Below are 56,540 nucleotides of genomic sequence, written 5' to 3'. Positions count from 1 at the left end.
GTTAGAAAACCACCACTCTACTCCATACAGCACAATGTATAATTACCAAAACTAGTGGTAGCTTTGCTGCAAGAAACCAAAATTAACAGCACTTCTTCCAGTCTTGAATGCTAATGCATAAACACTGATGACCAGAGGACTTAAGGCATACATCCACATGACAGCACCTCCATGGTACTCATGATTTCTGCTTGTAAAAAACTTTGTCTCTTAATGGCAAGGGTAGGTGAAAGTTGAAAGGAAAACTATGTGTGTGAAATGCTTCTTATTTTTAAATGTCAATTTTTTAAAGTTTTTAAACTTTCCCTTACATTCAATATCAGAGTGGCAGAAATATTTATAGACAAACTTCTGCATGGGACGTACACTTCCGCAGAAGATTTGAGACCAACAATTTGTCTTTCAGTCACTGGAGGCTATTTCACATTTCTAGGTGAAATTTTTGTTTTAAATACAGCAAGTGTGTCTCAGACTGCTGAAATGGCGATCTGGAACCGTTCCACTGGAGAAATCAGGGGAAAAACAAGAAACTGTCTGTAAGGCCAGACCTACAAGAACTCACAGCAGTGACTATAAGTGCATGCGCTGCTTCTGAACAGAAACCAGTAAGAACAAAGTAATTATGACAGTGAAATGCCATTAACGCTTCCTAAGATCCTAAACTTAAAGGGATGTTTCATCAAAAGGCACTCGAGCCCATCAATCACAATCTGCTCCCTTTACATGACTCCTTGGCAGGGCTCCACTCTTGCTTTGGGGTTTTATTTCCCTCCAGCCGCCCTCTTGTGCCGACACAGAGGTTTACAGGCAGCGCCATCCCCTGTCCAGCGAGGTGGCTCAGCAGGCCCGAGAAAGACAAGTTGTAGCTGTCACACTCCTGTCACAGCCAAGTTGAGAAAACAGCACCACAATGCCTTTCCTTGTACCCTGCAAGAAGTTCTGCCATCTGCACACTCCTTTGCAAGATCCGTCATCTGAAGTCCCAAAATGCAACGGGTTTCAAGCTTGTCTATGTGCTTAAAAGCAGACAACAGACATTTTAGCCAGAGAATAAACATGACACAGATACACTGCCGTGTCCATCTTCCCATTTTATTTGTAATCCCCAACATGATCCAGTGGGGATGGTCAGCTTCCCCTCCAGTCTTGTCTAATGAATGTAAAAGAAGCATCATAAGTCACATTGTATTGGGCCTGACCCTGCAATTGGGCTCCCTTAAATCAGAGCTGCAGGACACAGCGAGCAGCATTACCCAACTTTTACATGCCTAGAGCTTCGCAAAATGTTGGATTAGCATTATCTCTAAGTTGTTAAATTACAACTTTTACTGGGCAAACAAAACCTCTGAAGGCAACATACTCAGTCCTACTAGCTTTTCCAAAAGACTGTGGAACACCTACTTGTCCTGAGCCAAGTACATCAGGTGCTGAGTTAAATAGGAGAGGCTGGGGTAAGACTGTGCCTCAAGCCTAGCCAGTCTCTCTCAAACAAAGAGGGAAACCATTCCCAACTCCAGATTCCTTATCCAATGGCCACAAAACATGCAACAATATAGACTATGCATAAAGGTATCTGCAAACAGGGCAATTCTCCCTGCCCAGAAGTGCTGTGCCCTGTCTATCAGAGTACTTCCATATGCAGAAAGAGCTCCAGGCACTCAGGTGTGGACATGGCAAGGTCTGGTTCATACACCATCTTCACTGCTCTTGCAGCACAGCAATTAGTGACAACTCAGGCAAGCCTGAAGTCCTGCCTGAGCCATCACCAGGCAAATAGGGGAAGGATTGCATATAAAACAAGGACTTACTTATTTCTTCGCCCTTTCCTCACTAGAAAAGAACGCCATATAACAAGGAGGAAGGGGGGGCATTAATTATACCTAGGAGTGGCTAAAAATAGGTGTATCCTCAACTGTTGTGTTTCCAGAACAGGAATGTGATCTTTTAGCATCCTACAGAGTCCAAGAGGTGTGGGAAGATGACGGTTGTAGTCAGTTTTGTGTAAGGCCTGGAGACACTGGTGTGCTTCTGCTGCCCTGTCAGTTCCTAGCCTTTTATAACAGCAATAGGTCTCAGTTTAATGGCTTTCTTGCTGATGCCAGCTTCATGGCACGTGTTAACCACATCAGTCACGTTCTTGTAAGACTCTGGTGCCTGGAGGGGAAAGAGGGGGAAAAAAAAAAAAAGACAAAACTATAAAGAACCCAAAGTCACAGGAAGACCAGACATAGGTTTTTGAAATCCCCTCTTCACAAAAACAATCGTATGAATAGAGGATGTAGAAGTAGGTGAACATATAGAGAATCTGGCCACCTTAGATATTAAAGAAATCTGAGACTCTTAGCTTTCCAAATAAGGTCTCACCATCTATCAGATAAAATAGTAGCTCTTTTGGTTCAGCTTTTCAGATAATCCAGTCCCCCAGCATATGAGAATGCCATCCCTCATTATCTAGTAGGAAGTAACTCTAACTTCTTCCTTACATCAAAATTTATCTTCACTGTCCCTTAGTGACAACAATTAAGGTTGAACTCTAGAGCTTCCCCCTCCTACATTCTGAGAAGGAAGCTGCTCTTAAACAGAGACTTTAACATGATCAACATGTTCATATAACACCAACACTCATAACAGCATAGCTCCAAATGATTAACACCCTTCTATAAGTGAGGTTGTGAACAGAAAAGACATTCTATCATGTTAATGCAGAGGAACTGGAAGTGAAAATATTCAAAGTTTTCTAGCCCTTCGTAGTTCTCTTCTTCTTGAGCAAATACAGGAATTCATCTTAAAAGAGGTGGATCTCTCAAACTGCTAATAACCTACATGAAAGCTGCAGTGTAAAGTAAATTCAAAGCAGGGAGATCAGCATTCAAGAAGAGAATCCATAAAACATAACTACTTTTGTAGATGCTCATACAGACCTCAGAGTTGATAGCAATTATCCCTATCACCAGGCAGAAGAGGAAAAAACATACACCTCTGTCCCCCCCCACCGAAACCTGTCAGTCAGGCATCTCCCTTTTTAGCATGAGTTTAGGACAGGGAAGACCTCCCACTATTTTCAAAAAAATGTGACAGCTCTATCAGAAATTGCAAAAGCTGTATATTTAGAGTACTGGCAATCACTTAGCACTGCAAAAAATCAGGTCAGGGAGTGTCATTCAGCCAAAGAACATGACCCTCCTTTTCCCTCTCAGATAATTAAGTATTAAACTCACTTCTTCCATGACCAGTTTGGGAGAAGCAACACGGATGGCAATGCCCATGTCAGCCAGCTTGTCCAATACATCCTGGAAGTCCAAGTTACGTCGAGATTTGGCTCGAGACAGTGCACGACCCTAGAAAGCAGTTTTGTTAGTCATAGTTTTTGTAGCAGTTTGGAAAAAAAGCCCTCTTTCTTACTAAAGAAAAACATTACTACATTATAAGTAAGGCTGAGAGCATGGACCACAGTAAGCCACAATACAGGAAATTAATTTAGACTTTAGGTGATGGGCTCTTGCAAAATTATACCTCTGGTATGATGGCTAGGAATGTTCCATGTCTATAACATACTGGTCTGCAAGTGCCTTTTTACCCAAACCAGATAGTGTTCAGGAGTCTGAGTTTTACTCAAGATACTTCTCTTCCTCACTCATTGTCTCACACTACAAGTAACAGGGGAGGAAATACCTTTTTTTAATGACTGAGTTTTTTATGGACAGCCTCAGCACAGTTAACCCCTCTTGTTAGCTCAGAGATATCAGAATTTGGCAAAAGGAGCTCATTCTCCACATCTTCATCCAAACATCTGCCTTGTATAAAGCAGTATCCCCTAGATTTTCTGCAGAAGTAGTCAAAACTACTCAGTAAGGGACAAAAAGGGTTTCTAGTTTGTAGTCCTCCTGGGATTACCATGGCAAGGCTACTCTCTAGTTGTATGACCAATGGATGAACCACACACTGGATGACCTTGAATAACCTTGTTCTCTGGATGACAGTCCCATTCCAACCCCTTTCTGATACAACTTCTTGACTTACAGCTCCATGACAGGTAGTTCCGAAGGTCTCAGTCATGCCTTGCTCTGTGCCAGTAAGGACATAGCTACAGGTGCCCATAGTCCCGCCAATCAACACAGGCTGTCCTGTCAGCTGTGGATGCAAAGTATTCATTCATGAGAAAAAGCTGAAAAAACCTCGTTGGAACAGAAGTCTGAGAGGAACCATATCTCCAGAAAAGGAGGTCAGGTTCACATTCCTTCAGGACATGCCTGCACTGAAAGACATAGACCAGCAGATCAAAAGACTTGTGTCCAACAGACAGACAAGGCAAACCACTGAATCCTGCCCTAGGCATGAAGGACTTCTTTCCTTCTATGATCTTCCAGCCATTGTGGGTGTAGAGCAGAAGTGGGAGCTCAGTGTCCCAAAGATCTAACACACAGACAAGCAGAACACTGCCATCCCGCTTGGTTCCAGCGCTGTTACCTTAAAAAAGGAACTCACACACTTAGATATCTATTGTTTGATTAATCCAGAATTCTCTTCAATTTCCTTCTCCAAAAGCTAAACTTACTTGATAATCAACAGCAATAAGAGGATGGTGAGGAGGGAAGGCCCTGGTTGATCCTTTTCTGTGCACCAGCAGAGTCCGCTCCTTTCCATCCACTACATGTTGCTCCACTTTGGCAATGTTGTGAGACACATCATAGATCACATGCATATCAAGGTCATCTGGGGTTGTGTTGAAGACTTTAGCAAAGGCCTAAAAAGAGAGCAAATCAGGATATGAAATACAAGGAGATCATAATTCAGCCTCAATGGAACTGAACACAACAGTGCTGAGCGTGACAGAATCAAACAGTAGATTGTTCCTCTGCTCACTCACAGCTTAATGCTGAAATTCAGTCAGAAATCAACTAGACAAATTCTTGCAACTCTAAAAAGTTGGCTTTAGCAGTGTAAAAACAATTTCATTGTATCCTCTTCTTGCAGTTCAAGGCATTTTCAAAAATATTGCTTAAATGTCTCCTGCAAGAACAATCTAGTGATGTTGAAAGATTTTTAGATGGATTGTCACGACTGCAGCTTTGTGCAAGTCTCTCCAGAAACAAAACAGTTTAAAAAGCATAAAATGAAAATCAAGTTAAATACTGCAGCTACTCTGTGTTCTGGGGTATGTCTGGGATAAAGCAGCTGTGTATTTGCATCAGAGCCAACTCTGCTCGTACCTGTCTTGTTAGAAAGGTCATAGAAGAGCGGTTAACCCACGCATAGTTCCCAGCAGCTGCCATTCCCTTCAAGTAATCCTGTCCCTCAGCAGAGGCAATCCTGGCACACGCCAGCTGGCGATCATTCACTATGATTTTGTCCCGTTTCATTGCTTTTTCCATAGCCACGAGTGCATCTGGGAAATAAACACAGTAAATCTAAGTGACTTCTTAATTTTGTTTCAATCTGTGAGATTCACATGGGTATCTATAATTTCCATTCTAAAACTGATTTGTCCAATGGTTAAACCTACAGCTTCTTCTCAAAGGCAAAAGCAAACCTGTGGCAGAATATTATCAATTGTTTGCAAATGGACAACACCTGTCCAGGCAATTCAGAATGTACTTGGCAATTACACTGTAAGAAATGCTCTTTGGTGTTGGAGTTTGCCTCACTCCAGGTACTTACACCAGTCAGATCATACCTGTGGCAACCTGGTGGCCCAGACCTCTGCTTCCACTGTGGATCATCACGCACACCTGCCCTTTGTGGTCAATGCCCATCTTCTTGGCAGCATATTCATTGTAGATGTCATCCACAACCTGGATCTCAGCATAATGATTTCCAGCTCCCAGGGTCCCCAGCTGCCAAACACAACACACTGATCAGGCAGTGCAGGCAAAGCAGCCCCTGGGAGCACGAGGGAAAGGTAGGGGAACAGGGGCAAAAGCACAAATTGCTACAGCAAGGTTTTGGGTTTAGAAAAGCTTTTTCAAGGGAAAAAACATCCCCATATAAACTGAAAGGAAGTAGAACACTAGCATAATCACTGTCCTCTTTGTTTAGATTTATGACTACCTTTGGTGTTGGAACAAGACTGTGATTAAGCAAAAGGACCAGGATCCACAGACTGTGCTGTCAACTTACTTAGGCCTAGTTGAAAAACAGGAAGAGTATAGAGTATTGAGAATTCATCTCCAGTTTGTATAGGCAAGGCAGACATATATAGTCTTATACTTGGTTATAACTCCACAAAGAAGATACAACATCCTGTTAATTATGTACTTGGAACCTTTCAGTAGATTAAAGCAAGCTATTCCATTTCCAAGCCCAAATTTTTTCAGCTCCGTAACAGATGATCACTTATTTCCAAAGCAAATGTGAAAACTGAGGACATAACATTACTTTGAGGTTAAAATGTTATAATCTCTCAGCACTCCAATCAATAAAACTCAAGAAGTCACACACAAGAAGGCTTTACAAATGTATCATTACTAGAGCCATCTCAAATTGTTCCACACAGAGCAATGAAGTATTTTATATAAAAACGAAATCCAAGTCTTTAACAGTAATTCAGTTATGACCCAGTTCCATTTATTATATCTTTTCTTGACCTGCTATTCATTTGCTGAACAAATAAGGACAGAAGTTGCACATTAACTTGCCTGCCTCTTCAAAACAAAACTACATCTGGATGGGGAAATGCCACCCAACATAAATGTCATTACCACATGTTACAGATGAAAAACTGATGGCCCAGGGGACCTTGGGCAGGCCCAGTATTATTTCCCTCTGTTACAGTTCTGTCAAGAATTACTCAGAACTGGCCTCACCATCTCACCTTTCCCCCTGCCCAGAAATGCTAGACAGTTTCAAGAAAAGACACAAAATCAGAGAACTACTCTCTAACCTTTTCATTTGAACCCTGGGAGCATTCACAGCCCTCCTGAAACATAACATTACCTGAGGCAGACCCCTCTTCTTTGCTCTTGAGGAGACTTTGTTGGGATCAGCCTGCAGCATTCTTCCATATTCCTCACAGTGCTCCTTGTCCTCTGCCCAGGCATAGCCCTCCCGGAGAGACCAGTCCACACCCATCTCTAGCGCCTCTTCCAAATCCCTGCAATTATCAAACACCTACGTAAGATGGTTATCCGTGGATATACTCAAAACTCCACTGGATGCAGCCCTGAGCAACTTGACATAACTTTGTTGTTAGACCCACCTTCAGAGTTAGCCCTCCTTCATGCAAGGCATCAGACAAGACAACCTCAAGAGATCCCATCCAACCTAAATTATTCTGTGATGTTATGATCAGCCCCTAGCTCTCCTAACAACCAGTCCAACTTCTTAGTACTTCATGAAAATCAAGCTCTATAAATATATTAACTTTTGATAGGTCATTACTTTTTCCTCTTTGTTGTGGGGGGAATATCCTTTTTTCTCTCTCATCCCTTTCAAAAAAAAAAAACTTTATGCTCATGGAAGTTTTCTGTCAGAAGAAATGAGAACCTTTCAAGAACTTTTAGTTATTTCAGGGGTTTAAATGGGGGAAGAGCGAGCTGACTTTGTGCATTGATGATTATGTTGGTCCTGGTAAAGCCACACATAGAAAGAATGGAAAGATTTTTAGAATTACTCTTTCTTTTTCAAAAGTCTCCCACTGATGAATCTTTCATCAAAACAAACAGACAGAGATGTCCCCTCTGGTGATGTGTGCACAAAGTCATTCTCTTACTTGGCATTCATGGGGATGACACCTTTGGAGCCGACACCAACAGGAATGTGGTCAAACATAGCCTGGGCAAGCTGCTCTTTCACAGGCTGCACATCACTTTCATCCAAATTTGTACGCAGCAAGCGGACACCACAGTTGATGTCAAATCCTACACCACCTAGAAGTGTAGAAAAAGCCATGACAGGGAGCATGTACTGAATACTGTGATCTCACACACCTTCTTTCTGAAACAATATTGGGAAAATAAAGGCAGAACTGCATTAGGCTTCATTTTAACAGATTGACATAAAGCCTCAGATTTCAAGACACAGCTGTACAAGTGTCTATACAGCTCTCTCTTTATGAAGTTACTCCAACAAGTAGACTAAAAGTAGACACAAATATAAAATATACTGGCTAGATGAAGTAGAAAGGGATATCACGAGTCCAAGCCTCAAATGCAAGGGCAATTCTCCCTGTACCTTTAGATGTTTTCAGTGCAACCACCCACTCCATAAAGAATAAAGATTCTGAGTGCAAGAATTAAGCACCTCTTAAGCCCCTATAATTCTCATATTTTAGCTTTAGTTCTGTACGTGAAGTACTGCAAAGTCCTGCCATTTTGAAGAAGTATTTTTATGCCATCCCAAACATTTCTCAGAGCAGGTTAAGTCAGTCATCCTCACCTGGTGAAACCACTGCTTCTGGATCACTCATATCAAAGGCAGCCATGTTGCCAATGGCAAACCCATAGCCAGAATGGACATCTGGAAGGCCTATTGATCTCTGAAAGGGAATAAAGGCAATTTTAAAGTTTTATGCAACTCAGTGCTGCAGAGTTACCTTGGTTATGCTTTGCCTTGTGGCAGGAGTTATCACATTTGAAAACAAATATACCAAAAAAGAGAATGGATCTTCAGATGTAGATAGAGTGAACACAACAACTCAGGTGAGTATCTGAACTCCTGCACTTACAGGGCAGACACTCAAAGAAAGCAGAGAGCAGATCTCACTCTGAAGCAAACACCCTGTGGCTAGTCAGCTGAGAAGCCCTCTTGACTCTATTGGCCAGATCTCAAAAAAATTTGGGAAGAGCTTAATCACCTAAATGTAGGAACTGTGATCTCAAACTGAATTCTAATTTGGCCTTTTCTTGTACTCAAGAGTCCTTGCATTCAAAACTCAGGCAGGCAATAGCTTTTGAGCAGCATAAAGCAGAGACATAAGAGTGAAGATAAGTTATTTATACCAAATTTCATCTAGAGACATCTGCAATATTTAAATACTGTAAACATAACAAGGGAAGAGTTCAGTGCTATGAAATAAATAAAAATCAGCATTTTCTCTCCTTATCTGTGTCATCAACCCTGACCAAAGACTGCACCCTGTAGGGGGGAAAAAATCACCTTTTGAGTGAGATCCTGATGGGATTTGACAAGACAGGAGCTGTGGCATTTTAAATTTAGATTAGGACATCACAAACAGCACTCTGCCTCTGCAGTCTATTTAAGCAAACAAAAAAAGCCTCAGACACCCAGAAAGCTGTTAGAAATTGTAACTTTTCGATGTATGTTAAACTGGTACCATACATTAAAAAGAACAGTACTTTTCAATGGGATTTTGTGCTTCTTCTGCCTCCCCTTGTCATCACCAATAAATCTCTTGGCTTGGAAATAAAAAGTGAAGACTTGAATACACAGATGATTGTAGCATCTCTCCTACAAACTACCAGACGGAGTTCCTATTTAACAGGTTGTTACTATTCTACCTTACTCCTTTTTGGCTGCCCACTAAGGCATTTTAACAGCATGATGGTCTGCCCTTTACTGAAGCCATAAATTCAAAACGTCTGCCAAGTGACCAAGGAAGACCGTTAAAACAATTAAAACAATTCTGTTATTTGTTACTTATTAATATTTGCAATACTGAGTGTGAAAGAGATCATTTCCACATCATACTTAACACTTCTTGAAAAGAGTCACAGCCTAGTATTTTTCTCCTGCATTATCAGATCTGACACTTTGCTCCAAAAAGGCATAGGGCAAGGGAAAGGAGTGTTGAGCGCATGGGAGGACTCACTACCAACATTAGGTCAGCAACAATAATACGGACAACAGTATCACCTCCTGCTCTCTCCTCACTCCTCCATGCATTCCAGGTCAGCAGAGGCAATTGAAAACCAACAAGCAGTCAATATGGACACTGATAGAAATGTGGCTCAAGCAAAAGGAAATAGCATAAACCAATGCTAAAAAAGCTTCATGTCAAAAGACAAGTAATGAAGTAAGTGGATGCTGCCCTTTCTGACAACTTAGTCTTGCAGCCTGCTCTTGCAAGAAGGTTTACTCAGAGACAGGTTCTTAACACACAAACTGCCTTAAAAAGAACTTTCATCCATATATCTTCTGAAAACAGTTTCCATTTGGAAAGCAATAATTTCGGGCAAATAGGAAGAGAAAAAGAGCAAATTTTCAGAGCAGTTACTCACGTGAACAATACCAGGTAATGCAGCCACATTCCCAATCTGTTTCATAGCAGGCAAGAAGCCACCTGCACCTGAAGAAGAGAAAAAAAAGAAAAAAAGTTAAACAATCTGATAACTTACCATGATAATCACAGTGAAGTGCTTTCTAAACAGATTGTTCAAAACACTGGCAATTCAGAAGTCAGTCACCAAGGCTTCTTATCTGGTGTAGAGCACCCAGTGACATGCACAACCTGCAGTTTCATTAAACGAGGTACTTATTACACCAAAGTCCAACCCGTGCTGTGTTTGTACCGATGGAGTGCAGTCTGCACTAACAACAGCAGTGTGTCACCACCAGCCCAGCTGTCAGATCTGGACCCATCCCTGCACTTCAGCCCTGGGCTGCAGTGCCATGGTCTAGCGGACATGGTGGCGTTCGGTCATAGGCTGGCCTGGATGATCCCGGAGGTCTTTTCCAACCTAATTGATTCTGTCGACTCTCTGACACCCTCCCGGATCAGGGGGCCCTGCCGGACCCACCTCCTCCGCGGCAAGCGTTGCGCAGCTCCTCGAACATCAGCTTCTCCAGCGGGTCGTTCACGTAGAAAACACCCTCCACCTGCGGGGAGAGCCGTCAGCCGCCGGGCTGCCGCTGCCCCTGCCCCGCTCCCCTTCCCCGACCCCTGCCCCGGGCACCCAGCCCCCTCCCACGCACACGCATGTTGGGCACGAAGCCCTTCTTGATCCGCCAGCAGTTCTTGTCGATCTTGTCCAGGTACTGCAGCTCATCGTTGTAGCTGCGGCTCATGGCGGCGGCTCCCGATGGCGGCACCGGCGCGGCGGCAGGAACTGACGCGACCCCGCCGCCTCAACCCTGACGGCAGCGGCGAACAGGAGCCGCCGAGGCTCAAACCTCCTCCCTCAGCCCTGCCTCCTCTCTTCCTCCCTCCCTCTTTCCCTCAGCCCTGCCGAGGGCTGGCCCGGCCCCCAGTTAAACTCCGTGGCCGCGCCCTTTCGCAGGGCGCTGGAGCAGCCCGGGCCAGACAGCCAGTTCCCGCGGGCCAGGGTGTGAGAGGGAGCGCAGGGGTCGGGTTTGTACCCCGCCGCCTCCTCCTTCACACTAAAGACGGCTTTTGGGCTGGTTTGCAGGGGAAAAAAAAAACCTAAAAAACCCAAGTGTTTTTTCACGTAGCTGTTCCCCCGGGGCAGAGCAGTTTTGGGGTATTTAGGTACCGCTCTGCTGCAGGTGGGATGAGTTTGCTCAGCACCAGTCAGGCAAAAGCTGCCTGCACCCCATCGTCGATTGCGTTTGTCAGCATGAGGGAAAGAGTTGTCTGCTGTTCAGTCTTGGCTTGAAAAGGACTCTCTTCCTCCGGGGTGGGGAGGGCTGGGATCTGAGTACCCTGCCAGGTGGATGGGGCTTTGTGCAGGGGTGGTTTGAAGCTCACAAAAGCAGCAGATCGGAGCGGGATGGGGCAACTCTGCCTTTGTTTCATCCTTGTCAGTGCTGGTTTGGGAGGCCAGAGACAGCTTCCCATCCGCATTTGGCCAAAGCACAAGTACCTAAGCATTGCAGGGCAGGCATGTCCCTCTGCAGAACTCTGTTCCGATTTGCACACTAATAAAGTATTGGAAAAAAAGGACGAAGAAGAAAGAGGGTAAGATAACATACCAAAATGAAGTAAGAAAAAAAGTATTCGTAACTATTTCAATTCAGAGAAATACTGACAAAGATGTTGGAGAATTAGACTTACAGGACTTACCCAGAAACACTGGAGGAGTTAAATGTATCTAACCTGGCCATGCAGCGCTAAAGTGGGCACATGACAGGCACAAGGATTTGAAGAGTCACAGAGAGAGCAGGACTATCAAAGGCAGTAGTAGTCTTTCTTCCTGAACTACTTCTGCATTTTAAGATTGCAGTTAAGAAACTGCAAAGATTTTAGTTCCTGTTGTAATTGGAACAGATCCCAGTATGACAATTCCGTGGTTCTGGAGAGGGCTCACTCTATATTTCATGCACCATGAACAGAAGGGATGTGTTTAAGATCATTACCATAAAGACAGATTAGCAGCCATATCTGCCTTAGCAGCATTTTGACAATGTACTTTTCCTTCTTTTAAGAGACTGCAGCACTTTTCTGCAAGTGTGTAGACAAAATTGTATTTCAAGAGAGTCATGAATCTTAAAAACATTTTTGCATCAATTAAACACCAGAATAAATAATGTCAAGCATGTGTCCCATGTTCTCCCTTGGCTATGTTTGTTACCACCATTATACCATTCCGTCAGGTATTTTTGCTTCCTGGTATCCCCCTTGCCCCCAGGCAGGATGACATTGCCCTTGTCAGAGCTCAAGTTACACATTTCAGCAGAAGTGGACATTGTTTAGTCTTCAGAGTCACATTATTGACTTGATTTGAAGTTCATGCTTAACAAATGGTCTCTCTTGTCCTTTAGTGTTTGTAGTGGACATCAGTTGAAATCAGTATGTATCCCTGTGGGGAGAAGAACAGTCAGTGACATGCTGTGAATTAAAAACGAAAGTGTTATTTTGTTTAGTTGGGTTTTTTTTGTTCATTTGTTTGGTTGGGTTTTTTAAATTTCAAATCTATCTTGGTCTTTAAGGTCAGAAAAGCTACTGAGAACAGCTGAGCCTTCACAAGTTTATTATTACACTCTGTCCTTTGCAAAAAAATTTGCAAAAGGGCCCTATCTTTCCCTGGGTGCTATCCCTTTGCACCATGCTAGCGACAGAAGGGACATGTAAAGATCATACAGCCTATTCAGAAAAGTTCATCTGAGCCTTGAGGCAACTAGGCAACCATCACAAGGTGGGATTATTTTTAACCTAATCTGAGCTGCTTAAGAATTAGCCATTTAATCTAAACTTGTCCTTAAAGCTTCCTCCACTGTTGGTGCATACAGAGCAATGAACCTGCAGAGAACAGCTCATCACAGTCATAAAATCATAGGATGGTTTGGGTTGGAAGGGACCTAAAAGATCATCTTGTTCCAACCCCTTTGCTATGGGCAGGGACACCTTTCACTAGACCACATTGCTGAAAGCCCCATCCAGTCTATCTATGAAAAGTGGGAAGAATTGTCTTTCTTCCTACAGACTGTAGCAAATAGATTGGGATTGGACGTGAAAGCTTCTAGAAGTAGCTCTAAAATAGGAATTCCATTCACATTGGTAGAGCATAGCAATTCTCCTGTGTCCTCTCTCATTCCTAGTTACTGATAAGGAGTCTTCTTAGAGAAAGTAAGGTGGGGAATAGGCATCACAGATAATCATTCATAATTAGCCCATAAGACTGCTGGCAATGAGAGCCATTGAAAGCAGTTTCCAAGCAATTATATTTTGTAGGGAATGGCATAGCTGGCTGCTACCAGATATGGGATGAAAAGAAAAATTAAAGACAACCTTTGCATTTTCTTTCCTGAGTTGTGTTTTGTGCTTAACCACAAACAAAGATTTAAGACTGTCTCTGCTAAGCTGAAAATAACTTTGAGAAGTTGGTAAACAAGTGGAGAAATATAACAAGCTTACCCATTTTCTAGGTATTCAGCTGTCAGCAATGCCCTTGTACTGATTGTCTAGCAACATTCTGTTTGCTCAGATTAAGGGCTAGATTTGGAGAAAGGTAACCAGAAGGCAAAAAAATATTTTCTGAGAGCTCACTAACTAGTTTTGGCTAGCAGCCTCAGTCATTATCACCAATTATTAACAAAATTCAGTCATCCTAGGTGCACAGAATGGAATTCACTCTCATATTTCAACTATTCAACAGGGCTGTGTGGATAGCAGTAAGTCTAATTTGATGTGACTGGCCAAACTTGAATTAAACCTGTTTTTACACTGAATTGCAACTTGCAAGGCTGAACAAGTTGTGCATTTGATCATTCCATGGTTATATATTCAGTTCTAACTTTTCCTCTCAAAGAAAGATAAATTTGTTTCTAATAGGATTTTACCATTATTACAGATCTCATTTTAAACCCAGGGCTTATTACTATTTAAGTAGCTCAAATGTAGCAAATTTCTGGTACAAAAAGGTGAATAAATGCCTAACCAAAAAAAGGGGGGGGGGAAAGGAAAAAAAAAAGGCGCGATAACCTTTCATAAAGGAAAATCTTTCATAAGTGCCAAAATCTCACCTGTGCAATTGTAATGTGAGGTCTCGTCAAGGTAACATTGGCCAGATTGGGAAGAGGGAATCCTTTTGAGAGTTTGGCTTAAAAAAAGAAAAAAAAAAAAAAAAAAAGAGACAAACAGTAATTTAGTTGTGCATTTTTGCCCTGCAAAAGCACTGCATATCCAGAGACTTGGTCATTGACAACAACTACCTCTTAGTCTTTACAAGCAGCTCTAGGAGGTAGATAGGATGCTTATTTACCAATGGGGAAAAGGAATTACAGGTGCTTCTCTCTTGTCAGAGTGTTGCAGCCAAACCAAGGCACTTCATGTTCAACACATTACATACTCAGTGACTCGTCCCTAACGATCCCTGAGGGATCGTTAATACAGCTCTAGCATCATTAGAACCTGTTTGTATCCATTAACTAAGGAAGGTGATGTTCACCCCAGTACAGAGGGCTGGGACAAAGTTATGTCTCCCTCCAGGGCCTTAAATAAGATTTATGAGAGGCAAAACCTCTGTGCTGGTCTAATAAAGGGGAATACATTTCACACATGGTAGCCCCAGGCAGGTGTGCAGATGAGAGAGACATGCTTCTCCCTCATGCATCAGGGCCACCTAGACTGAGGTGAAGGCAGATGAATTATGAGTTCCCAAGTAATTTCTGCTCTTTTTGCAGAATAGTGGCCGTGAGAGGGCGCACCTAGATCCCTGGAGATCAATCTCCCCCTTCCACTGCTTACTGGATGACGATCATTTTCCTCTCTAATGGGAACTGGAAACTTAAGAGGAAGTCAGTAGGAGTTCCTAGAATCACCCACTCTGCTGAAAGTTTTTAGCTGCTGCTTTGATATACATCCTTACCATTAGCTGATGGAATTACTTCAGTCTGTAAAATGTAAGACAGGATGTTCTCCAGAAGCGAGATCTGCCACAGACAAGAAAACTGAATTAGCCATCACTTCCTGATGATGGTACAACTGTCGTGCCCTAATCCTGGGTGGAGTTAGTAGACTCATGTTTAACTTTCATCTCTTTTGGCCTCAAAGAGTCATGAACTCAAGTGAACTTCGGATGTTAAGGCTTTGGAATGATGCAGAGGAAGTGAGATGCAAAATGCAAATGGATTTCAACATGCTTAGCCAACGTTTTCATTTAAAACAGTCTATTTCCTTTATTTGTGAGATAATTTATCACCAATAGCAAAGCAGGACCAGAACAGTTTTAATCCTTTCTCCTCAGCTACTCGGAACTGATTGATTATACTGAGAATAAAACGACTCTCTGCGGAGGCAGTGTTTTCCCCTGCCAAGCTACAACTGCACTATTTCAGGCATCTGAGATAAGTATCTTGGCTCCCCCTCTCTATTGTAATTCCGAGCATCTGTGATGAGCACCACTACAGCACACGGAGTGCCTGTGCCTCAGCCATCCATGTGACCATTAGATGGCACACTGCTCTGCTGCCAAAGCTTAGATTACCGCTCTATGTTTCACCGTGGTGATTCGAGAGATCTCTGCTTACTGCAGTTTGGGGAACTACAGCATGTCTCATTTGCAGAGCACTAACTTGTCCCAAAGAATATAATTCTTCTAAGTCCACAGCAGAGAGGTGGCTGCCAGAAGACAGGAAAAGAGCCATCTGAGAATGAAGCCAAATAATTTAGAAATACAGATAAAATGTAGCTGCTTACTCTTTAGATATTCTTGGTTTACATTTCCTATAAGCTTCAACTACCCACTCACCTCAAAAAAGCCAACATTGGAGTGGGCTAGGGAGAACTGGAGCCTGAGGGAAAGAAGTGAAACAAGATGAGTCACTAAGAAAGGATAAACACAGTTATTCTATTCATGTGCAGTCATTGCTGTAGAGCTCCAGGCCTCACAAGCATCTGTAAAGAGATTTTTGAAGCAATTTCACACAATGCATACTGTCGCATAGAGAAAGACGTGCTCTTCTTAGGGCATTGCTGAGCATCTATGCAAAAGTGTGCTAGAAGGGCTGTAGCCAGCAATGTGAGTGTGCTTCTCCCTCTGTGCTGTGTTTTGGAAATCCTAGTGACAATTGATTTAACCAAGGATTTGTAGGATGTCAGGTATTTTGCAAGGATTTTGGTACATTTGCATAATGCTTTGATGTGAGTCTTACCAGGGTGGGAAGAAAAAAATGTGTTCATCATATGGTACTGCTGCTGCTGACTTTGTTGCTGAATGTCTCTGTTTCCAAATTGAAATATTTATTCTGTATGTTACTCTTGTATCCAACACAAGATTTCAGAGTTTCCACAGCATCGGCACCCCAGGTCTCAAGGCCAGCTTCCAGCACACTCTAGATTTTTGTCTTTGAAAATTGCTGCAAAAACTGCTAACAGCACTATCCTCCTTAAACTTGTAACATCTCTCTGCCCTTACGAACTCCGCATATTCTTAACCCTATAACTGTCTTCCCAAGGGACTTCCATGAAATTGGGATCCTAATTCCCAGCTGTGAGGTCCTGATATACAGAGCTTCTCTCTATAAAGTGTGACATGCTAGATGTCTAAATGTCCAAGCCTCTGGTCTCCAGCTTTCTGACCCTTGGAAGTTGCAGGACTTCATTTGGTAAATCTCTGCTCTAAGAATATTGGCATAGGAGACCTGCAGGGGCCCAGTTTCTTTGCTGTGTCCTGGACTGCTCTGAAGTTCTTTAGTAGCACAGGTGGTCTAGAAAGCAGTGACATCTTGCCAGCTGGAAAATGGTGAGGGGAAACTGAGATGACTCGTGGTCAACATAACTGCCCTGCATGCTTCATTTATCTAGCTCAGAGGGGAGAGTAGATGTAAAAAGCAGAGAAGTCCAGTGAGACCACGCCCCTGCAGCAATCCACAGCTGGTGAGCAGTCGCTTGGGACATGGCAGTTGTCACAGAGAAGCTTCCTGCCTCCTCTAAACTGTATAAATGCAGCTAGAATTAGAGAATCTAATGCAGATGAATTTACCAGGGAAACATACTCATCTGATCATGTGCCTAAATGGCTAATGTTGGGATTGCTAACAGTGTTTTCCAAAGGCCTGGAAATTCTTTCCATCACAGGTTGAATTACCTGTTCAAACATAGTGAGCCCATCAATTTCTGATCAAATATATTCAGAGAAATGCTGCTGTTGGCTACCTGCAGAATAAAGAAACCATGGGTTACCAGACATAAAAAACCCAGGACCCTTGCTGTGAATTAGTCACAAATACATAAATACCATCCATACCACTTAGCTATGGAAGCTATTTTAGGTAAATGCAAGGCTGCACCCAATAAATGTCTGTTTGTATGAATGACACGACAAGAGCTGAAATGTGGGTAATGAGCTTTCCCTAATCAAAGACATGAACAAGTTGCCAAGAGGCATGACTCATACCCACAGAACTGTCATTCCAGAGAGCAAAACCTTGGTTAGTCAGAGAGTTTTGATTTTTGTCCATCTATAGGAAAATGTTCTCTGCCACAGAAGTTAAGCGAGGCCACACAGTCACCACCTGTGACTAAGGGGAATTTGCATGTTTAAATACTAGAAATTTGGCATTTTCTTTGTTTCTTCTACAAGTTTTAACAGAAGGAAGGAACAAACATATTTAATCCTGAGTTTAATATCACCTTGTTCTTTGTACTTACTACGTTCACTGTGAACAGCGACTGGGTGGTTGAGTCTGGCAGAACAGCCAACACCTCTATGGAGCCCTGAATCTCTACTGTGAAGGAATCCTGCTCTAAGCTGATGACAGGTATTTCAGTAGCCATTAGCTTCAACATTACTGGATAGGGTGTAACTGAGTATTTGGCGACCTGTAAGATTGCAGGACAAAAAAGAAAAAAATACAGAAAAACACTTCTTGTAGAACAGAATACTGCATTGTCTCATTCTTGAAGCAATCATTTTGAAGTAGTTCCTTAAGATGAGATTAAGGATAGCTGCTAACACAAGGTTTGTTCAGGTAAGCAGGAAGTACAGGTTTTCTGCGGAGATAAATTAACAGTTTTGGCCACATAGGAATGCAGTGCAAAGTTCCTTCCACCTGAGGAATACAAATTTTTCTATATCACTTTGAGAGAAATTAAATACTGATTTGTGAACAGAAGAGAGAAATGGACCACAAATGTGACATTTAAGGTCACACAATAAAAGAGCTAAGGAGTCATTCACTTTGAAATTCACCCATCTCACGAGAGAGATTCCTCCTCTGGTTCCTCCTCTGGACTGTTCTCTTAGGATCCTCACTCCATTGCCTGGAGAGTGAATAGCCTCACCAAGTTCATTAATCAAAACAGAAGGAGTGGAATATTAGCAGCAATGCTCATGGCATTTTATGGAGAAGACCATACGATGACTGCCCGTGGAGAATTTTATATTTCTGAGGAAGGAACTTAATAACATCTGGGAAGCAAACAAGAATGTGAAGTTCTTTGAACCATGAATCTGATTTCATCCAACCTCAGCATTCTTAGCCTAGGGGTTCTTATGCTCATTTTTGGTTTCTCATTCTGTTTGAGAAGGCTGGTGGAAGCCATGCATACTCATATTCTCTGTCATGTTATATTCATCTCCTCCACCTAAAATAGATGGAAATCCTGTGCATCTGCCTTGTCTGTTCCATAGGATGTAATGTTTCCTCCTCATCTGTTAGCTGGATTTCCTGCACATGGTCTTTCTGTTGTCAGTCACAGCAAAGCAGTGAAGCAAAGACAATTATGCAGGTTTGGACAGGAGGAAGGTGTTCTTTCTGAGCTGAGGTCCTTTCAGAATTCTCTCAAAGCAGGACTTATGACTGAAAGCTTTTCCCTGCATAGAGATAGTTTTAGGTGGGAACAGCTGTGGCTTGGGCACAGTGCCCAGAGTAAAGATTGATGTGCAAGGTTATGGGCCAAGATTATGTTTGGTAACAGTGCAAGTCATTCAACTCATCATGGGGGTGGGAAGTGACAAGGCCCATCTGCTCTTCTGTTATGAGGCATATATGTGCCAGCTTCTCTAGTGCAGGAGCCCTGCTGGCCCTAACGGCTTTTGGGATACACCAACAGTGAGGTGTCTTGACACTCACACTGGGTGGTTTACTAAGACTTCGTGGAAGTAATGATACTCACCTCAGGGATGATACTGCCAAATATCTCTGTGCTTATATTAAAATAGCTGCAGGTCTGGAAGAAAAAATAAAAGAGAGAAAACAAATGAATTTGACCTTCATGGTCAGCTTTTCTCTAAATGCATTATTACTCTCATTTCAATAAATCTTTAGTTTTGTACCTCTCAGAAATATTCCTAAGAGACTCAGTATACTTTAAAGCTGATTCCCAGTAATACATGCCACAATAATTCCTGAGAAAGCAAATGCTTAATGTCATTATAATATGGGCTACAATCTATAGGTTTTGGGACTTACTGAACCTCCTGCAGTCAGGTAAGCCAAGTCAGGCAGCCTCCATGCACAGCTACTGTACTTTGATATATGGTTTCCTTCCATGGCCCCTGTAATACTTTTATTCTACAAAGATCCCTCAAAAAACGGCCACTGAGGCTGCAGAATTCCCCAAAGTCAATCCCTTGTCCACATCAGAGAAGTCTAAGCCTCAGGTCTATAAAAACCTTATTTTTTGTAACAAAGTGTTGTAGCTTGCTTAGCTGAACTTGGCACACCTGGCTGTGGCCTGAGACCTCTATATAAGGCATAAATAAAAGAGAATAACAGTACCTTTGTATTTATGATCTACTGTCTCAGGACTCTGCAGACCAATTAACAGCTTTATCTGGCTGCACACTGACATCTGGCAGGTCAAACTTCTATCTGAGCCACTCTGACCCCACTCCTCTCTGTCGTACTCACCTCCTCTGCAATGGTCATGTTGAAGGCCCCTGCAGTGTAGTAAGCAAATGAGGAGGTCTGAAAAAAATACTCAGAGAAGGCCAGGAAGAGCATGGAGTCTCTTTGGTCTGTGACAGTGAAGGGAGCTACCACATAGGGAGAGCCAGTATAGTTTCCAGCTGGGAAGACTGTGCCCTGAATGTTATTGTCAGAGATAAAAAAAAGAGACAAAATATAACTTTAATATGACTGCAGACAATGAATGCTACTTTCCTGTACTTTGCCCAGGCTGTTCATTTGGTGTATAAATGAGTGCACAGGATTTGTAGTACACCCTGAAGGCTTGGTGCTTTCAAGCAGGTGGTGAAGGCAAGTTCCAGCATTGGGACACCTTCATAGATGACACCTGAGATCTGTCTTTTGAGATACTGATCACCTCCTGAAGACAACCTCTCACCTCAGAACAAAAACCTCCTAAATTAAGGGTCCATATATTGCATGAAGAGCATGACTAGCGGTCCTCATTTTTGAGAAGCCTTACTTTCTCCTTTCCCCCCATCTACAGGAATTTGAATCTGAGAACTGCTGCTTAGAGCTATCCAATGGTCTCAATTACAAAATGGATTTCTAAAACCAGAGGTCTTTCTTGGTCAAAATCAGCACCATACTCTACCCAGAAGCAAGTTGGTAACTTGTGCAGACAAAAGAAGACTTGAGAGAAAGGAAAGTTGTGTCAGACAAACCTAAAATGCCTATGTCGTCTTCTGTATTACCAATGATGCTAGCCAAGACTTGCAGATCTAATGCTTCCAAATGCACACACATTAAACAGAAAGGTAAAAACTGATTTAAAGTGATGAAGGCACTTAGAGGTTAAAGTTTTTTTTATCCCTTTTATTAGTTCCCTGTCTCTGTTTCATCTCAGATATATTCTGTATGTCTTTACTTTCTCATTCAGCTCTAAATTTCCAGTTGCCTTTTAAGGACTATCAAAATGCTTACAAAATGCTGAATCACAGCTAGTGACCTCCCCACTCAATTCTCACTTGCTGGATTTACCAGTCACTTGCTTCATATATTTCCCGCATGTAACTTATGTGGGAGAGTAGCTCTTGTAAACAGCCATGACATTACATCTTTAGTCTGCTCAAGTTCCTGCTTAAAATCTAGTTGCTGCATTACTTGGAAGAATTTGACAGCAGCTGCAGAGCTGGTGTGCCAACACCAGTGTCCACTGTACAGATACTAACTTTTTGTTCCTTTGTGTTTCTACCTCTTTTATTTACCTGCTGACTTTTTTTAATACTTAATTTATAAGATCCTTGTAACGAGGCTGTCTTTTCATTCTCCCTTGGTAGAGCACCTAGTGCAAGGCAGCTTAAACTTAATTAAGGATCTTAGATACAGGGATGATGATGACTACCCTCAATCAATTCACCTTACATAGAATGACAATGAAGTCATTTTAAAATTAGGAACTAGTCAGATTTTAGTTTCAGTGCATAAGGAGACTTTTTCCTTCATTTGAAAGAAACTACCAGGTCTTCAGACTCAGCAGCACTCCTTGGGCTCCCATGTTTTTTCACAGGTCTTCAATCTTCCCATTCAGGAAGCCAGAGGCTGAATTCTTGGTCCTATAATCTTGTCTTGGTCCTATAGTCTTGCTCTTTCTTTTCCTCTCTCATCTGACAGCAGACACATCTAGTTAGTGCAATGTGTAGAAATATTCCCCTGACTGACTGAACAAAGAAGTCCCAGACATTAATCAACAGCGAAAGATGATGTTGAATATTTTTTTGTTTCCTTTCCTTTTCTCTTTACTTCTAACTCGCTTAGTCAACTTTTACTGTTCTCTATTTTCTATGACTAACTCAACAGCAATTAAAAAAAAAGGATGTGGCTTTTAAATAATTCATTTTACAACAAGATTGTTACAAATGATTACAATAACAAATGCAATAATGCTTTGAAATGTCTGTCTTAGATACTCAGCCTCTGTGTTCAGAATAGCAATCATGGTCAGCTTAGAAAGTGGATCATACAGCAATCTCGGCAAACAGCACTACAGACAATTACTTACCTTTAAGTCCAGGTCAATGAATGGTTGGAATACTGCTGGCAGGCTACTTAAGGAGTAGTCTACTTCAGCCAAATCATCAATTGGCATTACAACTGTAAGGGTGGTAGATAAGGCAAGATATAGAATATTACAAAAAACACAGAAAGAGTTTTATGCATACTTAAAACTAAGTCAGTTTCTGAAGGAGAATGACACCCCATTGCTCCAGAGAGTAGGGAAAAACACAACCAGGGACTTCCCAACATGCATTGTGAACTAAGGCTTGATGTTTCTACTGGAACCTTCTGTAAAGCACTGTCTTTAGTTTTTCTATTGTTTTCTCACTATGGAAAAGTTTGGTCTAACAAAAAAGAGGAAATGGCCATCAGTGATTCAGGGCATGAGGAGGCGTTGGGATTTCTTGTCAAGTAGTTCTAAGAACATCCAGAGTGTCTCCAACTTGCAAATACTTTCCCAGAAAGCAGGGTGCCTGATCTGCTTAGGTACTTGTGTTTTGCACATGGTATCTGATCAACATTTCCAGTGTCCTAAAAGCCTGCAAATCTAACCCAAAATAGTTCAAGTGAGAAGCTTTTTTGCCAAGGAGAATTTCCTTTTGCCTTTGGCAAGTCTGATATATAGGCAAGCAAAACTTAAATTTTCAGGCAGGCTAGGAGAGCAGGCTTCAGCTTTTAAATTGCTGTGTGTGCAGGAGGACTTGGAACATGGGAGAGAAGGGAAAATTGCTGTAGTCTCAGTACTCTGTGGCCTCCAAGTTGCATTTCTAACAACAGAAGTGCACACTGCTGCATTTGCAAGTTGAGAATTGCTACCAAGTCCTTGGCTCTTACAAATATAAATTTCTTGCCCAAGTGCCCTGCTTACTGTTTCTGTAAGCAAGGGAGCAGGCAGAGCAGAGGGGCTGATAACACTTCTGGACACGGCTGTTAAGGAACCTGCAGAATTTCAGTGATCAGCAGAGAAGAAGCAGAAGGAAAAGGTATCACTACTGACTCACCATTCAGCGATTGGAGGTCTTCATCTATCAAATGGATCCCAGCTCTGATGTTGGGACATGACTGTAATAAAAGCACACTCAAGTTATGGCCTGATTAGCGTGGACATGTAAGCACCTCTCACCTGTGTGCTAGTAGATCTTACTGCTACATGACACACATTGCAGCATTTGTTTATCAAAACACCTAATCTGGCTTTTCTTCAGCTAACTGGATCCCCAAAGTTTCTGCTTGGTGCAATGTAAGCATATCCTATGTCAGAGCTGCAAAAAAGAGGGAAGTTGCCAAAGGCAGCCTGGTGGGGGTGACAAAACCACAGCCTTCAATAGCACAAGGAGACAGATCTCACATTGGTCTCAGAATTTTTCTGAGGAAAAATCTCAGAATCATGGACTCACTTATGTTGGAGAAGACCCTTAAAAGCATCAAGTCCAACCGTAAATCTCTGTCCTGGGATAGAATCACAGCCATCTCAAGCTCTGTCTCCTCTCAGTGGCCCTAGTCAGGTTGTCATCAGGACTGCTCACTTCTTTAATACAATGAATTTTAAATATGTCATACTATCAGTTGATGTACTATAATTTCTCTATACATAACCCAGGATATGTTTTGTCTGCCAAGTACAAAAATTGCCCATATTCCATGATGCCTGTAGGTATACAGGCAGAGACTTATTCTGCATTGGAATGGGAAAATAACTACATTTTTTGGCCCTACTGCTGCCCTGGTTGAACTAGCTGTGGACTAGTCAGTATCTTGGCCATGAACTTTATTTGGAAGCATTTCTGGCTGGCAAAATGTTGCCTGTGCTGATCAGACCTGAATAGGTCTATTATAGGATTATTTTTCTAGCTCTGCTTTACCAACTTCACTCGTGAATGTCACACTCCTTACACCCCTCCCCTACACAATGTGAAAGGCTTACATTAGTGACCAAGCTCCTGTGAATAGGTTTCTTCAGATACTTGATAAAGAAGTTATGCAGGAAGCTAGAGGGAAGGAAGAAAGCAATTCATGTGTCAAGTACCATGGTCATTAACAGGAGATCAGCTATCTCTGTAGAACACTAATTTAATGTCCTCTGAGTGTGATATTCTAGTACACAAGAGAGCTTTCTGAAATATAAAAATTATCAGAGAGCCACTATTTAAAAGGAGATAACTTCAGCATCTCAGTAATTAGCCAGGGTTAATTCATCTATATGAAAAAGCAATTCTTCATAGTACCACCATTATATATGTACAAACACAGAACAAATAAGTAGTGTCTGCACTAGGAACTGATACAATTAAAAACAAACAAACAAAACAAACCCAGGTGACAAAAGTGGTATTCAGACAGTGAGAGAAGTACAAGGAAACAATGAAATATTGTTGCATGTATCCAGAGGCTTAACAGACAGCAGTCTGGTTCTGTTCAATTTTGATAGCACTGTGACTGGGGGAGTGAAACACAGTACAAGCATGTAACTTCTACTTAAAGCTGAAGATTAGAGCAGAGGTTTGAAAGAAGTGGGTGCTGAAGAAGCACAAGGGATTGTTTGATTCTGTCTTTATCTTCTATTGTGTGCAAATACAAGTGTAAATATCAATGTTGGCCATTTTAACACTGTATTAGGTCCCCAGTTCTCACCTGTGGTGCCTATAGATACCTAAAAGCAATTCTGGGTGCCCTGTTTCATGAAGCTGTCTCTATGCTATTCATTGACACTTATTTTCTCCCAGAGTTTATACAGATCTCTTCCACTTACCCGCTTTTTCCATTCAGCTTGATATCTATGTCACCAGAAGTTGTCCGGCAGCTGGTAAGGGATATTGATGTAGGACTTGTATTATCCCGGGGTGTTGAAAAGATTGCAGTGACAAACACCTTTGAAATGTGCACTATGCTTCTTCCACTGTCTTTGCTGCATAAAGTAAAAATAAATAAAATACTGAACAAACCCCCACCTCTTCATTATGGACTTGCCTGGCAGTCTGAACCAGTGGCTGTTCATAGTCACTTGCTCTGCTTTGTCTACCTTGGGCACTTGCCAGTGAGGGCACTGTCCCTCCTACTGTGCCATCACCCTCAGCTCCCAGGTCCCCTCCCCTTGAAAGCAGCCAGCCCTACTGTCCCTGTGAGCAGAAGTGCATATCAGTTCTGTAATTCAGTCAGTTTAGCAATATAGGTAATGTGAGTTGTGGAGAAGGGAAGAGGGATTTATTTCCTCTGAAACAGCATGGGACTAGGAAGGTGTGGACATGGCTCTAAGGATATTGCCATTTGTTCATCCATTTTCCATCAGCTTTTGAACCATATCTCCTGGAGGCATAGCAGAAGGTTTCTAACAGTGTAACTGCACTGGGAGGTTTTATTATACTGGGCTGTGACCCACCACACTACAGTTTTTCTAAATGTGTCATTAGCTGGCAGGCTGGATAATGACAGCGTTCATCCAGAGTTAACAGTCCTATATTATTCACAGCAGTGCTTCCCAGCCACAGGCTCTTTATCAGTGCTTGTGTCTGAGGGGGCTGTCTCCCACCAGCAGACCTGTTGAGAAGAACCAGTCTGTGCTTCCGGGTTACTGCTGCCAGCTGATAAAGAGTACCTTTGCCATGAAGAGGTCACAAGAAAAACTAAACTTTGCATTTTTATCTTTATACGAAGCAAAAATCGCAGGACACATTAAGCTGTACGTACAACATCCAGGTCCTTATGTTCCAGTTCATGTCGATGGTTAGAGAAGCATTTCCTATCACCAGTTTTATCCCAGACCCAGGTAGAAGGGAGATGGAAGCACTGGGTAATTCAACAGCAGTGACATGTATTCTAGAGCATAAGACAGATAAGGAAGAGATAAGAAAAAGAAAAGTTTGTATTTCATGAGTCAGAATGAACACACAATAAGATTCAAATTTCAGTCAAACATAAATTTCCCCTGGAGAGAATACTTACCCAGAGATGTTGTATTTGACATTACCAAGCCCAAATTTCTCATGGCCAGTCAAATCAGGGAAACGCTCCTTTTCCATGTTCTGCTTCAGGATTTCCAGCCCAACCTCCTTGGCTACAGAAAAACAACGATCAGTTCAGTTGCTTTTGATACTGCCTGGGAGCTTATAGTTATGTGTTTCTGGCTCAGGAGATGGGATAGGCACAGAGTCAGGAGGAAGAAGATATCTCATGTGAGACCCAGTAGTGTTATTTCTGATCTCACTCCTAGTCATGGCAGGAGCTGAACTGATTCAATATCTGAAGTCAGATGAAGCTCAGTATGATGCCCAATGTTGTTAAACAGCTTACAGACTCTTAAATTTTCCTTTATAGCCTGTGATCAGGTCATTTCCTCCCACTGCCCTCACTGTCCTATGTCTCTCATATCAGGATTCAGTGCAATACCACCAGCAGCTCCTGAAAACATCACACATACCATACTCCAAGCCCTTCTGGGTGATCCTCACTTTGAGTCCAGGGTTGGCATTGAATTGCCCACTGAGCAAACTTAAGAGAAGGAGAGAACAGCAAATCTTCAGCATCTTCCTCATTTTTTACAGGACCTGTTAATAAATATTTATAATGATAGCAAAGTTCATGCTATGTCACTTGGTGGTTGTACTCCCTTCCCCTCCACCCTAAACAGCAGCTTTCCCTCTAGAGTGGAGAAAGTGGAAAGCTCAGCAACCATGGAAGAGAGGACCCATTCTGCACAGACTGTTACAAAAATAGAGCTCCATGGGGTAGAGGAGAAAAGTCAGCCTATTCACTGCCACAGAGACTGGGGAAAGCACTTGCGATACATCCATCCAGACAAACCCTGTCATAAGTGACGTGACATTGAATTTTTAGGCTGTCATTTCCCCTCCCACCTCTAGCTAGCGAAATAAGTAGCCTATTTTTTCACAAAATATGTAATGCTCTCAGTGCCTCTTGGTGATTCAGCAGACATCACTGCATCTTAGCACTTTGGAAAACCTGATTAGCTCACTTAATTACAGGCACAGATACCCACACTTTCGGAGCTACTTATTAAGATCTTACTCACAATTTTGAGAAGTGCCTTATGTTCCCTCCTGACAGTCAACAAAAGAAAATGATTTGGTGCCAGCAGACAGTGTTTTCATATTCCCTAGACCACATGTTAATAAATGCATTAAGTTTTATCCAGAAACTCTCTGTGCAACTCTGTGGTCCAACAGATGTTTGGTTTTGCTTATTTGCTGTTTCATTACCAGAAGTAATAATACACTTCAAACCTCTAAAATATTTTGTTATGATAACAATTTAAGCAAACTGCAAAATTATAACATTGACTTAAATTTTTATAAGAGTTCAAGCAACCCCACAGAACACCTTTGCCTTTTAGTATGATAGCATTTTCTTTTTAATTTTAACTGACTTTTATTGAGAGATGAAAGAAACACACTTCATGTGTGGAATCCAAAGGTGAAAGATACACAGTCCACGTATAGAACAAAAACAAAGCACTGGAAGGAAATGTGTATTTAACATATGCATAGTGCTCAGATCATAAAATCTCAACATTTAACCAGATTTAGCTACATCTATCTCTGCCCAACAAAGCCCCTCCTCAACAAAGAGTAATCACAACACATTTATTTTCATACCTCTCCTCTAAAGACTGAAGAGAAGACTCTTGCTGTACCAGACCACAGGACTGAGGACGATGCAGGGAGAATCATCTGCCACCACAACCCCGTCTTTTAAAGGAAAGAGCTGTGAGCTTTAAGACAGCCAATTGCTACCATCTTCAGCAGTATCACACTGGGAGTGGCCTCTCTGATAATCACATCCCAAACTATTTTGGGTGTCCCAGGTTAAATCTATCAAATTTCATTTAGGGATAAGCAGGGGGCACTGTGAACTGTTGGATGGGGGTGCTCAGGCACTGGGGTGCTGAGTTTGGGATGGCGTGCTGCCTTTGTGGCAGATTGTTTTGGCACTGGCTTTTCAGATGGACCTGAGAGGAAACCCCAGTGAGAATTCCACTATTTCCTAAGGACAGGCACTCATAGCCAGGTCTGTATTTTGAAAGAAAGAAATTAATGTGCAATCACTGTTAAGAACAGATGGAAAACAAGGCCCATCTGTCTGAAATTGCTCAGGATACAGAAAAGCACAAACCATATAAGATTTATGTTCAATCAATCATGGCTAGGCTTCGTGAACAAAGATTTGAGATTTATGTTATAGCATATGTATATACACACAGACACTATAGTGTGCATTTATGGTGCAAATATATAGTATCAAGTCCTTGTAGTCAATATTTTCTATTTCTTGTCCTTACTTATCCAGGTAACTGGTCCTTCAGCTAACCAGCACTCCTTGGCTTGTCAAGGAGGTGATTTAATCAATTAGCTTGCATGTACCAAGCAAATTCCCTCTGGCATGGAGCACTTTGCTGGACAATCTGAGTCACTTCATTGTGCAATCCATGAATAGAAAAGGTAGAGGCACTTGTCAGTCAGTCAACAGATACTCACATTTACACAGATTTAACATTCACTGCAGGGAGTCACATGCATAATAATTTCATTATTTATATCTCTGGCAACTGATGATGAATATCATTCACACCATCAGTTACAGAAACCTCTGTAAGTTCTTTTGGCGCAAGTTCTGCTGTTCCTATAAAGCAAGGGAAAGTTCCATTGTTTCCATCCACACAGATCTCCAAGATGTACAAACAACTGAATTATCTGAAAACTATGTCAGCTTATCCTCATCATATCCTTCTAACATGTTATGATTCTTCTAATAGAGTACCACCCACTTTAGATAAGACTTTTAGCAAAAGTTGACAAAAACACACTAAGGCTTCCAGAACAGTTCTGTCATTTCTTTATACGAGTATAGGAATAAAAGGCAACTATCTACTTACAGACACATTCAGATAGCACATTCAAATACACTATAAATAGCTTCTACATCCAAACTTTTCACCCTTCAAGGTGTTACAAAGAGCCTCTAAGAGGAGTGTTTTATTTCAGCTTTCTCTGAATTTTCTTTGATGTGTATGATAAAGGAGATATAGGTTTCAACCCTTTTTACCCAATACACAAGAAACCAAATGAAGTTATCAGTATGGCAATATTACAAACTTGTTGCTATATCTCTGCAGATCACTGGTTTTGCATGTTTCCTGCTCCTGCCTCTGGCTCAGTGCTCCAGTGGTCCCTTTTCCCTGCTCCCCGATTCTCCCTTTTCTCCATGCTCTCTATTCTGCAGCAAATTGATGAACATGAATCATTTCCATGGTTCTATCAATCAGGAGACACCACCAGATTGAAAATGGTATAGTGACCTGTAGGTAAGTATAGGATGATACAGGGGGAACTATTGGTTTATGTGACATCCTGTTTAGTCCTCAGAGAAATTACTGCATCACTTTGTGAACAGCCAGAGGACTAGAGCTTAAGAGACAGTGTTGTGCTAAGCCATGACTCTGGCCTGAAAATGTCCATTGAGCCATGGTACTTGGTCAGTCCTGAAGCAGGTAGAAGGGAGTGTGTCCCTTTGGAAAAGCAAATAGATAGACACCAGAGCTTCAGTTTTCTTTTTCCCCTGTATCTCATGAATTGTCCTCCAAATCAGCAGAACAAATTTCCTGATATCAGTGAAGGACACCAAACTAATTAAAAACCTTCATTTCTTTTGAGTCTACTACAGAATACAATGAATCAGATGCTGTGATTTACTGCTGTTTGGTTTCAGGATGCTTTTTTTTATTAAAAAACTGTATCAGCCAGCTAGATAAATAAACTGATTTAGCTAAAACTATGGAAGCCACATTTCTGTCCCAAGATGGAACTGTGGTGAGACATTTGCAGACTAGTTTTTCTTTTCACACACTCTTAGTATCTCCTGGTTGAGTGTCTCTGATGACACTGACATAAGAAAAAATAAAGCTACCAGCTCCATTTTATAAATATGAGAAGTATGGAATTATTTGGAGATTGATACCCTCAAAGAGGTACAGCGACTCACAAACAAGGAACAACTGCTGGATGACATAGAAGCCAAGGACAGCCTTGGCTGCAGTGAGCATGAAAGTGTGGATTTTCAGATCCTGAGAGAAGCAGCAAGACAAAGAACAGAATTACAACCATAGACTTCAGATGAGAAGATTACAGGGACCTGCTTGGCAGGATCTGTGGGAAATTGCCCTGGAGAGCAGAGGCCCAGAAGAGCTGGCTAATCTTCAAGGGCAGCCGCCTCAGAGCATACGAATAGTCCATTACAATGTTCAGACAGTTGAGCAATTGTGGCAGAAAGCCATGATGGATGAACTTGGAGCTCCTGAGTGAGCTCAAACACAAAAAGGAAGCATACAGAAGATGGAAATCGAGACCAGATACTTGGAAGGAACACAAAGATCTTGTTTGCACATATAGGAATAAAGTCAGGAAAGCCGAAGTGCAACAGGAAAGGTTTCCCTAAGTACATTTATAGCAGAAGAAGATGGGCTTATTGCTCAGTAAGATGGGGGACTAGTGACAAAAGATACAGAAAAGGCTGCTTTTACTAGCAAGGCTTGTCCTCTGGACTGCACCAGCAGGTGCAGGTTCTCAAGGAGGCTTGAGAACGTGAACTACAAGGAGAGTCTGAGAGATTAGGCCTGTTCAGCTTGTAGAAGAGAGGGCTTGAAAGGCCATTTTATTGCTGCAATGTTTTGATCAGAGACTACAGAGAAAATGGAGTCAGTCTCATCTTGGAAGTGTGTGGTGAAAGTACAAAAGGCCACAGAACAAGCTGGAACATGGGAAATGCTGATTTGATATTAGGAAAAAAAATTTATTCTGAGGGGAGTTAAACAGTGGAACAGATTGCCTGGAGAGACTGTGGAATCTCCATCCTTGAAGGCATTCAAGACTTGACTGGACACAGTGCTCAATAACCTCATATAATTAGTCCTGTTTTGAGCCAGTGTCTGGACTAGATTATATGATTCTATATGTCAATTAACTGGATTTTATAAATTTCTTCCCACTCTCGGTATCCAGTTACAAAGGGACAAATTGTGAAACGCTTACAAAGAATAAGATCTCACTCCATACACAAAATTTTGCTAATGCTAATGGAGATAAATTGAATAATGAAAGAACTTTGTTCCTAAAATTAATAAAATGTGGTGTCTATAACTCTACTGAAAAGAACCAGTTGCTGCTTCAGATCAGGCTGCAACAAGTTTTCCAAAGCATCAATAACAGTTAGCTACACTCACTATACTAAAACCCAACACATTCACTTTGTGAAAAGTGCTTAAAAAGTTTTACTAAAACACTAAAAATAGTGATGAAAAGCCATGCTTCTAATGTTATAGCATCTACTCCCTACAAGCCAACAGAAGGAAAACTACATTTTTCTCTTATTATTCTTTAGAAGTAAAAAGACATCAGGAGTGGCTGTGGAGGTCCTCATCTTCCCTGTCCTCTGGTTGGTAGTGAACATCAGTGGAAATAACCAGATGACCCTGAGGAAAGAAAAACACGTAAAATTACTTTAAATTTCAGACATATATTCTGGGACACTACTCTGGGATTAGATCCTATGGTAAGCCCCTCAGCAGGGCAGGAGACAAGAGTGGCTTTGTGCCTCCCAAACTTTAGTTAACTTTAGGGTAGGAATGGGCTTTGATGTAGGTTAACACTCCAGAAGGCTGAGTAACACTTACCAGAGATACTCAGGTTGCCTATGAGCCTTCCTAGAGAAAGGTCAGAGGAGCAAGGACTCACACACTCAATGCTCCTAAGGGGATAGCAGCACTGTCCTTGTCATGTCCCCATGCTGGCACACCCCAAAGGCCTAGTGGACCCTTTGCAATCTATAACTGCTGGGGTGGGGGGCTCATTTTGGATCCAGAGTTTGCATGTTATATCTAATGCATAGTGAAAGCTTTACTAATAACAACATTTAGATTTACCCAACACAGGAAAACACACAAATATGCAGGCCCGAAACAGAAGCAATATTCTATAAAAGAAATTTGGCTTCTCACCTGATTCATTTTTATTGCAGGTCCAGTCAGGCTAGTGTGGGCCAAGTTAAGAAGAGGAAATCCTTCTCCTAGTTTATCTTTGGAAAGGACAAATATAAATACATTTGAATGTAATAACAAAATGCACTTCAGAAGCATCTTTCTCAATGTGTTTGCAATTTCCCTTCAATTAGCCATCCTTGAGCCTCTCAAGGGAGCAAAAAACCCTGTGAAAAAGTTGCATCTAAATCTCTTACAATCTCTCATCTCTCTGACACTGCCTTTGTTCCTCTCCAGTTATCTGCCCTTCAAGATCTGGTTTCTGCTGTTTCCCACTCTGCATTACTCTCCATCTTCCTTTCAATTTCTTCTCTACTTGATCCTCATCCAAAAGGATGAGTCCTTTTGGCTCCTCTTATTCTCATCTATCCCTACTTTCCTGGATCAAGCCTCAGGTCTATTCCTATTTGCTTTTCCAAACATCTAACATGCATCCTGCCCTTTCATTCTCTTTTCTTTCTCCTCATTGGTAGCTCACTTTTTTTGTCAGAAGTCTCCTCACCTCTGTTCATGTGAGAGGCACCTTCTGTACTCTTCCACCCCCTTCTTTCCACCATCATCCCTTTCTTCGTCATCCCTCATTACCTGTATCCTACTGAACTGATTTCTATTCTGTCTGGCCTGTGGCAGCAGGTGAAGCACAAAGGCAGAGAGGTGATAAAATCAGAGATGTTAACCCAAGGCCCAAAGGTGCAAATGTGCTTCTGCACTTCTTCAGTTTGGACCATTCTCTGCTCATGGCTTGACTCCGTCAGGACAAGACTCAAACATGTCTCAGCTCTGCTGCCACACTGCATTCAGTGAAAATGAATCCCAAGCCCAGTGTTTGAAAGGGAGCCAAGACTTGCTCTGTCCCAGCCCCTGATCTACGTAGCTGAATGACCAGGATCAAAGTCCAGCACAGAGTAAACCTGTCCTGGTGCCACCAAATGAACAGAAAACCTCACACAACAGAGTCTTTAAGGCTGGGCACTCCCTTTTATGGTTTCAGTCTTGCTTTCCCCCCAGCTGTGCTCAGAACTGGCCACAATCCTTACCATTGATTACTGGGATTACTACTCTCCGTAAAGCATATGACAGAAAATTCTCCACCACTGACTTCTGCTGTGTGGGGAAAAGCACATTTGGTGATTATTGCCTGATGCCTATGGGTTTGCAGCTTCACAAGGAAGATGAGTGTTAGAACTGAAGTGACATGCAAAAAGATCAGAACAGAGCTTGGCAGAGAAAATCTCAGGCAAAAAAAAGATATATTTTGGTTTAAGCGGCAAAGAGGTGTCCATTTTCTTACGAGTTAAATTGAAGGTGGGGTGTTTTTTTTTCTGTATATTAAATACCTGGATTGAACCTTAACTTTAGGAATTAAATATGTTCAACCTCATTTCAGCTGGCAGACTCAGTTGTCATGGGTGAACTGTTCTCTGGGTGGCAAGAACTGCCCTGTCCTGAAGCTCTGTCTTACACCACTGTGATTAGTCTCTTCCTCCCTTCACTTAAAGGTATTGGTTGGGCTGAGCTGCTGCAGAGTCTCTGATCATTTCTCAGTCTACAGTGAAGGATCCAAGTAGTGGCATCATGTTTCTTTTATTCCCCTTTTTTTTTAGTCCTGTTTTTATGTTATTTGGTTGAAGTAATTTAAGATAATTTATGATATGGAGCTTAAGCCTGACTTTGTATTCACTTCAACTGCTACACATACTCAGTCCAGCTGTGACTTCTGCCTGAACCCAGGCAGACTCCATAACAATTTGAGCTTCTGATGAAAAAAACAAAACAACACAACACTCTTAAGAGGTATTTCCTCTTACTAGAAAGAAAAAGAAAAAGAAAAGCATAGCATATACTATTTCAAAGCAGAAAGAGCAGTGGCAGATGATGTCCCCAAGACAGACCAATAATTGTTCAGCAGCAAGTTCAGAAGTATTTCTTTAATCTCTGAAGGGGTCAGCTACTTATTCCAGGCACTGAAACCATCAGCTTACCTCAGGGAAGCCAAGATTCGAGTGCAGTAGGGAGAACTGGAACCTGAAGAGAAGTAGTAAAAGAAGAGAATTCACTATAAAAGATGAAGGTACAATTTATGCACACTGCTGATTCGTTTGTGGAAATTCATACTGATTTCACACTGATTCACACATTTAACTTTGCCAAAGACTCTTTGATTCCCAACAGCTTTTAACTAAAACTGGCACAACTACAAATGAGTTATAGAATCACTGGGTTCTTTCTGGTACTAATCTCCTCCTACGGTCATGTGTAGTTCTGGGCTGTAACTGTAAGACTTAGGAAATCAATTTTTCCTGGAATTGCTATTTCTCCAATGGCTGAACTACACATTCCTCAAATATGCATTGTGATTTGAATTAACACATATCCTTTCCTAACTTTTTCCGCTGATGCCTGTAATGCATCCTCAGATCATTGTAAACATAATCCCAGAGAGAAAAACAAAATTTTGAAGAACAGAAGAACACATTCTTGTGTCAAAAGCTCTGAGTGGCACCATTACTTCTTAAACTCATACTGACAGGCTCTGATCATTTTAAATCCTCTTTTCCCATTAAAAAGGTCCAGTGACAAAAAACTAAGAAAAGGTTGGTTATATTTTTCTTTAATAAAATTGTAATAGATTAAAAAATATCACATATTCTGGAATTCTAGCCCAAATTGGAGTATAGAGCTAACAAGAAGAAGCACTGATGTGGGCTACCTGTCTGAAAGTCTGCACTTCTATCCACCTGGTGCATTTATGGAGAAAGGGGCTGTAAACCCAGCCCAGCTCAAAGTGCTAATGAAGTTTTTCTAAGACAGCTGAGAATAACCACAAAGTAAACACAAAACTAGCAAGATCTAAGAAAAATCTAAAAAGCTTTGAGCTTTGATCCAAACTACAGACACCTTTCCAGTCTCATTTGTTTGATGGTCTGCTGCTGGAGCGTGTGCTGTGCAGTCTCACTATTTTCTTCCTCTCATGTGAAGGCATACAGAGAGCTAGTGACAGTGGTCCTGTGCAGGGTTTGCACTCCAGTAGTTCTGTTTATGATGCTCAGACTTGGCATGACAGCAACATTTAGCGGGTTTTAAATAAACTACTCCAACACCAGCGCAGACTGAAACAGATGCCTTTAAGATAACCAATAAATTGAACGTTGTCATCTGGAAAGGTATTTAACCCACAGAAAGGGGGAGTATCACAGGAGACATGGTTGTTCCACAGCATTGTTATATTTCATCTGAAAGATTTAAACCAACCAGTTGAAAGTATCTGAAGAGTTCCTGTGAGAAAGAAGATAACTAATTTTCTTTTTGCCATGGTGAAACAACCACTGTCAGGCTGACACAATAAGTTCTGTTGTGCCCTAATGTTGGGATCACTGATGTTGCTTTCTGAATTTTTCTTGGTTACCTCTTCAGAAGTAATGAGATAATCAACTTCTGTTTGGTTATTGTCAAATTGGCTCTTGTACTGGCTGTCTGCAGGGAAAAAAACAAAACAGTCTTGTGTGACTGTATACACAGATAGATACTGTCTTAGATAACAGGCACAAATGTAATTGCTTTTTTGACTGGAAACACAATGTCTAAACTTTTTATGTGGTCAATACATATAGATAGTGAAAGCATTTGTGAATTTGCCGATTTCTGCCAGCAACTGAGATTGTGTGAGCAAAATGATAACACTGCCCTGATTGCCTCCTTATCATTAGGATCATTTAAGTCCTTGCATGGCTGACCTAATTGGTTCACTTGCAACCTCATGAAAAGATGTCTGAAATGACTTTATAACAAAGATGTTAGGAAGACTGGGCATCAGACAATAACATTTTTATATATTACAATTCATTCTTGAATAATCACTCAACCTCCCATATGGAAAAAAGGTCTTTCCTAAGTAGCTCTCTGCACCTGCCTATTAAATCCATTAAATTCTACAGTATGTGGTGCATGTTTGCTCCCTCTGAAATGCAACAGAACAGTATGCATATTTGTGGCAGACCAGTATATGCTATTTTATGCTGATCTCTATGATTTTCAAAGGACCTTGAAGATCACTGTGTGATTTGTTCACCCCAGCACCGAATATTATCTTCTAGCTCATTTTACTCACCAGATTCCCTGTAAAGATGTACTGGGTGGTTGAATTTGGCAGAGCAGCAAACACTTCTACAGAGCCAGTGATCTGAAGGACACATCTGTCTGCGTTTAAACTGACTGCAGGAGGTAATGTGGCCATCAGCTTCAGCAGCACTGGGCACGCTGCTGCCTGACTCAGAGACATCTGTGGAGTTTCAAGGAGGAGAAAACCTTAGAGTGCAGAGTTAAGCTTTTCTTAAGCTACAGTTTCTGTAGCTGCATCATAATCAGGTGTTGTATACCAATCCTCTTGTAATTAACCAATATTAAATATACTTCATTTTAATTACACCAACTGAAATGACAAATTTAGCATTGCATACACTTTGAGTTTCAGAAATGATAAAATAAATGGTGAAGTTTTAAACCCACTGATATTAAACATCTATAATGAAGCAATTTAGAGGTTGTTCCTGAAAAATGTATTTCAAGAGGAGGAGATTAGCATGTTAAAGAAATGAGGGAAATGAGTGATTCCAGTAAAAAAAAAATAATCATTTTGACAATGTAAAGTATTTGGAAAAGTGACAGCCTGCAAAAGAGCCAATCTTTTGAAAAGTAGAGAAACTCCTAAAGGACAAAACTTCAGTTTGCAATTCCACAGATTCTGAATTTCATCATCTTATAGTAAGTGTTGCCATATTTTTACAGCAACTCATATTATCTTAATTTCTTGCATCACATGTATAGACTCATGACTATTATTTCCCACTGTATATAAACTCCAGTAGTCAAAAATCAGGAATCTTTGCAAAGAGAAGTCAGGCTACCAATAGCACAGATACCATTACCTTGAATAGGAATAAAAGGAGACTGATCTCACAGATGGCTACCACTTATTCTTTATAACTATTTCAAAGACTGCGAGCAAATCCAGAACTTAGAGGGGTAGAGAATAACTAAAGTATAGTATGATATAGTTAGGAAGAATTATCATGGGGTAGATGTGTATGTTCGAATCTTGCACTAATCATAAATCAGTTTCCTCGTCTCCTCCAAACTTTTTCAAACAAGAGCACACAGATAATATCCATAAAGAGCATTAGATACTGATTTTTCTTAAAAGGTCTGTACAAGTAACAGTACTCACCTCAGAGACAAAATATTTGAGTAGGGAGGTATTTAAGCTAAAAGTAGTAGCAAGCTGTAAACAAATAAAATAAATTAGATCATCATTATACCAGCCTGAAAATTATGTTTTCCTTGGAAAAAAAATCCCCAACAATAGATCCTGTTTATTTTAGTTTTAGATAATCCATGTTTTGATTTAGTATTTCCTTGCCTGAGAGTGATTCCTAAGCAACCCTCAGTGCTCTGTGGGACAAAAGAGAGATAGATTTCTCATGGATTTGATTCAGAAGCACGTACCAGTGAACAAGCATTATTCTTTGAAAGAACAGACATGACATCCTGCCTTTGAGACTTTCTCAGATGAAACATACTGAGTATGTCAGAGGCAAGGACTCAAAAATCTCATCTGCTCTTTTCCTGCTAACCACTGTGATGATGTTTGTTAGTGCCATTCATGTCACCAGCATCCATAAAGACCCTCTTAGCATTGTTTCAGTTAGCAAAACTTATTGGAAGCTCTGACTACAAATGCCAGTGCTAGCATTTCTGAGAGGTCTTGTATGTTCTTCAACCACAGCTGAAAGCTTAGTTTCCTTGTATGTTCTTGCCTCATCCTGCTGCTCCATTAAGTCTAAGAATTTATTCTAGCTCTCAGTATAGCCAGTATATCTGCTGTGGGCCTCTGTGCAGCAGGCTGTGGCTTCAGTACACTTTTTCTTGTCTCATCCTTTCCTATGTGCAGTCCATGCAGAGAAAAGCTTTTTTTTTGGTTCTTTCTGCCGCTCCTGGCACCCCAACTCTGTGATGTTCATATCTGTCATTCCTTGCCTAGAGCTGCCAAGAAGTTCAGACTTAGGTCTGAGGGGGACTTGAACTATTTTAAATTATGACATGCAGAATGATTGTCACGAATCCTTCCTACAAGTGGTAGAAGTGTGACCCAAATCTGTGTGAAATGGCAAAGATAACGTGTTAGTCTTCTTTGCTGACCTGACTATCCATACTGCTGATATTTGTGATTCCATTACATGCAAATTATACTCACCTCTTCAGAGATGGTGATGTTAAAGGCCCCTGCTCTGTAGTAAGCCAGTGAAGCAGACTTTAGAAAATAATTGGAAACTCCCAGGTATATCATGGAGTCACCCTGGTTTGGGAGGGCAAATGGAGCTGGCATAAAGGGAGGGTCTGTGTGATTACCTACTGGATAGACTGTGCCCTGCAAAAAAATCATTATCAAATATTTTTAGTTGAAACATTTGTATCTGTGAGAATGCGTTAGCAGTGGTTGAACAGGAAGAATTCTTCCTAATCTGAAGAAAAGCTGGACATTAAAGAAACCATGAACTAAACAAATAAGTTTGTGCTATGCCCTGAAAATAAGCAAATTCAGGCTCTTTTAAACAATTACAGGAATCAAAGAAAATCTGGGTGCTGTACTTTCAAAGTTTGAATTTGAGCATTCAAGTGAGTATTCTGAACAGCAGTTAAAAGACACACATGCAAAAAATAATTCTCTAGACCACAATTTTCTTTCTCTTGTAGCAAAGACACATTTGTTAATTTAATCTTAAGGGTGACATTTCAAGAAAATCTTCAGGCACACCCAAAAAGCACTGGAAGTTGCTTAGGACAGGGACACACAAAGGAGCCTTTTATATAACCAAACTCTTAGCCCTGGCCCAGCTGCCAGTCCTCCAAGACCTAATTTTGGTGCTGCACAGGTAGGGGACCTTGGTTCAGGTATGCTAAGAAAATAACTATTAAAATGGAGAGGTGAGTTCAGGCCATGTAAAGAAAGTAATACAGATAGCAAGTCATGTAATTACTGAAACTGTGGAGGTTAGTAGCTGGAAGATTCAACAGAAAAAACACTGACAAGGGAAGGTATAAAACCCTAAGAAAAAAAGCTGAAAGTTAGAAGACAACAATCACCCTGTTCCAAGGAGCACCAAGACCAATAACTTCCTTGACTGACTTAGAATGAGTCATCAGGTGTCCCAATGGGATGTCCACATGTTAAAGCTTAGCCTGTAAATTCTAGATAGCTACAGGAGCTGATAACTAATTGTTTAGTTCTTTTAAGCTATGTATATCCTCCTTGCAAAGAGTTTTTTGTGGGTGGTGAAAGTTGCTTGAACAAAATAACCAAGAGGGAGTTTCAACCACAGCTCTGGCAAATCTTTCTTAAGTCAGTTCTGAGAGCGATTGGGATGCTCTGAATGACAAGGACTGTTGAAACTGCTGGAAAAGCTGGGTGTTGCTGAGATATCTCTTGCCAACAAAGGTGAAAACTAGATAAGACAGGAACTGCTATGTGCTGCTCAAGGACTGTCTGTGAGGGGTCTTCTTTTTGGGTGTGACCTGTACTTATACAAGATGCTGAGTCATCTCAAAACAAATGCTTTGGACTGCAATCACACTGGTAGCTATCAGAGATCATGTATCACTGCTAACAGGCGAAGACCAAGCAGCAGTGCCAGAGCTGTATATCTAAAGAACACTTTTATGCTGTTTGTAAAGCCCCTCTGAAGGGTTTCAACTCTGAATTAATTTAGTTCTAAATAATAGCTTTGGTTAATTATACAAATGCAGTTAATTTATTAAATAAACAATTGCATTCAGTTTCCAAAATTTCCAAATTTGACCAAAATTCCCACATGTCTTATTGCTTTTCTAAGTAAACACTGGAGACGTTCAGTAAGACTGGAATGAAATAAAATGAATCAACTCAAAAGAGAATCAGAAAAGTGTTAGAAAGCACACTGATATTAAAGACAAATTACCTTCAAATCCAAGTTAATGTGTGATTTGAAGACTGCTGGAGAGCTAAGTAGGGAATAGTCTACTTGTGCAAAGGTGTCAATCTGGCTTAAGACTAGAAGAATGATAGACAAAACCAAAACAGACATTATTACAAAAACACATCACAAACAGTTATTGCTTAGTTAAAGACAAAGACATTATATAAATGATGAATCTGAAAAAGAATAATGGTGGGAGAAGGAAGAAGACAATTAAAAAAGAAATTGTTATTTGGGAATTAGTAAGACTATTCCCTCTGGAAAAGACACTGATATCTCCTGATTTAGGCCTGTTCCCCTGCTGTTCACAACCGAATACACTTTGCAGAAGTCTCTCCTATGCAATGCAAAATCTAGGGCAGAGTCTCCTTTTTTGTTACGTATTTGCACAAGAGAACTAAACTCTCCTTTATGATAAGTGAAGTACTGGTAAATACTACTAAATACTTTGGAAGATGACATTAGCACATTTTTCTGCCAATCAGAGTTGAAGAAACTGGATGTTTTTTCACAACAATTGAGGGCACTTTATTGTCAATATGATTGAAGAATTTTTCTGAAAGGCGCTCAGATGCAGCTTCAGTCTGATTGTTATTTTTGATTGGACTGTATGGTCTGTTCATACTGCATAAAAATAAGATGGGTTTAAAGAATGGTGAATTCACACTGAGATTATGAACTCCTCAATATGACAGCACAGCTTGGGGTGCCCTTGAACCTGAAGTATTTAATTATGTGCTGCGTAAGAAAATGTTCTTGATAACTATGATTTTCAGTAATACTTGCCACTGCTTGGCACATGGCAGTTATAGGTCAATTTAGGAAAAATAAATGTCTACTTACTCTGCTTCTGAATAGCAGAGCAGATAATAAAAATATCCACAATGAAAAGCAAAGAATGTTTGTTTGGGAACAAACTCTATGACCTGAATTATATTAGTTACAAGAATCAAATTAATTTGAATTGAGCAAAACAACAAATATTCTTAATCTTGGGGTAAAAAAACTAACAACAACAATAAAAGAAAACCTGTGGCATTGATTATAGTAGTGAAAATCTTATATTTATTTGCTTTTTGAACACAGATTGTATTCATGTCTCTGCAAGAGCGACACAGGAATTGTTACTGGTGGGAAAAGAAACATGCTCAGTGTGACAGTGTCTTCCTACAGCATCTTGTTACCTCACTGAATACGAGTCTTATGTTCACAGTACCAAGAACACAAAGGATCAACATGAAAATGCTCATCTTGGAAATCTAAGGAAATAACACAGGTCAGCTACAACAGATTGAAAGATTACAGGTGACTTGCTATGGGCACAGAAGAAATCTGAATATTTTATATAAAGTGCATGCAAGAGATTTCTAGGGTGGAACATGGAATAGGTTAAGGTACAGAACAATGGCTGTATTTTTCTTCCTTCACTTTTTTTGGTACCATGAACACAGAAATAGTTTGGATTCTAATAAAAAAGGATACAATTTGAGCACTATGAAAATTACTTAACAAAAAGCTGTTATCAACAACTCACCCTTATGCTTTCTAAGCTGTGCATCCATCATTTGGATTTTGTATTTGATATTTAGGCATAGCTATATGAAGAGAGAGACAAGTCAGTAATGTAAGGCCTGTGTTTTAACTCCTCCCTTCACTATCTGAAGCCATCTTTGCAAACTTACATTTTTATCCAATTTGGTGTGAATGGGCTTCTCAAGATAACCAGATAGAAAGCTGTAGATCCAGCTGGAGGAAAGGAAATGAACATAGTGGGTTTTTTACCATGGGTTGAAATCTTTGAAAAATAAAATCTGGCAGACGGGGACATCAATGTCATTTATATTAACAAGAAGCAATTACAGCAATATGGCAGACTGAAAAGTTGACTCTGTTTACTAATTTGAGTCTCAGACAAATGTTAGGTGGTCTCAGTCTCAGAAGAGCTATACAGAAGGCAATCTGCATAGCTGTGGATGTTCATGTTAACGTGTTGATAAATGATGCTCAATTAGCCACATTTTGTCTATGAGTAAGAAAAAAAATTCTAGAAAATCAAAATAAGAACTATAACCATTGTTTCATAGTCTCTTTTGAAAGCTTTATTCTCAAATTGTAGGTCAGCTTGTCAAAAGGCTTAATTGGTCTAGATCACTTTTACATCTACGAACCACCATTTGCAATCTTGTACTCTTTAGTACGGTCAAATGTCAATGCTTTCATATGCAGTATGTCCAGTCAGCTCAATTGCTGGCACATGCAGAAAGAAATGTAGATTAACCACACTTCACACACTCAGCAGAAGAGTCTGTTTTTGAAAACAGAACATTAAAAATCCACTTTTAGAACCTTCAATAGTTAATCATATTCTGTAACTGGATCCCTAGAAATCAAAATTTGAAAAGTGTCCCTTATGCTACAAACCCTGCCACTTCCCAGAGGGTAATTAGAAAAATTGCTGTACGTACCTAGATCTTCCACTTAACTTGACTTTTACACTGCCAATGCTCAGCTGGCAATTGTGTAGCAACGTGGACAAGTGGCCTGTGCTATCCCGTGACACATTGAAGATAATGGAAATAAACAGTCCTGAGATGGACACAGTAATTTCTCCTTTGCCTTTACTGCTTGGACAAAAAAGTCAAACTCAGTCAATAAAACATCTGCTGTAAGGAAACAATTTAAGAAACTGCCTGTAAATCAAGTTTGAAAGGACTTCTTGCTTCTATTATCTAGAATGAAGAATGGGCTTTCTAGGGATTAAAGGAGATTAGGGACATGCCTGGTATTCAAAAACAGACTACATGCATGTGTTTCCAGGACATGAATTTTCCAGTGTTGTTCAGGATTTGACAAGTTTACAAAAATGTCACAATTTCACAGCAGCACAAGACATTCCAATCCTTCATGATAGATTACCCTAAGGGTCTCTGGGACTCCAACAGCAGAAGCCAGTTAGCTAATAAATATATAACCTGAGTGTTATATACTTATATATGTTATATGTATCAACTTTGTAATTGTTCCACTTTCCTCTTTCCTGTAACAATTTTCAGTACCTCTTTCAAATGTATATATTTTTTTTGTCCTGCCCCAAACCCATTCATTTTCCTTTCTGTAAAAATCCCTACTAAGACCCCCAACAAAAATATCTTTATACCTAAATTCCAAAAAATTTAGGTATTAGGCTTCTGGTTTGGAGTTATAGAAGCTGAAGACCAGCCAAGCAGGATAGAAAGTTGAATGAATGTTAGAATAGCCTTATAAAAACCTCATTTCCTGTAACAGAACTGACAGTGAACACATCACTTTTAACTCTTTCACCTTGATTACTTGAGTTTTCTTTTCCCAGGCATTAATTTATACAGTGATGGCACCATACTACAGAGAAAGAGCCGTGTCCAGTATGAAGCTCGAACCATGAATCTCTCCTCCTTCCTCTTAATTTTTTTAGTCAAAACAAAATATCTCTGGGAAAAGCTGTAATCTCAAAAGATAAATTTTTACCCTAACCATAGACTGCCCTGGCCCAAACTAATGTCTAGTATTGCCACTCACAAAGTTCATCCTACCACCATTACCATTTTAAACCTCCTCTTTCAGTTCATATATGTTCATTAAGTGGTTATGTGGAGGAAGCACCACTCTTCAGATCCTCATTTTCCAGTCCCTAACCAAGCTACCATCCCAGAAGCCATTAGGAAAAACATTTTCCCAGGAAGAGTTGTGAGTACTGCGACAAGTTACTTGGAAAGATTGTTGTGTCATCATCCTTTGCTAAAAAACATCACTAGTGAGCTGATCTGATCTAGTCTGGTGACTCCTGTTTTGAGCAGGAGGCTGGGCAAAACTACTTCCAGAGATCCTTCCAACCTAGATTTACTCATCCTTCAGTGATAGGGACCATTGCAAAAGGATGTCACCCCTCCTCCCCTTTTGGGCTACATGGGAGGTAGGGAGCAACCCAGCTACTTAGGTGTTATGTTCCTGCATCCTTGTATGTGCTCTTCTTCAGAAGGAATCCTGATTCCCTGAGGCAGGGTCACAGCTCTAGGCTTCAGGAGCAATGGGCCTGCCAGGAGGTTTTATGACTGGCAGAGTGCTCTGGGACGTAGTGGAGAGAAGGACTACAGTGAGAGCTGGAAATGCACCAGAGCTGAAATGAATAACACTATTGCAATTAAAAAGCTGTGATAAGACCCATCTTCCTGATCCTGGAAGCAGCCCAGGAATGGTGCTTTGTCAATGGTCTCACTTGGAAAGCTCATTTTCAGCTGGCCCTTCTTAATCTGCTATTCTGAAAGCAACATGTAGGACTAGAAGATAGAGGAGATGAAGAGTAGGGCATATTCTAGATCTGTCTAAACTCACAGTCATTCACAAAACATCACATAGGACAAAGCAGCACAGATTAGTCCTTCAAAAAGGCAAGAAAACCCCTTCGCCCCCTAAATTCCACCAAAGCCAGCTTTGACCACCTCCACCACAATCTGCTCTGTCAAATCACACATAACAGCTCCCTGACTGCCTTACTGTCTGTGAAGTCTGGTGTTTTATACGTCTGGAGTCTCTCCAGATTATGCCCAGGTCCTTATCCTTCAGCAAGAGCGAGAGGTGACTTCAGTGTTTAGGAACAGCTGATTTGCCCTGCTGAACACAGTCTCCTTTTCCTCATAATACTCGTATGACAGAAGAAAGAACAGAGAGGTTGGGGGCACAGTGACAGCAGTTTACAGCCACCAGTCCCATTGAGACTGAATGCAGAACTGCATGTCCATGCTTCTCTGAAATCAGGACGTGCTGTGAAACTTTGCAGCCTGGTGATCCATCTTGCTGTGCTATCTGGCTCACAATAGAGCAACACCTACTGCTGTTACCAGTTGCTCTATTAACCCAAATTGTAGAGATTAGCACCTTGCAAACTTTCTGATATCCCAGAAGTTTTAGCCCTCCCACACTCCCAAGAAAAGCTAGACTATTGTATTAAAATTCCATGGCAAAAATGCTGAGATAAGAAAAAGTAGAAAAACCAGTATGCAATAGTATCATTAAAAACAATCTCATACTACACAGGCTTATGAAGATGTCAGTTTTCCATAGCGACCTAAATTTTGGACTTTCTGAAGTTCTGAATGCTTGGCATTGTGACAGTCCTTTTAATAGGAGCTCTTTGGAAGGCAATATACACTGTACTACATGGGTACAAATGGATAATTAGCTATAGAGTCAACCTTCCAGCTACACTGTACAAAGAAAGTAACAAATGTTGGCTTTTGCAACTCTGTGGTCCTGAGTATTCATGTAATATCATGTCTGGACAAACTGAGCATGCTAACAGATGTCTGACCTGATATTTTCCACAGAGACAACCTGTGGGGTTGAATAATTTAAAAAAAAAGAAAAAACATTAGTTGTCAGGGGATGTTTCCTTCTTAATAAGTTTATTCAAATAGATTGTTCTTAGACTGCTGTTAAGTGATACAGCATATCTGATCTGAAAAATAATACCCAGTATATGTCCCAGAACCATCCCCTCCCACATGCATCTCTCTGTCCAATACTTACAGCAGCCATGCGTTCATTCTCCAGTCTGCACTGATTGTAGCAGAAGCCCGTGCCACTGACAGACAAATGCCAGTGCCAGGAATAAAAGAAGCAGAAGTTTCTGGGAAATCTACAGCATTAATTCTAAGCCTACAGAATACAGAAAGAGGGATTATTAGAGTGCTTGCCAAAAGAGTAAGAAGGATTCCTGATCACTGAAAACCCTTCTGCTATAAAAGGCAAAGTCTATGCTTCAGTAAAAGAATGTCTCAGAAATGACTGACCCTTGTATATTTTAGGAAAGAAAGACCTTACACCTCACCTCACAGCATCCTTGGGAAAAGAATCCTTGATATCAGGCATGATGTTGTGTTTGGTTTTTTTTCCCCAAAAAACCTCCCCTTGAGAAAAAAAAACCTCCTTAAAGTAAAATCTCCTTACTGAGAAAAAATAAATCTATGTTTAATCCCAGATGCCACATCTATAAATAAATCCAGGTTGTCTGAATGCTGCATTTGCTGAAGAGCATCAAAGTTTTTGTTTTCACATTCTGCTTCCTTGACTAAGCAAAGGGCTCTGGAGAGCATTCATTTTTCTAAACAAAAATCTTTCTTGAATATTTCCCTTCCAAAACAAATGTTTCTGATAATCAAGGATATTGTGTTTCAAATGGGTGTGTTGAATTGAGCTGAACATTGTAAAGATATCAGCTGCAATCTTATCATGTAGTATACATTCCTCATTGTTTCTTGGTATCTGGCAGAGATCTCCGAAACAATTGTCTTTAATCTGCTTTCCCTGGGGCAGAAGGCACCAACTACCCTTAGTTAAAATGACCATAATTTTCCAATAACATCTTGAGCAGTAACTCTGCCTTTAGTTGTCTTGTTTGCAGTGAGCTAAAATCAGATTATCCACTGGGATGGTGGCCAATTTCAAGAACTATGGTTGGGGGAATGAACTGAGGTTTTGAAGATCATACAATAATTTAGGTTGGAATGGGACCTCAGGAGATTTTTCTGGTTCAACCTCTTACTCAGAGCTGGGACAACTCAGGGCCCTGGCCCACTTGAGTCTTGAACAAGTCCAAGGATCCAGATTCCCCAGCCTTTTCAGCCCCTGTTCTGATGCTCATCCTAAAACTTTGACATTTATTTCCTTTACTTACCTGGAAATTACATAGTTGACCTTAACAACTGACAAACTCTCCTGCCCACTCCAGCTTGGGAAGGTCTCTTTCAATACTGCTTGCTTCACGAGCTCCATCCCAATCCTCCTGCCTACAAGGGGACATAGGAAAGCATATGCCTTGCAGATTGGATTCTGGCACCCAAAGGTCCAGATATACTGCCAAATAATTTAATCATCACTTTTAACACAGTTCTTGAAACACTTTGATTCTATGATCCTTACCTAGATCTCCTTCCAACTACGTATATACGCATTTATAACTTCTCTTAGCCTCACATACAAACCATTTAACCCCAGATCAAAAATATCTGTTAGGATCATCTTGTCCCCGAGTTATATTTCATCTTCTAGAACTCCTGTCAGATTTCTGAAACTGTTATACTTCCTTCACTTCACTCACAATGTGGATAGCCTTGGAAAATTTTTGGTCATCACCCTTACCTCAGATTGTCTCATACCTGTTAGATGAAAAAGCCAGTTATAAAGTAGAAAGGTGACTTCTATATGTAGTGTTTACTTATGGAAAAAGGGTGATATATGCATCTGAAGTGCTGGTATGTCAAATGCAGAACTATCTGGATTGTTGCTTGTGTACAGGAAGTTGTTTGAGGTTGAAAGACAATCCTTTTAAATGTTTTCTTCCCATTTCTTTCACAGTACATATATTTTGCCACTGCACCTTAACCATTAAAGCCTGCAACAGATCTCCGACTTATTTTCTTACCTGCTTCCCTTGCTTTAAGGGATCCATACTTTCTTGAATGTTTTGATGCTACTCGTGCAATGATAATACACACAGACCCTATTATGACCAAACAGAGCATCTTTAAATTCCAGATTCCTTGTATCTTCCTTTTTTCACATATCTTGGATTAAGACAAAACTGAAATTTTAATACTGAATGATATCCTACTTTCAGAGGTTTTTACCATGAATTTCTTTAGCTTTTGGCCTCACGATTGCTGACTAGAAAATATCTGGATTTTTTTCTCCACTAGGCTCCATAGTATTAAAAAAGCAAGGAACTGAAATTTGTGATAACACTGGAATACCTTTTCATAAAATGCATCTTTTATGAAGGAGAAGTAAGTTATGATTCCCTGGGAATTCCTGTCTCCAAAGCAAAATATGGGCTCTCACTGAAATGACTTAAAGCTCTCTTAAAACTGTCAGTGAAGTCAGCCAGTGATCCCAGGTGAAATTCCTCTTAAGGTTCTTGCAGCAGGCAAGAAGCACGCAGGCAGGATCTATTGCCTCAGCCTTCAAATCTCACATTAAGGGAGAGGATGTGTCAGGCACCAAGCTCTTCAAATATGAGAAATACCTTTGGGAGGAGCTCTGCTAATGTCTGTTCTTACTACTAATGCAGGGGTGTGCCAACTTAGTCTGTTCATTCGGTGCTCGGAAGACCATGCTAATCGTCACAAAAACTGCTGGGCTCACACTGAGAAGCACCAGGTTGAATTCTCATTTCTAAAGGCATGAGAGATCCCTAGGAAGCAAGGGAGGTCAATACTGGTTTGGGTGACTGATGTTTGCACTGCACTTTTCAACTCCTCAAAAGCCTTTAAAACAATATTTATACAATAAAATAAGTGGACCTGATCCTCGCTTTCATCTCGAAGACATGAACCCCGAGCTTCTATTTTTCATCTCACAAGTCCATTGTTTACCTGTCAGCATGTTCAGTACATAAATGACGATTAATCCTTAGCATGACCCAGCCTTTGTTGAATTTGTGCCTTGTTAACCTTTATTATTAATATTAATCCTGTAAACAATTGAAATTGTACCACATGCCCTCCACATCCATGGAGTAAGTCCTAGGTAGGAGACAGTGAAAGTTAGCATGAATAGAAAGAGAAAGGAAAATATATTGTGGAAATTGCCAATATTCTGTTTAAGGGGCAGAATTATGGCAGTCACTAGATTTTTTTTGAAGAATGGCACATGAAGGTGCTATGCCATGTCAAATGGAGGAATGAGAGTAAAGGTGGCTATGTGGCTGTTCCAAGATTGTAAGCTTATTGTCCCAGTTGTGTCTTACTATCTTCAATTAAATATTGCACTTCAAGTCAGAGGTTTGGCACTTTTTAAAAAAAGAAGCAATTATATGACTTTCTAATTATGGTTCTTAAAAAGTATATCAATATGAAGGACGTAGTAGAAAGATGGTTGGACTGTAAGAGAATGCAGTCACCAATAAAAGATAAATTCACACCTGGGATACACAAAAAAAAGAGGAAATAAGTAAGAGATAAAGGGTATTCCTGGTGTGAGGTGACAAAAGGAATTTACTTCAATATTTAAGGAGCTTGTTCCTTAAATAAAACTGAACCTTTATTAAGGAATTATATTCTGTACATAGAGCATTTATGATAAATTAACTTCTGGCAATGTTAGACATACCATAGTCCAGCCCCTTCTGAGTAATCCTCACTTTAAGACCAGGATTAGCTTCAAGCCGCAAGGACAGCCAACAGAGCAGGACAAAATACCATGTCTGTAGCATCTTCTCACCTTTGTCACAGGGATCTGTTAACAACATTTATGATACAGACATTTTCATAAATGATGCATACCACGAATTGCAAAAAATCTGTATCCATGACTTCCCTCAATGCAACTGGGACAAGGGTGGATAGGCAAGAGAGGTTTAGCCTATGATTTTATTGCATGAAGCTGTCAGTGTGGGAGCAGGCACATATTTCTGAGCCCTTGGATATCACTTTGGCAGGTATTAGCTATTGGTGATACTGAATAGTTCTGCTCCACTACTCTATCCTTTCCCCACACCCATGTCTTGGCTGTTTAATGTTACCATCTGTCCTTCCTCCTGCAGAAGGAACATCACACAGGAGTAGAGAAAGGTGTCCTAGCACGAGCCTGCGGCAGAGCAAACCAAGACTGTGAGCCACTGCATGGTGAGACATAACCACACAACACAGATTCACAAAAGCTGAGACAAATTGTATCTTTCTGTGACACATTCCAGTACAAAAGTAAGGCTTCTTTGTTCAAAATTCTTGCATTCATCCTGATATTCACTACCAATGACAGCCACTGCTCAATTTCCTAGAAATAACAATACTGTTTCTCAAGACAGCTTCAAGTCTTCCCAGTGCTGCATTACAAAACTCTTTATTAGGGACCTACAGTAACTCTGCTCTGGCCTTACCACGGAGGGGAGTGACACATCCTTTTCTGGATGTGCACATCTGATTGGGATCATGGTACCTGCCTGTGTACAAAACCATACTAATTCATAAGTAGCAAAAGGTCTTGATAGTTTCCCAGGAATTGCAGCCTATAGAGTCATTCCTGGATTTCTAATAAGTGTCATATTGTCTTGGACAATCTATTCCATAATCTGGCAGAACACATGTAAATGAAATTAAAACAAGAAAAAACCCTCCCCTTCACCAAAAAAACCCACACCCCACCACCCTTTGGTAGTCTTACCTCTACCTTCTTCTTCTACTTATATCTTACTTCTTGGTGTTGTAATTAATATTATCAGGTCAGACTCTAAATGGTTGAAAATCTATGTTCTGCTCAGTAACTCATAAAAACCTGCTCTTTGGTGGTTTCTGCACTGTAAGATTGACAAAATGTATTTTCAATATTGCCCTGATATCGGTTCTCTGAGGAATCCTTACAAAGTTATCCCAGGATACCATGCAAGAAAAAGTGTTTTCAGGGAAACAACATTCTGAATACATAATTCACACTAGGACAAATTTTGAAAATGCCCCCTTTAATTGGTCATTCCATCTCTAGTTCTTATGCCTTTTTAGTTTTGTCTATTTTAAGCAACTGAAAATAAATACTTTAAGGCAGCAATGTAATATTATGCACAACAGCCTGCTGAAGTCACAAAACTTAAACTCTTTCCAAAAACTGTCCTAGCTTTTCCTGCAAACATGCCACATTCAATCCTGATTAATAAGAATCAATTAAAAATCAATGTAAAATCAGAAAGACAGATTTTTCTATCATTAAAGTACATAGATATTTCCTAGATATTTATCCAGCAGGATTGCTAGAAGCATTGATGCAGATGAGGCACCTCATTCCCATTGCATTTCATTCACATTGAGGAACAGAAAACAGCAATCTTGGTCACTACTGTGCTTTGCACTTGTACTTTGATATGTTTTTGTTTGGATCTTAAATGGATGTTGAGTGAGAAGCTGAAAGAACAAACAACGGAACTGCCCTGGGAATAAAAGGCAGTATCATTTCATATTGCTTACTCACACCAACAAGCTTTATTTTTGCACTCCAAGGCTGATATTCTTGGCTTCATCCAAGCCTGGAGCCTCTCTCAGATGCCAGGATCGATTGTACAAGGTCAGTCAGATGACTGAGGCAGGCAGACCTGAGGAGAAGGAACTTGTCAGCTGCCTGATAGACTAAATGAGAGCTGCCAATTGTATTGCCAAGGACAATAGATGTCAGACAAATTACCCTGATATTTATCTTCAGTAACTGAGCAGGCATAGACTAATTTCTGTATGTAAATAATTATCTTAATTCTTTTGTCTTCTCAGAGATAGTGTATTCAAGTACTTGAAGTAGAGAAAAAAGATGAAGTCCTTTGTTTCAGATTGTGTTACCTGTCTCACTAATGAAGTACTCTGCCTACCAGTCTGTAGGTACATCTGGTTTCTCCTTTGTGAACAATCTATAAAAACTTTAAATAAAACTTGCAATAAAGATTACAGCTGAAATCCACCTAGAAACTTAAGCAAGCTCCCGAAGTAAAAAAAAACCAAAATGAAACAAAACAGAAAACCAAAACTCGCACACAAAAAAGTCCCACTATAGTTGTCTTGTAGAGGTTTAACACAGCCATAAAAACACACTAGTTTAAACTGACCATCCTCTGAAATACAATAGAGTATCTTTAAAATAGAATTTTGTCCTTATCTTGCCTTGGTCCTGCACAAAACTCTCCAATATGCAGCCCACAGAAGAATTTCTTTCCCTTTGAAAAATTTAGTTACCCCAGTAGTTAACAAACCCAAGACAAACAGTTCTCAAACACAATAGCAAATATAGTGTCTACCCAACCTGAGGTCCAGAAAGAACACTTTAGTTTCCAAAATATCTCTTCTGTTATCACAGAACTGGGACTGGATTTTTCAGTTTCTCCCTTGCTCCATTGTCTCTAGTTACTCTGCAGCATGTTCAAGAACAGGTAAGGCTTCTGCAGCTCACTCAACAATGTCAAAGCAAAAACGACTCACTAGCCTCAAGATTTTAACCCTTCCCACACACTGATATTCCATATGGAAAATCACCTCTTGAGGGAAAAGGAATACGAATTTAATATGGTTGATAGGAGAGACATATTGGAAGGAATGCTTAAAGAAAACAGCAATTGACACAGACAGGAGTTTGCTAAATGGCATAAAAGCAGATGATCTCTCTCCACAACTACTGGAAATACCCACTGAATGAGAAAAACTCCAGTAAGTTCCTGTTTGTGGTTTCCTCCATTCAATATGGAAAGCAGTGCTATCCACTTCCCAGCTCATGAGACAGCCCATGATGTTGCTCAATGAAATCTTCCAACAGAATCCACAGGAGGCAACGGCCACCCCTGCCCCCACAGGTTGTATCTGTGAGTATGTCTGGGACACCCCCTGATTTTTCAAAGGCTTTGCAAAAGCTTGGTGGCACCACAGCTTTTCCTGAGTGTGGTTTGACTACTGATGCCCTTCATAAAGGCTTTCAAAACCTTGGAGCAGGATTGCCAGAGAACTATTAATCTGTGTCAGGCTGCAAAATAAATAGCATAGCTGCAATGCCTGCACAGATTCCATTAACAATGGATAACAATGTTGGGAGGCAGTTGTCTGATGAGCTGATGGAAAAAACCATCCATCGTCACTGTTTGGATCCATTGAGTTAATTTTGCTGACCTCTGTAACTGCCTTATCCTTGCACTTGAGCCAGGACCACAAGGTTCATTTTTACCAAAGACCATTTAGTGAAACAAAAATCAGTGTCCTTGTTCTAGTGCTGCCCTGCACGCTGCCCTCACAGATAAGCACCTTAAGGGTGCACTTAAGATGGTTCCCAAGAGACAGTAGAAGAGTAAGATATATTGAGACCTTGAGCAGAATGCAGCAGGCCTTATTTGTCTGGAATCTGAATTGCCCAGATTCAGACCCGAGTCCATCATTTGCATAGTTCTGTTCTAAGCTTCCTTCTCTCCCAGTTGTTTGGCTCACTCTTAGTCTTGTCCAATCATTCTGTTACTTTCATGGAGCTGACAGTAGCATGAGGAACTGTCTCAGCCTCAGCAGCTACCACCCAGGTTTCACACAAATTGCAGTCCTCTAAGATTCCTAGAAGGTGGATGCAGTAACTTCCCTAGGAAAAACCTGAGCCTCTTTTTACTACCCAGAGAAACAGACTACCCAGAGAAACTTTTGTCTGCTAATGCAAAGATATCAAACTCTGATCTCGGAGTGCATACAACTCCCAGCAATTTAATACTGTTTAAAAATATGTAAATCCAAGAAAATGCAGTTGTAGCTAAAAAGGTCTGAAGTAATCTGGCAAACTCCAGAAAACCCACTGAAAGGTCCTTTGCTCCCTGTGATCAAGATTTTAATCAGAAACAGTGCAGTTAAGAGCTACATGAGCAAACTCCAGACACTGCTTAAGAGTCATCTGTATTCAACCAATCTGAGACAGTATAAAGCAGAGCTCCACTAAATGTATTGGCTATAGAGCATCAGCACAACAGGCTTTAAAATACCTTTTAGGAGAAAAGCTGACCACTAGCAAGCTGTAAGAAGTTAGGAGGTTCTCTCCACTAGCTTTGATTTGAACCTCCTCCTCCATTGGCATGCTTAAAATGCCACTTCATTCTTTCACAGATCTCCTCATGATACTCTAGCCTTCATACCCTTCTTCTCATTCCACCCTCTTTCACAGGTTTCAGTGTGACCCTTGTCATTCAAAATACGTGTATCATAAGGTTTAACATATACACACATAAATATTTACTTATATGTATTATAAAATACATTCTTTGCAGTGGCAAATACATAAAGAAAAATAATGGAAAAGGTCCACAGTCTCACAGCTTTATTACCACACTCAACTTTCAGGAAGAAAAAATATTTCCATGAGGTATGTAACTGAACCAAAGAGACCTTTACTCTTTATAGTTCTCCTCTGCCACAGGACTAGGTCAACAGTACTACAGCTTTAAGTTTCAAGTTTCTCAAGAGAACCCACTAGGACTATCAGTAAGATTTTACTGCTTTGGTGGAACAGGTTCTGTTGCTTGTGTTTCACACTGATCATGTGGGGAAGAAAAATCCTCAATAAAATCCTTTGAGTTGAGAAACCATATTGTCTTTAACAACCATTCTAAACTACTGACAAGGAGCTTTCTTTTGTCACCATACTGTGTATTATCTTAAGGAATTACTTAAAAATAATTCACAATTTTTGATAAGAGTGAACTATACTGAAAGTCAAAATTCTTCTCTACACAACCATTTGTTCAAGGTTTTAAACACACAGGTTTCCTGTACTGTTTTGCATGTGCCCTTCCCAGCCTCAGGTCAATGTCATATGTGGTCATTGAAAATCTTTTGTCTGCAGATTGAGACAAAATTAAAATGGTGGAGAAAAACTGTAACTCATCAAATAATAGCCCTTTATTCTAGAATGATGTGTGAGGGAAAAAAATAATGGTAGTGTTGAGTCATTTGAAATTTTCCAGACTTGAAAGCTGAGGAAAATGTTTTAGCCTTTCATCCTAATTGTCTCCTAGGTTTTCCTGTTTAATAGTGCTGTGTGGAAAACATGTCTAAACCTTACATTATGGCATGACTCATAAAATTCAAAGGAAAAATTCACAGAATGGCAGCAGAAATGCTCACTTGTAACTCATGTAGCTGGTTACCTAACAGTGACTATAGCCAGCCTCTGAGAAACAGAACCATTTTATGCCACACAATCACTTCAGCTTGTGCAAGTTACTGAAATGGTGGTTCTCCTGGCAGCACCACAACCATAGACAGGGACATTTCCCAAAGAAGGGAAGCCTCCTCCACCCTTTCAAAAGAGCATAGACTAAAATGCCCTGGAGCCAGTGGGATAGCAGCATGTGGTTGGGACAGGGATAATTCTAAAGAATGAAACATAGCAGGACATTCATGGCCAATGGAAAATGGTTGAGGCAGCAGCATGACTCACTTTGGATTCAACCTTCTTCAGAGAGAGCAAAGCAGAGTTTCTGACAGGCACAGTCCTTTCTACCATTCTTGCCAATTCTGTTCTCATCCCCCTCTGCTCCATCAATCTGCTCTTCTGGATTTATCCAGGATGTGACCCCATTTGATGATGAAAGCCTAATCACTCCTCCAAAAAGAGGGGTGGCAAAGGGTGCAGGTTCTCAGGAAATCACTTGTTTTAATGTTTGTCATTGAGGGCCTGATAAGTTACACTGAGCTGATTGTAACGAGCATCAGCTTTTCTATTGCTCAATGAGTGGTGTTCCACCTCAGTAGACTCCTTGCCTTTCCTTTCATCACCTTTCCACTGAGGAATTTATTGACATGTTGAAAAAAGATGATGGTTGCCCTTCAGTTTGAGACGTATCTGACAGTGAACTCTAAAATGAAAATTTAGCAACCACATTTTCCTGGGTTGGATGACCATGTTCAGATGGCATAAAGGACATTTCATCTGAAGCCCAAAAGAGAATTTTTGGTTTCAGTGTCCTTTTTCCGATTGGCTCTCTAAGTGCTGAAAGTACACAAGTAGGGTTGTTTCTATAGGGTTAAGCAATGTGAATAAGGCCCTAATAAGCAGTTGTATTTTGTGATAGCTGTGCAAGCTAGGTTTTTGGATTTCTCTTATTATTTAAGTATTATACTTCTAGAAAGTATCCCAGTTTTCCTGCACCTCACATTTCTTGTATTATTCTATGTATGGAGAAATGTAAGTAAATTTTATCATTAAAAAAAAAATCAAGATGATCTGACAATATGTATTTTTCCAAGTTACCTCTGAATTCACTGGTTTTTGAATTCAGTGTAATTCATTTAAGAAAGTGAAAGCTTAAATAAATTGTGCCTTTTACCTTATTCCCCCAGTCGACATTATACTTAGTAGTACTAAGTACTAGTATTACTACTAGTACTCTTAGTAGTAGAGTGTTTATTTCCAGATAAACCTGAGAGTACTTTTTGTAGAGATCCAAGACATAGGAAGGGGATTTTCTCCCAGGTTTGACAGGTGACCTAGAGCCAGTAAACTTCAGTTTGTACCATTTAATACTTCCGCTGAGGTTACTTGAATCAAAGGTGTTGTAACACCACTTCTGAGATGACAACTCAGTAGTCTGGTCTAGAAAAGTCAGGTTCCTTTATAAAACTAAACAGTCTCAGGGGCAGCATCCTCCTTCAGCCCTTCCCCTTGTGCATTTCCATGAGCCTTGCCAATGGCTTGACATGCAGCCAGCACCAGGCTTTTGTTGGCATTTTTGGCTTCAGAACAATTTAGGAAGGATATTGAAG

At 40.6% G+C, this 56,540-nt stretch overlaps 3 protein-coding genes across 4 annotated transcripts; all 3 read right to left on the bottom strand.

The window, feature by feature from the left end:
• Positions 1–1,071: 1,071 nt before the first annotated feature.
• On the bottom strand, positions 1,072–11,058 carry RTCB (RNA 2',3'-cyclic phosphate and 5'-OH ligase). Its single transcript, XM_032687939.1, has 12 exons — positions 10,870–11,058; positions 10,695–10,773; positions 10,176–10,243; positions 8,374–8,473; positions 7,709–7,865; positions 6,934–7,090; positions 5,675–5,834; positions 5,211–5,386; positions 4,556–4,744; positions 4,021–4,131; positions 3,219–3,338; positions 1,072–2,154 (listed from the first exon to the last, which is right to left on the bottom strand). Exons 1-12 carry the CDS (start codon positions 10,960–10,962, stop codon positions 2,047–2,049), a joined length of 1,518 nt encoding a protein of 505 aa, XP_032543830.1. The 5' UTR covers positions 10,963–11,058; the 3' UTR covers positions 1,072–2,046.
• A 1,484-nt stretch (positions 11,059–12,542) lies between these two features.
• LOC116786873 (BPI fold-containing family C protein-like) lies at positions 12,543–28,319 on the bottom strand. Of its 2 annotated transcripts, XM_032687941.1 has the most exons (16): positions 27,813–28,319; positions 26,618–26,744; positions 26,143–26,254; positions 25,888–26,016; positions 24,953–25,108; positions 24,128–24,191; positions 23,205–23,265; positions 22,208–22,299; positions 20,149–20,322; positions 19,412–19,465; positions 17,945–18,115; positions 17,382–17,449; positions 16,044–16,086; positions 15,162–15,225; positions 14,317–14,393; positions 12,543–12,653 (listed from the first exon to the last, which is right to left on the bottom strand). In XM_032687941.1, exons 2-16 carry the CDS (start codon positions 26,730–26,732, stop codon positions 12,612–12,614), a joined length of 1,422 nt encoding a protein of 473 aa, XP_032543832.1. In that variant the 5' UTR covers positions 26,733–26,744; positions 27,813–28,319; the 3' UTR covers positions 12,543–12,611. The 2 variants fall into 2 exon arrangements, with proteins under 2 accessions (XP_032543832.1, XP_032543833.1); XM_032687942.1 differs by having other exon boundaries at positions 26,618–28,319.
• A 79-nt stretch (positions 28,320–28,398) lies between these two features.
• Positions 28,399–49,534, bottom strand: LOC116786872 (BPI fold-containing family C protein-like). Its single transcript, XM_032687940.1, has 15 exons — positions 49,396–49,534; positions 46,964–47,075; positions 45,817–45,945; positions 42,720–42,875; positions 41,937–42,000; positions 41,789–41,849; positions 40,237–40,328; positions 38,496–38,669; positions 37,470–37,523; positions 36,354–36,524; positions 35,652–35,719; positions 34,228–34,270; positions 33,283–33,349; positions 32,207–32,283; positions 28,399–31,681 (listed from the first exon to the last, which is right to left on the bottom strand). The coding sequence occupies exons 1-15, from the start codon at positions 49,532–49,534 to the stop codon at positions 31,604–31,606; spliced, it is 1,485 nt and encodes a 494-aa protein (XP_032543831.1). The 3' UTR covers positions 28,399–31,603.
• Between the last annotated feature and the right edge of the window lie 7,006 nt (positions 49,535–56,540).

This window comes from Chiroxiphia lanceolata, chromosome 5 (assembly GCF_009829145.1).
Source record: "Chiroxiphia lanceolata isolate bChiLan1 chromosome 5, bChiLan1.pri, whole genome shotgun sequence".
NCBI lineage: Eukaryota > Metazoa > Chordata > Aves > Passeriformes > Pipridae > Chiroxiphia > Chiroxiphia lanceolata.
The sequence above is the reverse complement of the archived record's forward strand: the minus strand, read 5'-3'. Positions and strand labels throughout refer to the sequence as shown.

Coding starts and splice junctions, on each gene's coding strand:
- LOC116786873 (XM_032687942.1), bottom strand. CDS start 26,732: ATGAGGAAGATGCTGAAGATTTGCTGTTCTCTCCTTCTCTTAAGTTTG. Junction 24,192..24,952: donor AAGCTGAATGGAAAAAGCGG/GTAAGTGGAAGA, acceptor CCTTCCCTCTAG/CTTCCTGCATAACTTCTTTA. Junction 23,266..24,127: donor ACAGGAGCTTGGTCACTAAT/GTAAGCCTTTCA, acceptor CTTTTATTACAG/TCATGTCCCAACATCAGAGC.
- LOC116786872 (XM_032687940.1), bottom strand. CDS start 49,534: ATGTTGTTAACAGATCCCTGTGACAAAGGTGAGAAGATGCTACAGACA. Junction 36,525..37,469: donor TCAAATATTTTGTCTCTGAG/GTGAGTACTGTT, acceptor GAAACTCCACAG/ATGTCTCTGAGTCAGGCAGC. Junction 31,682..32,206: donor CTGCAATAAAAATGAATCAG/GTGAGAAGCCAA, acceptor TTCTTTCCTCAG/GGTCATCTGGTTATTTCCAC.
- RTCB (XM_032687939.1), bottom strand. CDS start 10,962: ATGAGCCGCAGCTACAACGATGAGCTGCAGTACCTGGACAAGATCGAC. Junction 7,866..8,373: donor AGAAGCAGTGGTTTCACCAG/GTGAGGATGACT, acceptor CTACACTTCTAG/GTGGTGTAGGATTTGACATC. Junction 5,387..5,674: donor GGGCCACCAGGTTGCCACAG/GTATGATCTGAC, acceptor TTTATTTCCCAG/ATGCACTCGTGGCTATGGAA.